General features: G+C 41.5%; 1 protein-coding gene across 8 annotated transcripts; it reads right to left on the bottom strand.

Moving 5' to 3' along the window:
• Positions 1 to 14201: 14201 nt before the first annotated feature.
• LOC142036327 (bifunctional methylenetetrahydrofolate dehydrogenase/cyclohydrolase 2, mitochondrial-like) lies at positions 14202 to 66491 on the bottom strand. 8 transcript variants are annotated; one of them, XM_075039472.1, is made up of 11 exons: positions 66322 to 66491; positions 57355 to 57539; positions 55905 to 56027; positions 50491 to 50643; positions 49612 to 49719; positions 43784 to 43876; positions 37304 to 37429; positions 24306 to 24395; positions 18529 to 18649; positions 17604 to 17756; positions 14202 to 17292 (listed from the first exon to the last, which is right to left on the bottom strand). In XM_075039472.1, exons 1-11 carry the CDS (start codon positions 66471 to 66473, stop codon positions 17238 to 17240), a joined length of 1359 nt encoding a protein of 452 aa, XP_074895573.1. In that variant the 5' UTR covers positions 66474 to 66491; the 3' UTR covers positions 14202 to 17237. The 8 variants fall into 8 exon arrangements, 6 of the variants coding, with proteins under 6 accessions (XP_074895573.1, XP_074895574.1, XP_074895576.1 ...); XM_075039473.1 differs by lacking the exon at positions 66322 to 66491 and adding an exon at positions 59310 to 59736; XM_075039475.1 differs by lacking the exon at positions 24306 to 24395.
• Between the last annotated feature and the right edge of the window lie 5598 nt (positions 66492 to 72089).

Here is a 72089-nt window from a genome sequence, read left to right as displayed (position 1 = left end):
GTTCCTGCAGCTTGGTATTATTTAAGAGATGCAGGAGATTTCCTTTATGACACTTGGAGCGCATGCATGTAAATCAAGTGGGACAGGATAAAGGCCAGGGCTGGGTTTAATTAGACTGGTGTCAGTTATTAAATTAAGAACAGCACTAAGCCAGGGCTGGCAGTTCTCAATCGATGCTCCTGCAGCCAGGGTCTTTGTCCTTCATACGTGAAAAACAGGGCTAGGGATAAGGGTCAGTTAGCCAAAGCTGCCCAACACAACTTAGGTCTCTGAATCTAGTTAAACTCCTCAATAACAACAGTCCCTCTCCAGGACTTTTGACGAAAATAGGCATCCCTGAAAACTACTTCTTTGTCAGAGTCCAAAAAGAGGCTGCACATCAGATGCTCAGGATGAGACACTTTAGGCCACTGACTTGCAGCATGCCTACAGCAGAGGTCACCCCTTCATACACAACACACGCTCCAGCTCCACACCCAGATTAATCTACCCTGCCCAAACCAAGCACACAAGCAGCCTGACATCAACCAAAACAAAGACCATTAAGTTAGCACAGGAGATGGCCTGTCTTAGGTGAAACATGCCAGACATGAGAGCCCGTGCAGAACGTGGCCCCGCTCTTTTGTCTCCATCCCGGCTTCTCAACCCTTCCCCCTGTTTTGTTCTTGTAACATTCCCCTTTGTGAACCAGGAGAGAGATTTCCAGGAAGGGCTGCTGTACGCAAAGCTAATTACCCATCTTTCCAAATTAACCACTTTAAAGGGCACATAGGTTAACTAAACTAAAAAAAGAGGTCTCTACACAAGTTTCTTTCCCCTCTCTCCTAGAGGTTTCTTACGCAAGGCACTGCACACTGCTGCATGCATTTGATTACATTGGGGCAACTCTGATTACCACGTCACATATCATCAGAGTTGCTGACTGCACTGCAAATGTTGGAACTGTCTTTTACGTAGGTCCAAATAACGCTGGAGCCTTTGGGCAATGGCCTTCAATTGTTTACATGGTTTTCATAAACAGGATATTAACAATTTGTAAATATCCTGTTGGAAGTCCCTCAGCTATACTTGCAAGCTCACAATAGACCAGTTTGATAATATGCCCATCTGCAAAAAGTCTCTCTCTACTAAAGCTTCACCGGTAACATTGCACAACTGTTACTGACCACAACAATTGCCTCTAATTGTAGGTACCAATGCTTCTACTTCACAGCTTCTACAAATTGTTTGTGAAGTTGGTAGGTCTTTAGAGCATTTGCTGGGGAACTACAAATCAAAGAAATAATACATTATTGTTGTCATCACTTTCCATAGGCTTAGGCCGTGTAGGTCTCATGCAGGTAGAGAAAGCAAGGGAATTACAGTGCAGTGAATTATTGTTGCTATATCTTACCTAGAGGTAGGGTTCCCCCCCCCCCATATAAACTTTCACTCCAGCTGAATGAAGATGGTGACACACGTGTGTACATAGACACATGCACACAGAAAAGTCTAAAATTTTCTTGGGAATTCCTTTGTTGTTGCAAAATAGGGTGTTTTGATGGTCAATAATTAGATACCTGTCCATAGACCTGCAAATTTTCTGTAGTAAATCTAAAAATACCTTTCAAAAAGAAGTCGTAACACTCATCTCTCATGTTTTAGCAGTCCAACTCAGGACATGTCCTCTCAGCAGAGTTAGAGAGAGGCTGAAAGTTCCTTCTAAGCTGAATACTGTATAAAGTAAATAAATGGATTACAAGCAATGCACGCCTGCCCCAGTTTGCACGTAGTTAACTGACTAGGTAGCTGGCTTTGGGGGATGGAGGAATTGCCTTCACGCAGAGGGAAGCTCCAGCTTGGAAGCTAACAGAGCTACAACAGTAAGAACCGTTGGTATAGAAGAACTAGAAGCACCAAGTTGTGTCACCCCTAATCCACATGTGAATAACCCACTACTGGGAGCGCACTGATGCAAAATAGTCTGACCATATGTCCTCAGCTCCAAAACAAGTGCCTTAAAGAACTGTAACTCCAGGCTACAACTGTGCTAGCATGAGGTCAGATGCCAGTAAAGCATTCAAGAATTAATAGTTGACCCAACCTTAAATACTATTTGGGCAGGGGCAGGAGTCCTCATAAGAGTGTGTATTGTTGCTGTCTCCAAACATGTTGCATCTGAAAGAGATCTTGTCTCAGCTACCTATCACTGTTTGAAGTTAAGAGCTATTTCTTACCAAACCCCTGGGGTCTGCACATTATAAAGATCCTAACACTGTCTCCATGGACTTTAATGTTTCTTCGAGTTGAGCTGTTTTCCCCCAGCTCCCACATCCTATCTCTGTTGCACCCCTGACTGGAAAACATATACAGCCTCCCATCCAAAATGCTATCTCCCGCACAGAGATACTCGGTCAAGCTGCGCACTGCAGTAAAAGCTGTCTGTCCGAGCCAGTCCAGGTAACTGTCCTCGCTGAAGATAGTTCTGAAGGCAAAGAGGGCACAGCTTACTACCCTGACCTCTTCAGAAGGGCCATGGCAGCTATGTCTCTGTCGCTGAATTGTGGCTGTATTGTATTCCCCAGCCTTGCAGGCTCTCCTTTTGCAAAGCAGTCCCATTTCTCTAGCGGCATGTGCGGCATGTAGCAATCCTCATTGGCTCCTAGCTGGGCTCGCTCTAAAACCCAGCCTTTCTCTTCCCCTTGCTCCCAGCTGGATGCTGCATAGCTCATCTCCCAGCCACGTCTTCTCTGTCGCCAGCAGATTTCCATCCCCTCCCATCCGCCAGTTCCAATCCCCTACAGCCATCACCCTCATTTGATGCTTTGTCTGATGACAATCCTGAACAGCAACTGGGCAGAACAGCAGTGCATAAGCCCAAGATTGCCTGGCACAAAATACACCCTGGCACCCAGTGGTCTTACAAAGATTTTTCTTCTCAATAGTTCTCAGTATATATCAGAAAAAGGCACTGGACTTGCAAGTCTTGTTCATCCCGCATAAAACTCCAGGGAGACTGAGATAAGCTTTCTTGACCTTCCCATTCTGCATCTCCTCCTCCCTGCACACACACTTCCCCCAGACTTTGGTAAAAAGGACGTGAGTCATATGCTGTGTCAAAAGCAAGAAAAAACTAGAACATGTCTCATTTCAGTCTGACTCCCAGAATAACCTCATGGGGCCGGTGTCACCAAAACCTTCTTCGACAGGACCCCGTTTTCTTCTCCTCTCCTCCTATGCCATTCACTTCGGTTAAAGGAACGGGAAGGCAGGAGAGACCGCTCCTGACGTACTCTGAGCCACTGAGAGAGCAGCCTTTGCTCTGGCTACAGGAGCTGCCCTGGCTGTACCGATGTGGGGGCACAGACCACTCTGGTGTCATTCCTGCTGCCACCACAAGTGGGAAACGTTGGGCCTGTTTTTCTCACCTCTAATCCATCATTAGCACCACCTGAACACAGAAAACCGCATCTGAAAAACGTGTTCACTGTAAACGAAATGATCATAAACTTTTTCTTTAATTTAGAACAATGAGGAAAAGGCAGTGAAGTCCTGACGCTACTTGTTCTAAGGTAAATCACTGTGTATTGCACTATGAACTCAGCTGGGCTTCAGATTGCTTTGCAGATAAAGCAGGAGGAAACTAACTTACACCCACTACAAGTGTATCTACAGCTAAAGAATGAGATAACTAAATGCCCTTGGGGAGATATGAGAGGCATTTAAAGCATAAAAATTGCTTACCTTTCCCTTACCAGGTAGGCAGATAAACACAAATGTCTGTTCAATAGTGCCTGAAAGTCTGATGCAAGCCCTCAAAAGCAAAGGAAATTAAGGCTTAGACACAACCATGGTGCAAGGATGTGCAACCCCAGTGACGGAACATTCCCCATCAGCTCAAAAATAAACTGCTCCGGAGAACTGCACGAGTTGGCAGAGATCACGGGCAAAGTGACCGTGGGAGGGCAGAGGCTGGCATTTCTGTGCTGGACACAGAGGCCTGGGTGTTTCACGAGGGCATTCCCAGTTTACCATGTGCTGCGCTGCATTCAGACTTTCAGTCACGTGGCTGCTCGGATAGACACTGCTTACCACATGCTAAGAGAGGGTGGGAGCAATTTGCTTTACTGCTCTTGCCAAAAGCCTCTATTAGTATATGTTATGAAAGCTCCAGAGAAGCAAAACATTCCTAAAACCACTTTATTAAAATTAGTAACACCCGAAACTCCCCTTGGTTGTTCATGAATGGCAGGGCTGAAGGAGGCAAGCAGCAAAAGCAAAAGAGACAGAGAAGCCTTCACTTTCTCTGCAGTGTGACAGGCCAGGGAGTCTCCACAAAATTTCAGCTCGCTGCTGAAATGCTGCCTGCTTCCTCCACAGTGCATGCTGAGGGCGAGACCAGTTTTCAATTTACAGATGCAAAGTGTTACTTAAGGACTAAGTATTGGTTTACCATCACCCAGCACCTACGAACTACTTTTGCAGTCTGTAATACTTTCAGCCTCGTGGCATCCCTGTAGCTATTTTGATACTTCTCTGAAGGTAGCACTGAGGCACGCACAGTGTCTGCAACCTATCGAATGCACGTGCGGAGGCAGTCACTTTTACCTGCGTCTCCCGTGATCCAGACTGCCGACCTTCTCACAGATTGCTTCCTCCGTGGATGGTGAGCCGCAGTAGCAATGGCTGCCTCCCAGACTCCTTTTCCTGATGCTACAGCCTCGACCCATGCTGCGGGAGAATGTAAATTTAAAGCTGACCAAGGAGAGAGATTTAAGAGTGGCAAAACTGTCAGCTCATTATATTCAAATGTGACAACCACTTTGTCCCTTGGCCCTATTTACTCTGCAAGTTTGGACATGTCAGATCCTGTGCATGGTGGCCTCAGCGAATCAACCCATGCTTTTTTCCCTTTTCTGCTTCCTCATCCTTAGCACAGGCCAAACAAACTTTTAGCTCCTGTCTTGTACTCGGGTAGCTTGTTGCTTTACAAAAGAGACAGGAGATTTATAAGGTCTACGGTTTGAGACGGACCCATGTTTGAGATCCAGCTTCTGAAATAACAGGTCTCCTGAAGCAGATGCAAGCCTCTTTTGTACCACTGAATTCCCCGTGATATGTGGAAACTTTTGCTTGGATTTCTTTGGCAGTGACTTGCAGTAAATCATATGGAATTGTAATTTTGTATTATTTCTATTAATTACCATTTTTACATTCTGCATAGGACCATAAACCTTGGGGGAATTTAATGTGTGGAAAGGACTGGACTAAAGGTTTTGTGCAGAATATGAAGATTGTGCAGGCCCTGACGTGTATCTTTTTGCACACCGATCTGCCACTGTGCCACGGCACAGCCCTCTGCTCCGGACACTCAGATGGGGCTCCAGAGGGCCACTGCAGTGCGCACATGGGATCCAACTCTCCCCCACATTGCTGGGTTTTGGGTTTGGGTTGTTTGGGTTTGGTTTTTTTTTTTCCTGAGTTGTTTTCAGGATAATGGGATGTTTTCTGCAGGGCCTTCTGCACATGCACTGATCTGTGTGAACCCGAGTTCTAAGTTAACAAAGATTATTTTTATGAGAAATAAAAGACAAACTTGCTATTCAACATTACCAAAACACCTGATACCTAAGTCAGAGCCTCAGCTCTGCATCAGCACAACGTATGTTATGCACATTAAAGTCAGAGATTTTCTATCATACACACAGGGCACCTTTGTCAACATTTGACTATATATTACCATGTCAACTAGGCATTGATCATAGAAAACATGATTTGGCATAACAGAAATTCTGCACGTGGCAGCACACAGCTAAAGTGCTGAAGGAAGAATGAGCAAATAACAAAGCAAGACACATTCTTAAACAAATGTATTCAAATGTTTTGAAGATAAAGGGAATTTGGCTCCTATCTGTGTCACGTCTTCTTTCAATACAAATAGATACAACTACTTGTACTGAAGAATAGAAACACTCCCACCTTAATTCACTTCAGTTATGGATAATGCACAGAGTCTCCAGAAGACCTGTGGTAGGCATGAAGAAATGATGGAGAGCTGATATAAAAAACTTAGGAAAATACACAAAGTCTAATTCCCACCGCTGCCAGGTGTTATTTCACAAGTCACTGCTCAAAACTGACAATGTTAATTCCGCTACCATTTCACATTTCGTCTGCATGAACAGGAGAGGCAGGGGCCTGAAGGTGACAGACGCCCCCAGATTCTCCTGTGTCACAGGAGCCACGAGCCACTTGCAGCCTGCTCCAAAGCCCAATGAAGTTGATGGAAAAATGCCCAGGATTTCAACAGGCTCTATCCTAACTGTGCCCATATATAGTCAAGTGACCCTGCATTTTCTACTCTACCCAGGGTTTTTTAACCTTCTAGAGTAATATTCAAAGCACGCTTACATTTATGAGTTGCTGTTACTGAATAGCACATTGGCTTGTATCTTTTACCTTGCTATTCTTATATATCGTGGTAATTCTTACTAAAGAAAACAACACAAATGAAGGGGAACTTCTAAGAATCCCATGGCACTCAAAATACATAAACGCCTATATACTCAAGGACTCAGACGGTCCAAGTAGCCTAAGCCTGCATCCATTGAAGTGAACAGATGTTTTACTATAGCCTGCAGCAGGGCTTGGAGTTAGGTCAGAGCTAACTGGGAAAATCTTAAATCCCTACTTTATGATTAATTCTCTTGAAAAACCTTTAGCAGAAGCATTCAATTGCTACATTTCACAAATACTTAACGGTTTAAAAAGCAATCAAGCTAACCCTACTTGGAATCACCTTAAACACCCCTTTGAAGACCTTCCATGCTGCAGTTTGAATATGGCACCTGAATTACAAGAGGGCACTGGACAAGTTTATAGTGGTACTCCACACAGGGGTATCTTCCCTTTGCCTAAATGAACTGAGGAGGTCAAACCAGGCAAACATGCCCTGAGTAACAGGAGAAGCAAGCAAGGACAGCAGGCTCCATCTTTCCTCCCAACTCGTGAGATCTCTCGCAGTTTCTTCTCAGTGGGGTGCAGCTCAGGCCTTGGCAGAGCTCAGGACTGGGGTTAAAATGCTCCTTTGCGGCTCTCCCCTGTGCCCCGTTCAAGGGAACAGACTCCACACAGAGTTAATCTAGGTGTTTTCCTTCTGCATCAAGTCACTTGCTCTTGGTGGGAAGAGGGGACACCGGCTTTGGGTAGGCCAGGAAGGATGAAACTGAAAGGAACCATGCTGGACCAGAAGGAAAGGGTCAGGGAGGAATGTGCGGGGACACACAACTCGGTGTGGCTGCCCCCAAACTCCTTATTGTTTTGCTGAGGTCATGACCATTTCTGTGCAGGCCTCAGAGCGTGTGTCTGTTGGTGTAAGATCATGCCCTTTGCCTGCGTCACTCCCCATTCTTCTTGGGAACAATCAGGAAGAAACTCCTGGTGTTTCTTGGCTCCTGCACACATTTTTCACGCACAGGGGAGCACCTAGCCCATAGAGAACATTTTTTTGCTGCTTTAATCTTGATGGAAAAAGTAGTTAGCGATGGAGGAAGGAATTCAGGAGATGGCTGAGAAGTGCCTGAGGGAGGAGAACTTTCAAATGTATTTGCACATGAGAAGTTGTGAACGTGCCACCAAAAAAGTCAAGTGAAGTAGTATTAACAAGGCAAGGGGAAAGGGCAAGAGAATTTCCTGTCTTTCAGCTCCTCACGAGTTCCGCCTGCATTTCAATGTGCCGGTTCACGCCAGTAAACCTGGACAGCCTGAAACCTGGCACTGCTCTGAAAGTGGCAGCAGATGCCGCAGAAGTCATCCACGGGCAGTTAGAGCTGTAAAATTACTTTTAGGTGGAAAATGAGAAAACACCATGCTTTAACCTCTAGCTGTTGGATACACACGGGAGCTCATGCAAGTGATACATGATTGTAAGAGCACACAGTGAGACACAGGCACTGCTTTAACAGGGCTAACTTTCTGCCTGCTTGGCAACGAGAGCAAAATCAGATGTGCCTTTGTTCAATCTGATCCTTTACACCACCAGCCCATGAGCTACTGAAAAGGGGTTTGCAACACAACTACCAAAGCCAGCTCAACTGCTGGCACCTGCGCTCACTTAACAGGGGTCCACACATCCAGCAGGGAAAGTTAAGAGCTGTTGTTCTAGGCTATGCAAGCTGCCCAGCTCCTCATGTTCATGCTTGCGTAGGGGCTACGATGAGCTGCTCAGCCGTAAAAGCGTAAGCGGGAAACCAGAAGGCAGCTGAAACAGAGGCTGCTGCAGCGAGATATGCATCTCCTGTGACTTTCCACAGATCTTACTCTGCCATTAGTGGAACTAGTCAGCTGTCCCCAAAGGTAGTTCTGGGTCTTGAATTTTGTTTTGCTTTGAAATACTCCATCCTGTTTCTTTTGACTTGTTTTACAGGATCACCTTGGAAGTGACTGATTTTACAAGTTCGTTAAGCACAGTGCCTTTCACCAGGCTCGACCTGCCTTTGTCTTCTTGTCCACACCTATCCTGAAATTCACAGTTCTGCACCTCACCACCACCCTGAGAATAAGGCAGCAAGAGAAATTAGCAGAAACTCCTACTTGAAGGTTTTCACAGTCACCGATTTGTTACATCCCTCGGGTATCAAAGGATTTGCTCCTATGTGTGGACCCAGGTCTGCTCTCAAGTCGAACAGAAAGATTAGGCCCCATAGCCTAAACAAATGGGAACTGTGCATTCAATTATTTCCCTTGCTGGATAAGAAAAATAAGAGTATAAAGACAGGCTGGCTATTCTTCTAGACCTGCGTTATCCACCGCAAGGGAAATCCTCAGCATTCACAGATCAACACCGACACTGCTAACATCAGTAAGGCTGCATTTGTTGAAAGCAGCCAAGATTGGGACCAACACATACCTAAGTCCTGTTCATCTGGACAGGGCAGACACAATGTCCTGTTCAGAAGTCCAGCTGCAGCATCTGCCTTCCCGCCCTTGCCAGTAGCTCCTCTCCCTCCTCTCCCTGCCCACATCTCCAATGATGATAAATCCCCAGCATGCCAAGCTTCAGTGCTTGCACTGCTAGAGACAGAAGGCAGATTAAGCTGCCTAAGTCCACAACGGGTCATGCCAGAGCTACGAAGCCTAGTACCCAGCAAACCAACACTTTAGATGCTAGGAGTTTCCAAAAATCACAAACACAGGGAAGGCCACTTGGGGGCCCTCCTTGCGTTTCTCTTCCTGAACAGCATCCCTCTAATAAACACACGTCAACAGTGATGCTGTAGCCTTGAAAAGAGAGGAAAAGGCACAAAACTATTAGCCAAATACTGCATGTTCTCGCTACATGGCATGGCCTATAACTCAGGATCCCCCCTCGCTGCCCCTGCCTGCCACTGACTCATCTCAGGTTGCTTCACCCACCCAGTGGGTGGCTGCTGGGCCGCCTGGCTCACGAAGCAGGGATGCACCAAAGCGCCTGGGTCCTCCCTGTTACGTAAAGCTGTCACAGCTACCTGTGAGGCCCATCTGTTGCCCCGCAACCTTTAAATTCTGAATTAGTATCTATTAAGACAGCTTCCTGGAACAGTACTCACATACAAATCTGCTGCCGGGCTCTGTCAAACGGCCGGCAGAAGTCAATAAAATGCAGTTCATCATGGGATTTGCCATAACAATGGGACACAAACAGACTTAGTCTTACGTATAGAAATGATGTCAACCAAATTAGCTTTGCCCGAGTTAGTCAGATGCTCTTGCAAAGCGTGGCCCTGTCCTCTCATGTCTCAACCCTGGTTGTGCTATTTGTCAGATGGAGCTATGGAGGGGCATCTTTGCAAACCAGTCTTGAACATGGAGGGCAGAGGAAGAGTTCTTGTATTCCCTGTCTCTCACCCTCCCCCCCCTCCCCAAACAAAAAAACCCAAACAATAACCCAAAAAAAGCAAAGAGCATAACATATTTCATGGAGCGATAGGGACAAAGCTCTAACACTCCCGTCCCTGGATCATACCATGGCTTCTTGCCTTGGGAAGCTGAAGGTGACGGCAGACCAATTTGCAACAGCAACAGCTACTCCAAAGACTGGGCTTCCAGGAGCAATTCAGGTCTGAGACAACAGATATGGGCACTCAGCTCTGGGCTCACAGACAGATGCTGCCCAGGAAGCTTTCCCACGCTGGCCACCTCAGGCTGGCTCTCCATCAGCTCGTCTCTAATCAGCCAACGGCAATGCTGCAGTGCTGCATTTTGGTCAGTCACGAACAGGAAACACAGCTTGGCATTTGAATATCAGGTATTCAAAGTACAGCGAACCGTATTTTTGCTTATTAAAGGACAAAATACTGTTAAAGAGAAACGTCACTAGGGAATCTTTACAAGGACTTGTTTACCAACATTCAGCAGATAAATTAAACATGAAGTTTTCATTAAAAATTAGTGTTTAAGTGACTCAATGTTAGACATGGAACCAAAACCTCGTATTTGGACACCTCTGACCTTTTTATGAGTTGGAAAACTGAGCCCAGAGTTACAGCTTAATTTCACAAGTGGCCTTATTTTCACAACAGGGCAAAACCCCCTCAAACCATCAGATGGAAAACTCCCCCAAAATGGCTATGCAAGACATGCCTCAACTCCCAAGTTCAGTTCATCTTGAACTGCTCCAGATAGCAAGCATTTAAAACAGTTTTTACCCTAATTTGTCTGTGAAATTTTGTCTCAGACTGCTTTTATGCTTATATCTTTAAAAAATAAAATTAGAATTTTCATTTGACTCATGCAATCTAACAATCGGTTTGGACCAGCTATACGACAGCCTCTATGTTGTGATGTGAACTGTCACTTCTACATGGACTTAATAGCAGGATGTGGACCATAACTAATCCTTAAAAATCACCTACATGGAAAACTCCATGACACAAATCTTCTGACTGTTATGCTTATTTTTGTGTGTCACTTACTGCTTACATTTTTACTTCCTTTTCTATGCCAACATTTACCAATTTGAAGCCCCAACAAGATGGACAAAAAGATGTATATAGACTTTGGTGCTACCAATTCCTATCCTTCCACTAAGATGTTCACCACATCCAGCAAATGGCAGCTTGGCTCTCTTGCCAGGCCTTAGGCCTCTGCTGTTTCCCTTCAATACAAAGGCAATATCTTGGCCTGCAAACAGGAGAAAAGTAGTCACCTGGATCCTTGATGGGTAGGCCAAAGGCCCAGGGTTTATGCCAATGTCTGGCTTCATGCAACTTGGATAAAGCAACTTGCCCTTTTCTGTGTCTCTGTTTCCTCTTGTATGATTTCATCCGGCCTCCTAGAAAAGAAGCCTTCACCTCTTCCCCCTGCAGTTATCCAACCTCTCATTTAGGGGTCTGCCCGCCCACACAGGCAATGAGCTTACATACCGAGTCAAACTCCGCACTCAACCAAAACCAGTCTGTGCCCCAGCTTCTAACCCCAGCAGCCACTTGAGAGCGTGCTATTACCATCTGCGCAGCAACTAGTAAAAGGGGCCTGGCATAAAAGTGCTCCCAGCAATACCACAATAAACATTTCCCTCTTCTGCGCAAATCAGCCGTGTCAGCTGTGCTGTGACACCTCCTTCAGCTTGCTAAGAGCTGCTTCTTACAGAGCCTGCTCTTGCTCCCATTCAATTCAGCGAGAGTAGGAGCAGCCCAAAGTCTACTCATAGTACAAGATTTTATTGCTGTCATGATGATTAATGACTACTTACACTGAGCTTTTAATGAGTACCTGCACTTTTTTTTTGTTTGTTTGTTAACTGGGTCGTAAAGGAGTCCCAAATGATTTCCTGGATTTATAGTACAATAGGGACCTCTACAGGCATCTCCCTCTTCAGAGCAAGGCTAACGACATGACATGTACGAGCAGCCACGCATCACTGCAGATGCCATCAGAGCTCTGCAATGCAGAGAGACCGTAGAGCGCTGAGCTGTGCAGACAGCACTTTCAGTCTCTCAGTCGGCAGGTCAAGTTGCTCACTGGTACCTTTGGGCCACTGAAGTGATACCTTGAAATGCAAGCAATAACCAGCAGATTTTTTCCCACTCCTCATTTTTCATGCTGCTTTTTCTAGAGGCTGGATCCAGCTACCCCACTGCCATGAAGCTGTTCGGTTCCACGCCAGGAGCTACTGAAATGAGCAGGGCTACTGAAGACCCTACCTATGATGGGCCAGAGTCGACTGAACACAGCCTTCAAATTATTTATCTGCATTACGTAAATTGTCTTATTTCAAACACTTATATTGCGTCATGATACTTCTCTGAATAGCTCCAAAAGTTGAAACCAAATAAAAAAAATTGCACTCATGTCATACAAGATATAGAGTTGAAATGAATATTCAGAAAGAAACTCTTGCTGTTTGCCATCAAACTTCCATTTCACCAAGACTGACCCCTTTTTCCCCTCTCTCAGTACTGCTACTGTTATCGATCTACTAGAGAACCATTTCTTAAAAGAATTCAAAGAGGCAGAAGAACGATCCATCAGCTACAGCACTATGAGCAGGTTTGAAAAGTTTGATGCCTCGCCTTCATGTGACTTTTAATGTCTCCCTGTCTTAGCTCTCCACAGCACACCATCCCCAAAGCACTGCCTTGCTTCACAGGGATGCTCTAAAGACAAATCCATTAGGGACCACAAGCTTCAGGGGTCATGGGAGCTATTCTGAACTTAATTATTAAATCAATTATTTTGCCAAGTTAGCCTTCTCTTTGCAAGATACTTTTCCAACTAGTGTATTTCATGGACCAGAAATTAAATAAAACATATAATGAGGGTAAAGAATGACAAAGCTATAAAATTTTGCAGAGAGCCACGTGATTTTGGTGGGTTTGGTTTTTTTTGGGGGGCGGGCTGCGGTTGGTTTGTTTGTTTGTTTGGGGTTTTTTTGCATAAAGTCCAGAATCACTAGCAAGTAACCAGTTTCACAGCTAGTTCTTAGGACACAACCCAGTACTTACACTCAGACCATATGCTAGTTAGCCTTGTTCTAGCCACATGAGCACAAATCAGTTTTTTACTTTTAATATGCACTAGAAGAAGCTGGGTTGCCAGAGTAAGTGGGAAGGACCAGAAACCCTGCTGGGTTATTATGCAAAACATGCTCTTGGTTACTAAGAGTAAGAGAAAACCTTCTCTGAGGTAGAACTGTCTCCTACCTACCTGCCTGCCACCAGACGTCTAAAGCCTTCTTCAGGATCCACTGGCACTGTCTGCAGTTGCTGGCTGGCTATCGGACTACACGGGCCAGTGGCCTGGCTGCCCCTGTGCCCTTGCAGCTCAGGTTGCCGAATCAGCCGTGTGCAGTCACGGGCACCGCTGTTAATCAACAGTGCACCCTAACAGGCAGGCAGGACAGGGACACTGTATACTCCAAACATTAGCCATCAATACACTTCCTTACACTTCCTTCCAAGATTAAAAGCAGTGTTTTGAAAGGACAGTCATCTTTTCCACAGGCTTGCATCTCACCATTTTAAATAGACCTTGCTGGGATCAGGAAAACTGCAGGCCACCCACACACTTCAATAGAAAATGGGTGTCAAATTCAGGGGAGGTATTCAAGTCACAGCCAAGCATTAGCAACGAAGTACACCTGTGTGGTGACTGCAGATGTCAGTGAAGCAGGTAGAGGGCTGGGTCGCTTAAGGGCAACTATGCTTGAGAGATGCGCTGCAGGAAAAGCCAATGTGGTTCCACCAGCCAGGATCACACACAGGGCAAATGCTCTGTCCTTTGGAAAGGCAGGTACCAGTCTTTAAGGTCTCTCTCTTGGCCCTGCTGAGCTGGTGCCCCAACAAAGCTGACGCAGGACTGCCTAAAAGCCACACAAACACAGGGTCTCCTCTTGAAACGACAGGTTTTGGCACGTGCAGCTAATAGGAAGCAGAAGCTTACGACTCTGTTAATTATGCCATTACAGAAGGAGTCTGAGCCTGATAAATGAGCCAGGAAAGATGATCCTGATCCTCTGACAGGCCTGTTCTGCAGGAAATTCAGCACCGTAAGCAGCAACACACCATACTAGCCCAGTAGCATCTGTCACTTATCAAGGCAGGGCTCAGCACGGCTGACTCCACGAAGCAATCTGAGGCAATGCAGACTTCCTCAGCCAGGTCACTGCATCAAACAGCAGAGTGATTCATTCATGCACAGTGATGCCTCAAACACAGCTTGGGCCTGATGAAATCTCTTAAAACTGCAATGACAACACTCTTCTCTCACATGGGCTACAGCCTGTAAACACTGCAGACTGATGGAGAAAGTTGTCATCTGTGTTGGTGCCACCAGCCTTGGATGTCTGAGAAGCTGGTAGCCTGCTCCAAGGTTGTGCTTCAGCATGCAGGGCATACAGCACCCAGGTGGCAAGGAACCCATTTCTGGAAGCCTCAATACCACTTGGAAAAAGAAAACGAAAATAAAGCGAAGACCTGCTTTTCCTTCCTTCTTCCCATCTTCATCTTTCCGCTTTATTCTCATTCTGCCCTTAAACAAAGTCTCATTTTGCATGGCACAGACTCATCTGGTGTTTCACGCTCGAGCTTTTTTTCCACTAGCAGAAATATCTCAGCAAACTTCCATTGGCTGCCTTGGACCAGAAAGCAAACTAGAAAAAATATTTCACTATTTAGTCTCCTGCTAAATTGTGGTCTAGAAATAAACCTTCCTTCCCAGTTACGTTTAACCAAGCATTAAAAAAAGGAAGTCATTATGTGTTTGTATAGGTACAGAGTATCTCACTGCCATCAGTACTGTCAAAGAAGCACTTGGATATCATGCAAGGCACCTGCTTGGTCACTGGTATGTAAAGGGTGACAAAAAAGTAAGAGGACACGCAAACGGTTAAACTCAAACAAAATCCATCTCTCCCTAACAGCTTTCTCTGCACAAGTGAAAGTCCAGTTGGTCAAACTCCTGCCCTTAGAACTCCTTTAACGACTGCACGTACACCCTGAGCAAGTTGTGTTACTGCATGTGCCTGCTCCAAGACCCAACCTCTGTGATGCAGAAGGGCTGGTCCTCTAGAAATTAATGCAACACTTGCAATGTGCATGCAGGAAGAGACAACTCGCTGCAGAGAAGGAGATTCACTCACATGACAAAAGCTTTGAGGCTTTTCATCCTCTGGCCTGTCCAGCTCTAAAATTGTCTCCAAGATCGACGAGAAAGATCTCTCACCTGTGTTTTCCTGATGACACACATGTTTCTAATGTCTGTGCGAAGGGTGAAGGGTGGTGTGTGTGTGTATGTGTGTGCATGACAATGCCCAGATTGTAATTCATATCTAATTGCACTCTCACTACAGCAAACGTTAGGGCAACTACTGAAAGCTGACATGAAACTTGTGAAGAGCAGAAATTGTCTCTCAGTGAATACCAAGAAAAAGTCAGAAGAACGGAAAGCAGCAAACAATACAAAGATCTGAAGATTTAACTTGAAATGAAGAAAACAAAAAGGCTGAGAGTTGGAAAATCAGCTCAGTGCCTCTTAGAAAACACTCATGTCAATGCACAAAGGAAAGGACTGTCTGTCTCCATCCAGCTCCTCACCAACAATCCTTTCCGTGTATGCACGTGTCACTTGCTCCAGTCTGTTGCATGGGGACTCCAACCAAACAGTGTGTGACATGTTGTTTTATTTATTGGTATCAAATGGAGAGCCAAGATGACTCAGCTACTGACCAAGATCCCCCTGTGGGAGAAGCCTATTGAACTTCAGACCACTGGAGTGCCAAAGGTACATTTACCCGTTCAAAACCCAGTCTTTCATACACATTTCAGCATTATCATTGTAGTCTCACAAATACACAAGGGTTTTTCAACAAATGACATGCATCCTGTTGTGAAAATTAACTCACATTAACAAAGAAATTGAGCTTTCCAGCAGGGCACCTAGAGTTAGGAGCCTATATCATCACATAAAATCCCCAAGTACCTAATCGCCTTTTTCTTGTAGATGACTAAGCATAGCGGATGCATTGACAACGTGCAACAGCTGAAATGAAAATCTCTTAGAGCCATCTCCAGTCTCATCAGCACTAGCAAACACTCCAGCTGTCAGTGAGTAGTCACAGTTAGTGCCACTGTCTTCAGAACCAGTTTTCTCCCCTTTTCCTTGAACAAAATCTTTTTACCTTTGTAATTCTTCATAGACAAGATGAAGAAAAACAAGCATCTAATATGTATCTGTCTGTCCAGCGTGAACAAAATCCTTATGGTCATTTCTTTCTTATTTGAGTGGTCACATTGTGCACATAATGTAAGAATGGAATAAAGAGAGTTTGTTTCCTGGGAAAAGCTATACTGAAGTTTCATAACAAAATTCCAGCTTCTCTATCAACTCAAGTCTTGTGCTGAAATCACGGTGCAGCAAGGTAATGTTCTGCATGAAGTTCTGTGAATTTCATGAGCTGCTATATGATGTTAGGGAAAAGTAGAGTTCTTTGTCAAGAACACAATAATCCATTTTGAGAAAGATGTCTGATTCCTTTGCTTATGAAAATAGTGAGAACTTGCCATGCCCAGAGGTGTCATGATGTAATTTTCCATGAATTGCTTACTCTCTATTCCCAAGTTTAAGTAAGCTTTTGAGAACCATCCATTTTCCTCAGTCCAAAGCATTTTAAGATTTTGTCCTTTGTGGCAACAGAAGCCTATACTTTGCTTAGCACACTGAAAATAACTGCTGTGTTGGAATAGGGCTGTTTATCCACACACATAGGCAGCAGACACTGAAATCGGAACACAAACGGTTTCTTGTCAGCATATGACGTTCAGAATACAACTCCATTGTGAGACAGGTTGTGCTTTTCCTCCAGAGGAGAAAAAAGATGAAAAAAGAAAAAAAGAAAAAACAAACCAAACAACAAAAAACTGACAGAAAAGACCAGAGCAGAACACTGTACTAGGGCTTGAAATGACTGAAAACAGCTAAAACCAACCAGTCCTCCCCTCAGCAAATATCAACCACAGGAGAGCGTTGAGAAGGCTACAAGCATCCTTAGCTGTTTGGACCTGCTCATCTAGCAACCTTTACTAAAAAGAGGAAGTCTTTCTTCAAAAGTGAATGGAGCCCGTCAGTTCTGCAGGCATTCGTTTTATGTACTCGCTCTGTCATTCCCTTTATTTCATCTCATCAGCGAGGCTGGGGTACCTGCCGGATGGCGCGGGGTGCCCTTCCTAGCAGAACTTCCTCTCGTTTACAGGCAAACTGGCAAGTGTCCCAGTGCCAGATCTTCATAACGCTGTCTCGCCCATGCAGACTTTGTAGGGTGATTTCAACTTCCTGCATCTAAAATGGACAACATCATGTGATTTTAATCAGACAAATCTAAACCCACAGCAGTCTAAACAGAACCTAAATCTAATCACCCAACCCATTCAGGCAGCCCCAATGAAAGCCATGTTTTAGATAATCGCACCATTTGACCCAACCAGCAGATTGGAAAGCAGAAGTATAGAATGTGAGCTCCTTTAAGATCACACTGCAAATCAGTAACAGGCAAAACCAACACGCTCCCAGGGCCCTCAACAGTCTGCACACTGTTTCTTCCGGCCCACTATAATTCAGATGAATGTAGCAAGGTTACATATCTCCCATACCTCTTTCTTACGTAGCAGTAGATGACAGCAAGTATCCCACTTGTCAGTATTCCTACACCAATTCCCACAGCAATGTAGCGTTCATAAGAATTATGAGCGTATGAATTTAGTGTTAAATGTTCACACCTCTCACCATTGTAACCTGCGAGGCACCTACAAAATAAATATACAACATGCAAAAATTACTCAGAATTCCTTATGCTCTGTATTTCAGAAATATATGTTAGTTTTCATCAGTTTTAAACAGTTTAGAACAAGTCTAAACGAGGATGGTCTGAATCTGGTGCTCAGTCAGAACCTCTTCATTCCACCAAGACTACCAGTTGCCCCAGTCTATCTAGTTTAAAGCTAGCTCAAGTACTGCAGTCACAGCAGCAAATGCAGTCTAAACATACCCTCATCATGGAGGGTGTGGACAAAGAGCACTGTGCTCTGCTGATCCTTAGCTGCTACTATGTCTCCAAAGGCCAAAGCTGCCCAGTATGGATCCTAGAAAATTTTAAGGACACCGTAGTCCCAATTGTTGTGTAAGCAGTTGTGGAATAAGGGAGCTGCAGCTGCCATCTTTGAAGATCCTGCCTCCTTCATTGTGCTCACTGTGAAATCTACTTATTCCTCTACTACTTACTCTAGCACCAGTTATGACTTGAGACGCCATCATGGCAGTGACCTACAGAGCTATGTATTTTCCCTCTCCCTTCCTTAGTATTACACTAGCACAGCACTACTGCCTCGTTAACAGTCCTGAGCCACCACAGCACTCGAGCCTGTGCCAAACTTTAAGCCTGCAAATACTTGACTGGCACTTGAAAGCTACGCTCTGCTGAAAATTAGTCACATAACATTAGTTAACATGTAGCAGACAAAGAAACAATGCTATTGTTGTTATTTTCTAAGAAGGGTACTTATAAGCAGTATTCTTTACTTGCATATGGGTTTCCTCAATTCGCTGTGGAAAGCACAGAGCCCATTGATGCAATAGCTGTGGTGTTCTTCAAGACAGGTCTGCATAAGCTTCAAGAGCTTTGGCTGCTCTGTGTAGTCTACTGTGAAAGGGGAAAAAGTCATGTTATATTTAGGGAAAAAAAAATAATCATTTGAATATATTTTCACAACTCAGGTTGAACAGACATTGCCTGCAGAAGACACTTAACACACAGATTTACTGCAATATGTCTTGTGAGCAAATTCAAACACCGCTAAGCAGAACAAGCTTCTAAGACATTCCAGCATAGCTTTAGAGAAAGAACAAATGGTAAATAAATTGCTTGCTCTTGAGAAGCATGTATAAAAATGATTACGGGAGATTCATCCAGGGTAACATCAGCACTACCCAACCTGCAATCCAATCAGAAAAACCATCCCAGGAATATAAGCGGTTTAGGACCATGAGAGCATTGAATTATTCTCAGTATGCTTCCCAGTCCGAATGCAAATTATTAGTTAATTCCTTTTTTCTTTTCCCCATCACAAGAGAAATGACTGCATTTCTAACACTCCTGCCTGCCAGCTCTGCAGCTATGAGTGAGTGATGAATGGTGGGATTGCTCCCTCTATCCATTCTCCACGGTCTAATGTTAGCAGTGTCTGATTATGCTCATAAGCACCCAAACTGCCCAGATGGTCTTACCGTGCAAAAGCACAATCCACTACCATTAAGTTCCTGAGCTTGCGCAAAATTATATGCAACCAGGCCAGTAAGCATGTTTTGGCTTTGAAAACACAGAAAATGACTACCTTACTCCCAACCATGGTGGCTCAAATGGGAATAAAGGAGAAGTCAAAACTGTTCTTGGGGATCTTATATCAATGTTACATACTGATAGAAGAGCACCTGAGCTCAGGAGCAAGGCACCCTGCTGTGTAGGAGTGTAGAGGCTGTCATGAATCTGTAATATGGGAGCAGGGGTGCGGCAAGTGAAGAGAAAGCTCAAAAGCTTCAACCATCAAAGGAAGTATCTGTTTGAACTGGTCTCTCTACCCAGTTACAGGAATCGCTGGTGGGGTGGGGTGTCCAAGCAGTCTTACTATTTCAAGGGACTGGTTTAGTGATGGCTGAAGGTGATTTCCTAACTGAGTGTATGTCAACACCAGCTTTCAGTTATGACCACAAGAAAAATAACATCATGCAGGAAGGTGACAAGGTCTGCTCAGAGTGACTAAACAATCGTACAGCAAGCAGAAACCTTCCTTTCTGACTAAGTGCTGAATCAAGGTCTGGAGATATTACACTGATGGAACCACTGTCATAGACATAAGCCTCTAGCCGTCCTGCGGGCAACTCGAGATCCCACGACACATTTTTCAGAATTAACACCACCAACCCCCTAAATTCCTGATCAAATTCCAGTTTGAGGCATTTAATGGCAGGAATCCCCCCTGTGCGCTCAAACTAGGTGATTTTTTCCTTCGTCCTTTATGCAGCTTCATCACAGAGATGACAAGTGATGGCAAACAGCTGCTCTACTCTACACCCGCACGCTAGAGCAGTTCACAACTTCAGTTGTGAATCGTGTGGTTTGGACACCTAAGAGGCATGATGCTATCACTGTTACTCAGATCAAACAACAGTACTTTGAAAATAGTGCCCTCTCAAACCTGACAAAGTAATCGGACTTCCAGCTTATCAAGAGACTCAGACAGAACAAGTAACAATTCAAGTCAGCTTGAAAAAGAAGATGTTGGTTTACTACACTTTCTCAGGAAAAGCAACAGAGGTGGAAAAAACATGTCTTGCTTTAAAATGAACTTCTTCGGGCTGACAAAAGGGTATCTTTTCCATTCTTGTAAGGAAAAATAACAAGTTTCTCTTCACACTGTGGAGATGGCAGACCTAAAGCTCGAAACACAGCGCTAGAAACTATAAACCAAACCCACAGTTTTGACCTAGCAATCAAATGACAATACATACACACTGAAGGATATGCCCAGACTGAGGCCCTATCTTTATTGCACACTACGATGCAGCAGGGGAGCACGTGAAGCAGCTCACAGACCAGATTTGTGTGCAGCATCACCTAACAGCAAGCTCTACACTACCACAGCTAGGTCGTCCCCATATACTGAAACCAGAATGGTATCGCTGCTACAGAAAGCCCCTGTGTAGAGCAGACACCCCCATAGCCTTGAACCACACGCTCTGCAAAGGAAGATGCCGGTGCTGGCTACGCGCGAGCTTTAGGATCAAGGTCTGGCTCTTTTCTGACTGGCTCCGGGAACGCCGCTGACAAGCTCCATGGACAGGCTTCTTGGCTTGGACAGTCAGCACAGGACCAGGCCTTGGAACGACAGATTGAAGGAAGAGAAGAACAACTTAAGAAAGGACAGATTTCAGGAAGAAAAGACAGATTTTATGACAAGAGATGGATGATACTATTTTCTGCACAGGAGGACCGTACAATGCTCGCTGCTGGGAAAAGCACAATGGAAAACAGAGCACATGGTAAACACAACACAGCTGAAGAGCTCAGCATGCCAAGGAGATCCAGGACACAGGAGACCTGCAAAAGCCCATTTTCACGTAGGCCTAATGTACCTGCAGACCAGCCACGGAAGCTCTGCAGGGAAGACTTTCACAAAATAGGCAATGGCACATTCACGCTTCCCCTGTGCCTCTCCTCAAACACTGAGGCACCAACTGTTTTGAATCACCATTTCAGCCCAAAGGGGGCTGCTGAACAGTGCGCTATGAAACCACTAAATGTAAGCACTCAACAGGACGCTTTAATGTGCATTTCCTGCCACCCAAAGTACTACTCTTCTACTGGGCCCCGAGAAGATGTCTACTGCACAGGTTTAGTATTTCACTTGTATCTCTGCCACACAGGGAAAAAAAATAAACGAAGAAGGTACAAATCTACACACCAGACTCCTGAAATCACCAGCCACCTCTACTCAAACTTCCACCCGATGGACTCACACAGCCAGAACATCCCTCCTCATTTACCCCACCGGTGCCGAGAGGTGGCAGCCTTTCATCTACCAACGCCTGGAAGAAACCTCACTTCATGCAGGTACATGAAACCTCTTCCCCTGAGTGCTGTGAAAGTTAGCGCTGTCATTAGAAACAAAGGTCAGCCTAGAGCAGAAGCCTGCCTAGAAAGCACTTGAGATAAACACCTTGCTGTGCAGGCGACAAATGAGCAATACATTCCTCCCTCGTTGTCAGGAGCAAGAGCTTTGTCCATTGTGGGTTGCAAGATCAGATCTTAAATGTACGCACTAAAATTCTAAGCGCTCATTATTTTGACATTGCAAAAGTACAAATTACCTCTGAAAGAATGATGAGTCTTGAAAACAAAAAGAACGATTTTCTAACCCATCCCAGAGCATTATGCTAATTCATATCATATTATCCACCTAGATACTAAATAAGCTGTTGAATAAACACATCCATGTGCCCTTTCATGTCACGTGAGGAAAGAAAAGCATGCTGTGTAAGCACTTGACAGTTGCCTGTAACTGAGTCATTCAAACAGATACACTTGGCAAGATCTGACATGAAATCAAAACTACAGGTACTTGGAAGCCTGGGCATGCCAAAACTGACAGACCGGCAACAAAAAGAGTCAGCCGCTAAGACCACGACAGCTCAGCCTTCAAGTATGATGCGTCATGGAAAGTCAAGAAAGGGGAGGGAGGGAAGGGGTCAGCCCCAGGTTCAGGGCCTCCCTTACAGGCTGCACAGAAGCAGCAGCTCATGCAATGAAAGGATCTCATTTTTCCCCCAGTAAAACAACCAAGCCCTTCCCTACCCCTAGCTGCCTGTTTTGCTACAAAGGCTCCTCTTCAGCCCAAACTGTGTCACAAGTTCTTTATCCCTACCATGTCAGCTCCCAGCCAGGCATCCTCTCCATTACGTTTTCACCCCCGGCTGATCACTAAACCTAATGTTTCCTAGGCCCAGCCTGATCCTGTAAATAGGAGGCAAACGGACTGAGCAGAAATTAACATCCCCAGAGGACTTGCAATCCCACAAGAAACTGCCAGTTCCTCCAGTGATACTTAACCAGGAATTCATTTTCTTCGGATCCAGTATTACTGAACCTTGGTTATAAACCTTACTATAAACTTAACTTGCACAGGAATAGGAGCTACAAGAAAACTTCAGAGAGATACAGCCAGTTTCTTTGGTGACTCTTTAAGCATTTCTTTTCAATCTTCTTTCTGGAAATGCTGTTTTTTAACTTTTCAGTGGCTTTGTAAAAGGTCCACTGAAATATACTTTTAACTACCCGTGTAAACGTGTGCTTGTATGTTTGCGAATTTGCTTCCACCTTTGAGGGGAACACGCTTTCAACTAAAAGCGCTGATACCTAGTTGAATTGCAAGAGTCACAGCTACCATAAAGGTACATGGGACAGTACCAGACATGGCTGTGTCCCTGTAAATAAGCCTCTTATTTGTTAAAACATGACCCATAACTCCTGCTTTCTAGAAATAACACGAACAGGGTAGTTAACAAGTCACAACATAATTCTACTTCATTATACTCCTGTTTGCTGTATGCAACTCTGGAAGAATCGTGTCACAGACAAATCCACTAAACCAGACCACAGTGCTGCGCTGATAAATCAAACTACTGCACTCAAAAATCAACATCATCGTAACTTCACATACATATGTATATGTATATATATAAAAAAATATATATCTTACATACATATATATGAAACCCGCTTATATAGTATTTGTATATGTATATAGTATATGGATGAGTGTATATATATCTATAAAACTGTACCACTATGACAAAGTTAGGAAAAAAAAAAAACCAAACGAAAAAACAGTTTGACTTGTTATGAGAAAAATAAAAAGCTTATGGATCTGCTAAAAAAAGCTTGTAAGACATTCTGTGATGACTTACAATTAACAGAAGATGATTTGTATGCATGTTTATGTTCTTTTTAAAGTACAAAGACATTAATAAGTATCACGGTTAAAATCCTTTCCTCCTTTACTGACCTGCCAAAACCTCAGTTCCAAATCGCACAGTTCTCCAAAAGTAATGACATCACTAGCACCTGAAGTAACATCAAGAATGCAGCTTGCAGGATAAACACAGCGCTCTGGTCTCAGATGTTGGCAGGTAAATAGCTTGAGTTCACATTTCAGTCAGAAAAGAGAAAGAAAGAAAAGAGAGCGCTAGCACTCTGAAGAGGGCTATGGAAGCTGTGATAGCCAAAAGCAAAACTGCAACAAAGAAAGAAACTACTGAGTAACAGTAATGAGAAGGCATCACTTGAAGTTATGCTTGCTGCATTCTCACTTGAGTGCATAAAAATTCACGCTGAGGACAGCTAGAAACCAAGCACTAGTTAAAAGTAACAGAAATGGCCATCAGAAATGCAGATCATCCATCTCAATTAGCCTTAAATTATCTTCTTCAAATTATAACTGACTTTGGATAAATGATCCTTTAGCTGGTCAACACTGAGTCTACCCCAGTGGAGTGGCAGCTATTACTTCAGAGAGGTTTTTAAGGCTCCTTGAAGAAAGCAGCTCATCTCACAAATAAAACACACACAAAATTCAACAGTGTCCAAGTGACAGGAGCATTATCGCAGCTATCATCATAATAGATTTTGTTGGGGTTTTTGTTTGGTTTAGGTTTGTTTGAATTTTCGGTTGTTTGGGGTTTTTTTTTGTTGGTTTGGGGTTTTAAGTGACATAATAGAGACGAACAGAACACAAAAGAAATACCTTCAGCGTTGTTTTTTGTCCAATTATTCCATAAGTCTGTGCTGAGGGATGAAACAGTAATAGCTGACTCTTCACTCAGTGCCCCCATTGCTGTGTAATGCAAATAGATGCTTACTGTAACAGAAAAACTCAATATATCTATTCAAGGTTCATTTTATCCAGAAAACATGTACCCACTTAATACAATTCTGATATGATGCAGCAATACAATAACAATTAATTTAAAACATTCTTGCCTCAAACTTCCTTACGCCACAGCGTAATAATGATTGCAGGGAAACAAAGCATTGTTTGCAAATTTCCAAAATACACATCCATTCTGTTCTCCATTCTGTTACCTGATGCAATATACAACACAGATACCTGTAATATACTACAATGTTACACCTATTTACCCATCTAAGTAGCTTCTTTTCAAAGCATCTAAACTATGCCCTATCAGTTAAAATCTTATCCAGTTTTAAAATTTCTACAGTAATTCTGTTTTGCAACGTCTTTGCATGCTTCCCACCCCTACTGCTTATTTCAGAAAGGGTGAACTATTGTTCAACAAAGCCTTGTATCTTACAACATCGTAAAGCCTCCTCCAAACCTACCTTTCAGCAAAATATAGATTAGCATTCCAAATGCCATGGCAAGCAGCTGCTTTAACACCTTCTCAACTCTTCTTTCCAGATGGCTCGCTTGCTCTGCTTATCTGCGCTCCCGTGTTTTCTCTTGCACTTATATGCCATGAAGCGTCATCTGCTGTTCTCACCAATCAAAAAAAGGTGCATCTGGCAACAACCTCAACCCCCGGGGCAACCACACATTTATTTAGGAAACTGCTATTATCTAGCAATGGGATCAGGTTTTCTTTTGAAACCTTGGTTTCCTATTACCTGTGGGCATAATTGTGCATGCAAAGATACAGTTTTCAAGAGAGACCTGGTATGTGCCAGAGCAGATCAACGAAACACAGCAAAACAGAGGTGAGCAAAATGAAAAATGACGTATTGTGAAAAACATGATCTTTCTTTCCCTCAGCAATGCAGGTCTTGTGTTAATTCCAGGAGGACAGTCAGCATCCAGGATGCTACTCTGGAGTTCAGGGTCCAGGGACCAGCCCCTGCTTTGGTTTGCGTTCCTTCCTTGGTCCTCCCTGTACCTCAGTTCCCTGCCAGCCAGAAGAGGAACTGCGAGAACAGCTAGTGCCGAGATTAGGAAGTGATCAGACACAAAGATAATGGATGATGTTCTCCATCAGTGACTGCCAGCAAGAGGCCTTTGATCACAGGCTCTGGCGAGCCCAAGGGGCATGCTAATCACTTTTCATTCAGCCTCCCTGTATGCACAACGCTCTGAAGCAAAGCAAGCCACCAGCCCTGCGCAAGGCCTGAGATTGCTGGCTGGAGCTACACGTGGCTGCGCGGGGCAGAAGTCGAAAGCTGGCAAAGCACAGGCGCCGAGAAAACACAGACTGAAAGAGCAGGTAAGCTGCTGCCTCCTACATTAGGCGATCCCTTCATTACTCCTGCCCCTATACTGCCATAAAAGCCCGTCTCTACCTTTTCAAGAAGCGGGTATGCATCATGAGAACAATCGTACTTTTTACATATAGCATTTGTAGGTCTCTAAGACATGCCTGTCATACACATTTCTTGCACTAAACCACTCTCCACAGCCCCAAACGCTGCGCAACTTCCTTGGTCACAGGCAGCTTGGAACAAGTAGGACTGGTCCCTCTGAAGGGTACTTATGCAGCCAAACATACTAGAGCAGATCATCAGAAAGGCCCAGTTCAATAATGTACACACGCATCAACAACCCGACTCTCACCGAAGGAGAGCTACACACTTCACCCCAGCAACCACCTTTGCTCTCTCAGCTGTGAGCTCCAAGCAAGAAAAACATTTCACAATTTTTGTATTTTAAAACCAAAAATCTTCTGATAAATGCTCTAATAACTCCAGACACCTCAAGTTCTCCCTCTACTCTCCTCAGTGATCCGTAGGATTAAATCTAACCACTTCACATGTTAAGGGAAAAACACAAGCTAGTTATGCACATTTTAATTATGCGTTCTCCTGCTCATGGACTGCATTCCAGGAGGCTTTTCCCTTCCTTCGCTATCCTGAATTGCTGCATGCCTGCACGCTGATCGAGTGCAACTTGCGCACTCCCTGGATCAACAGGAGTGTTTGTGCCTACCCGGATAACCTCTGCTATCAGTCCCAAGTAGGGCTACGTCTCATGAGCTTTGCTTTCAACACACATCTATACAATGGGAGCTTAATCCAGCTTGAATCCGAGAGGTGGCTTTGTCATTAGGCAACACGGCTGGGTGCGGTAGGCCTGTGGGAAGGCTTCAGTGGATAAGGCCGTGCCTCTGTCCGCCACAGGGCATTCGTGCTCGGGCCAGACTTGACCAAGTCTGGCACACGAGCATGCTTTCTGGGTTGGTTAACTGGCCCTTCCCTCTGGATGCTCCTTCTGGATGTTCTCCCAGTGGAGAATACTCTCACAGATGTGTCTGGCAGCTCTGAAAATAGCATGCCATTGAGCAAAACCTCAGTCTAACTGGCTTTTGTGTAATGCTAACCCATCCACCATAGGTGAAAAGAGAAAAAGCTTAAGATGCACAATAAACTGTTTGTAGGACACGAAAGAGGCAGATTCACTCGAGCGACATAAGCAAAAAGCCATAGTTATTCTGCCCAAAAAATGCAGATGATTATAGTTAAATCGAAGAACACAAACATGAATCTAGAACAGCAATGTGAACAGATGAAAAAAAAGTAATGAGTGAACATGCAAAAGATTTCCATTCACTCCACTTTTAACACACTGATAAAAAAAACCAACACGACCATCCCCCAAACTGTATTAAAATTTTTCACCAAGACATATATAACAGCGAACAAGTTTTATTCCACCTTCGTCAATCAGTCTAAGTATTATCTCCATAGGCACCTTGACCCTCCTAACGTTTATACTACTGCTTAAATTTAAACAGATAATCAAGTGTCTGCACTATTGGCACTATATATTTCATAATGACTCTGTCAACTTCTTTTGAAACGCTGCATTACACAAAACTCTCAGAAAGTCCATCACAAGAACAATCAGCATGGAGGTGATGCTCCATCTTGTTTCTTTTATTACAGTAAGCACATTTTTTTGTTTAGTGGCAGTAGTATTTAGCCACAATATTTTTTTCTTCCCCTTTCAAGTTATCTATAGTCTACTGGCAAACACCTAAGGCTCTTGATGAAAAGAAATCAAAGTTATCCCAACTGAGAAAAAACCACAAAGACAGAAGTCCAAACTGGTTCCCACTGACTTCAGTGGGAATTGGGGTAGGCTCTTCATGTCAATAGTGCAAACACTCAGTTCAACGGGCATCTTAGCAGTAACTCCACTCCAACTTTTACATTGCACGAGACTATGCTAGATCCATCTTGGAACTACAATTTTTTGGAATAGAAACATACTGATCTTATTATCCCATATAGTCCTCTCTAAGCAGCAAAACATTGTAGCTAAGGATTCACAGGGCTGAGCCTTACATCATGGAGTAAAAAAAAAATCCTTCATGCAGTTTCAGAAAATAAGAGAATAATTAAATGGCTTAAAATTCCAACACTAATATTTCATCTGGGGTAAACTTTTGCTTTTCTCTCACTCTTGTCTCCCCCCACTCCCCTGTTACACATAGTGTACATACATGGTAGTTTTAACTACATTCTACCTCACTGAAGTCCGATCCAGCCCAGTCATCTAGGTTTTTTTGTGGGATGAGGGTATTGCGCACCAAAATATTTTGTCAAACAAATCCAGACATGGAAAGAAAGTAATTCTGGCCTCAATTCTAGCTACTTATTCACACATACCTCTTGCACATGTTCAAGGTAAGAATTTCACCAGCGTTCAAGTTTACTTGACTATTTTAAAACACATACTGAATATTTGCATTCATGTCAACATTGCTGCCGGGCAGCTGAAACAAAAATTGCAGTCTTTCACTCCTTTAAGATTCAAGATTTCTGCTGCTATCTCTAAGTGTTTTAAAAAAAAAATAAATATTTCAGGACTTCAAACTACACGCAGAATGCTTCATGACCTCAGAACCCAAACCATATTTTTAAAAGATATCTAGTGTGTTGAAACTTAGGTTTTATACTGGTTGATCAAAACTGAGGCTCCCAAGTGCTTAAAAGATCTTGGTAATTGCACCCCATTCCCAGATATGCAGGTATATTTGTAATTTATGCTTCGTTCTTCATTTTCACACACAGAACTGACTAACAACAACGTATCTGCATAGGCTGCATTCTCCAATTCATTTTTGCTCACGATGAGTCAGTGGGAGGTAACACAAAGTATTTTAACATTTTGTAAACCATCAGGTTTAGCATACTTTAAATGAAAAAATAAATACAACGTAGAAATAAATATCTTTGTAGTAAAAAATAAATGTTTTGTGTATCAATAAATAGAACTTGGATTCTTCTTCCAAGGTAGCCCGCTTGCTCTAGTAAATGAGCTTTTTAGTAACTATGAGTGTGTTCTTCAGAAGCATTGCAACAGTCATAGGTCCTACCCCTCCTGGTACTGGAGTGATAAAGCCAGCCTTCTTCTTCACTTCTAAGAAAAAAAGAGAAAAAGGTATTGACTAAGAATGTTTCCAAAACCTTTTTTTTTCCTTCCATTGCCCACATATGCCTAACTGGCAATGAGCATAAAGGACTGCGACTTGTCAAGCACTGGTGAACACGGGAAAAGTTAAGGCAGAAGTCTTATTACAGCCACGGCAGTGACAGAATACAGTCAGGACTAGGGCTGCAAGGTAGTTTTCTTCATCTGAATATTATTACCCAGGGGCTAGTTCTGGGACATGGTTTCACAACCTGTTTGAGCTGATCTACCTGCAGCAGGCTGCCCTTTCCTCATGGGAACACCACACACGGAGCCTGTGGTCAGACAGATGTACAGTTAATCTCACCAAACCTTTTCAGTCAGGGGTAGTTTTTGACTGACCCAGCTGACCAGCTGGCCCAATAACATCTGGGTGACATGAGGGCAGGACGACCCCAGGAAGGCAGCACCAACCCAGGAGGGCAGCACAAACTTGCATCACCCCCATCCGCCAGCTGGGATACTGCACCTTCAATATCCAGGAGAGCTATGGAGGCTGGGGATCTCATTCTGTGGTTAAAGACAGGACGCCCCAAACTGTGTGCCCTCCTGAGGAGCAGCATGCAGAGCAGGAGTCTGCTGTAACTGTCAAAATCGACAGCAGAGCACCAGCAACAGTCAAGTCACCTATTCAGCCTTTTTCCCCAACTCTGGTTTGCACCTTCTAACAAAGACATACTACAATCACAAAAGGGAACTTAAAACCGCAGAGGGAGAAATTACAGTTTCCTGGTTGATTCGGTTTTCTGCTTCACAATATGGACAAAGAACAAAAACGAGAATTGTCTTCAAGGAAAAATAGATTCCAGTGGCAAAATTCCCATTGCAACTTTAGCCATAAACACTCAGCTCCTCCAGACGAGACTTTTTTTTTTTTTTAAACTAGTATTAGTAGGGTGCCTATACTGAACTAGGATCAGGAGGCGCAGATCTTGCCCAAATCTCAAACAGAAAGGAAACTCTTACAGCCCAATTAGCTCCAACCATGAACCACGTCAGACTATCCAAACTTAGGATACACCTTGAATGCCTGTGTTAAGAGGTAAATATGTATGGATTATTTTTTTTTTAAGCATTTAAGTTAACACCTGTCAAGTTAGCCTCTTTGTACGAGGAATTAATATAACGTAGCAATAAATCCTTATTTGATATTCTTATCTACCATGCAAAATGCAATCAACTGGAATGGCAGGTTACTTGCAAAGGAATTATATGCAACTGACTGGGAATTCATCGCATGACAAACTGTAATGAGCAGTTATTTGCTAATAAAGGGTAGTCCAAATGGCATATTACTAACCTGATTACTACAGAGTTTTTTTTCTCAAGTGCCACTGTGAGAGGCTTTTTGTTTGTTAGTTTGGGGTTTTTTTGCTTGCTTAGAAATAATTTCTTGGAAACTCACACCCCACTTTTAAAAGCATTGTTTTTAAAAAGGCACACATGCATACACAGAAGAAAACTGAGCAAGCATAACTCTGACACAAGCACATACATTTCCACTGAAGTCACTACAGAGGAGAATCTATACCCAGCTATGAGAAGAGATCAATGGATTGAAAACCAGGCACCTTGATTTTGGAACTAACAAGATAACTTGCTTCTGCTTTAAGTGTATTCATCTTGAATGTATGTAGTGCTTTAATGTTGTGAATAACAAGGTCTCCCAAAAAGAAATATCACAAGAGAATTTGAAGAGCTGGATATTCTTTTTTTTTTTGGATAGAGTACCTATTAGATTTTGAGGGGGGGGGGGGGGGGGGCGGGCATAAATGAAATTAAAAAATTCCCTGTCTGAACTCCCCAAGGCAGGGACCTAACAAGAGCATTCGCAGAAGTTCATGGTAAATATCTCACTGAACTGAAGAATACAAGATTAAGCCTCATTGAGGACAGATGGTAATTACAACTGGGAGAGTTTTAATTACTCAGTTGACTAGTACCACCAGATATACTGTGAAAATACTTGGAAAGGTAAACAAATTGCAATGTGGTTTTTTTTACATGTAAATTGTAACAAATGAATTAAAATCTCATATGACAGTTATTCTTAATATTCTCAAACACAAATAATTTGTCTTTTTAGTAGTTATACTATTTTGAACTGCCTACCATTTGAGATTGGTGTTTACGGTTAATACAGTTAGTACGAATTCCCAGATTAATGTTATAATTATTGAAATGCACCCACATCTGAAGTAAACACTTCAGTAATTAACATAAAAATATTGTAGGCATTTTAAATTGAAATAAGTTTGTTTCCATGGCAATGTTACATACCTCCTTTTGTGGTATTATTCAAACTACTCCTATCTCACTTACAAAGAGGTACAATCTACAACCGGACCATGCCTCACCTAAAGAATGCCTTCTAATGAATATCATGTACAACATTCATTGCCTCTAGTGTTAGTAACTGTGCTCAGCAGTAAACACACAGTACACTGTTTTCACAAGTTGTTGGGGAATTTCTCTACCCATACTCTATCATTATGGAAATCCCTGTCGGTCAGTGTGGCAGATGACATATTTTGTATCAGTTAGCATAAAACCACCCGGATAGCTCATTCACAAAAGCTGATGCAGATTTTTAAAGGCACAAGTGTCTATGGCGGGGAAACTAACATCTGATAAGTTTCCATCTGTAAGAGTAAATACAGATACGGTGAATGCAATTTTCCAAGATAAATGCCAGCAACCAAAGGCGGAAAAATAACCTGGCCCTCAAAAACATAAACAGATTTTCCTTTCCTTGTGAAGTCTAGTAGGCCAAAGCACAGTTCCAAGACAGCACTTCAGTGTGACCGATTTCATGTTGGGAAGCAAGGTGCTCCACTGTCGGTTCCTTCAAGTAGTCTTGTTTCTGTTTCTCAGGAATAGTGTAACTGTGTCCCTAGCTTTAACTCTGCTTTCTCAAGATGCATGCTGTTCTCCCAGGCATTTCTCTGCCAATCTGGAAAATGTTGGTACGCAAATTAGGTGCCTATGGGGGAGGAGCTGCTATTTTGCAGCTTCTGTAGAACCTTAAAATCTTCCTTTGATTCTTCAGAAGAAATGAAATGTAGATCATTTCCTTGAAAAACAGGATCCGCTGCTTTGGAAACAGCCCTTCATTCCTAGGTTCCTTTAAAGCTAAGGACATCAGACACCTAATAGGGTTAATCACACAAACCAAGGGCAAGTCTCAACCTGAAGGCAGTTCTGGGTCTTGTGCATCTGCATTAAGTGATGCAGAGTAATTCCTGCCTAAGCACTGTTTCCACACAGCTTTATGAGTCCCTGTAAAGCTACTCTGGTTCACTGCATCCCTGCAGCACTGTAAAAGTGCAAATCACGTGCTCAGCAATCACAGCAGATATCCCATGCTCTGCTCTACACATTCTGGGATTCTTCTCACTAAGCACTGTGGGATACCAACCAGCAAGCATTTACCCCATTTCTCATAGTTCCTTCTTTTTGTTGTTATCCTTGTTGCTCTTAGTGCAGCTATTTTAACAGCAATATAAAGGAAAACCAAGGAATTATGGCCCAGTACTGTAATTCTAATAGTGCATACATCTCTTCTCATCCAGTACCTCTACAAGCCGAGCAAGAGAGGCATCTTGGGCAGAAAAATCCACCATGAAATTATGCACAACAGCCTCTTTGCATTCAGCTAATTAGCACAGACAGGTGGCTGGGATATCGCTGTAGCCTTGGGATAATAAGCAGTGGCAGCAGCAATGCAAAATATCAAAGCCTACTTACTTAGACCCCTGCAGATCCTCTTCTGCAGTGGAGCCCCTAGACTTGGCCATCCAGCAGCTTACTGCCACCAGTTAGCACTCAGTCCGTCTGGCCTTCTGGCGGTCACAGCCTAATGCTAACATTCTTAATTACTTTTCGCACTAGTGGAACATAACAACAGGCAACGCTTCCCCCAACTTTTGCAGAGCAGCAATACGGTGACAAGATTACACAGACTGGACTTTTATTAATTGCAAAATGAATGCCAGGTCTTCAAAATCAACTGAGAAATTAACTAACAAAAGCTATAGCAAAAGCAGCTGGAACATCCATGTTCTATTTTCACGACCACTGTTGGGAAAAGCTGCACAGAGAGATACTTTGGAAAGGATTCAATAATCCAAAGTGAAGCCTACAGCCTGGAAGGTAACACAATGAACGCAAAGCGGCAGCAAACAACGGTCAGAAGCGACTACTGTCACAAAGCCCGGCTTTCCTGCAAACTGTAGCTAAGATTCAACTGCAGGTCCACCATTTCCCTTAAGTAATTGGATTTGAAGATTATCATGGTAAATCTCTTGAACTACATGAACAAGTTTCAGGAAACCTGTCAGCTCACCTGATTACTTTGTAGTCATTAGTCCTGTAGCTGATGAGGACAGGATACATTTCGCTGGCTTTTATTCAACTGATTCTTTCTTTTTGGTACACTTGGTCTATCCAGAATAGATATGTGAATTTGGTCCATTCTCCCCCTTAATAGTATTCAACATACCACTTTGCTGGTTTCCCTGCCTTCACTACGTACAATTAACTCTCATTCAAAGGAAATTCATAATATACACCCATCACCCTTCACCATATCGATCATTTGTTGAGGCACTCTTTTCTGCTATTCAGTACGGGGAACTCCTTCCTCCCTGCTCCTGGTGGCACTCCTCTTCCAGAATCTCTTTTACGTTGCCTAGGCTGTGCAAAACAGACGAGTCAGGGGAACAATTCTCATTTATAAACCCCTCCACTGATATGGCAACTACATCACCTACAAAGGTCTTACATAAAGGCTTTCTTTTCTATATAGGCATCCAATAAAGACTCAAAAACTAGCATTACTGTCTGCTTGTCGAAGATATGGGAGAAATCATAAAGAAATATAGGCAGCATTTAAAGCAAATCCCACTCAAGTTCTGTACATTTTGGTTTCACGGGCACTTCCAGTTCTAGTTTCAAAGGTTAGCCACTACATTGGCGTGTTACTACCCTGTTCTACCAGTCACTCTTGGAAATGGTGCTCCACCCAAAAAAGCCATTCCAGTTAAATGCTCTTTGTAAGTTGTTGCTTTAGTGCATGTTCCTGGTCCTTGTAGCCCTCCGCCTCCCTTAGCATTACTGCTGCGGCAACAAAAGCCCTATAGAACAGGGCCAAGTACACCCACACATCCATTACTCTGTTCATAGAAACATATCTCCCTTTCCGCGACTGAAACTTGCTGCTCAAAGTAACTAGAAAGGTGTTGGCAATAATCTCAGGATGCCACCACTTCTTCTCCTTCCTGTCACTTCACCCTACCTCTTGTGGCCCCCAGAAGCTACAAAATGCCCCCTCCCTGGACCATATATTTTGGCAGATTCTTAACATGAACGGGTACACTGAATGCGCTGTGCTGGTTATATATGGAGAGATACACACGCAATTTAAGATATCCTACCAATATCAGGCTAGGCACCTCAGCACTTCGCAGTTGACCTCCACACGCATAATGTTTTCTTGTCTTGTTCTTTTAGATACCTTGGAACTGCACAGTAAACTACTCTGGACAAAAAAACCCAACCAAGCCCAAACCAAAAAAAACCCCCTTTTTTGATGTGGACACAGTTTGGAGTGTCAAAATAAAGAGGACATATGAGGATGGGGGAAATGACAAATACTGTTTAAAGACATTCCACAATGCAGCCTGGGATTTTTGCCCAAAATAAACAGTTAAGCCTGACAAGCACACAGGTACCCCGATGCCATCACTACCAAGGCAACCATTATAGCAGCTGTAATAGTGATATGCACAAGTCTGATACCGTTAAATTTCTGTAAGTAAATGAAACAATCTTGTTGCTCCTCCTCTCATCTACTGGGGTTTAAAGGACAGCCAAAGGTGTTCCTTGCCTTCAGAGCGTGTACATACGTACACCAGCACATGCCAGTGGTCAGTCCTCAGCCCACTGTGGGAAGCACTGTCAAGGGCAAGGTCTCTGGCTGCAGGTGACTGCATGCAAGTCTGTTGCCTACAGCAGAAGTGGACATGACTCAAACAAATGCAGATTTCAGAACAGATTTCAAAACTTCAAAACTCATTTTTTGAGCAGCTATCAAATTATCTTGGCCTACGGTAGGAATTTTTTGGTCCAGGCATTTCTTACATTGAATTTAATAATGAACAACATTAAAAAAAAAAACAACCAAAAAACCCAACCAAAAAACAACACGAAACTGAAATGGCATCCTTGTGTTACTGAAGACATAAAAATGAACTTTAGTGTCCAACCTAATGCCTAGAGACTAGAGGATGGCATCCAAGTATTGCTAAGGTATGATAACTGAATCAAAACAGTTTTCACCCATCTAATAAACTTAATTTCTACTACAGGAGATTTTTCAGTCAGATGACCTGGTGAAGTAAGCCATTTCCACCTGTTTCTTATAAATCAAATTTAACCTCAGATTGCCCAGTTAAATCTCTGCTCTCTCCACAGCTGTATTTTTCAACTTAAAGAAGTAGATGATGAGACAACAGATATTGGTGGGCTACATGATGTTAAACAGGTGCTGTATGTCATGCCAGCCTTTTACATGCCTGGCCTTAATCTGCAAAAAATAATTTTCACTTAGGCTTAAAAATAAATTCAGTCAAGTGATCAAATGGAAGAAAAGGATAAAATGACTTGCTACATGAATATACTAGGTTGGTCCATTTCCTAACTGCCAAATCAAATACTTGACAAGGGTGATTTACTTTTTAGTATTTACAACTGTATACACTGGGATGTGTTTTTTTTGTTGTTAGAGTTTTAGTGAAACTTTCACCGATACCAATGAACCAACAACAATTTCCCTTTGGCAATGCACAGTGAAATGCTACTTGCAACTGCAGTGGCATAATCCAAGTTGAAGTTCCTCCCTCTTTTTTTGGATCTTCCCTCCCCCCAGGTAAAATCCTGAGAACAACCCACAGCAGACATGACGAGACATATACAGTGCATTGCTGAAACTCTGAATCATGGCCTTGCCATTGACTCTACACCTATATTATATTCAGAAGGTCTCACATTTAAAGAAAAACAAACAAAAAGGATACAATTTCATGTTTCTCAAAGTTATAGCTTTTTTCCTCCCATACCTGCTAAAGCAAACAAAAAACTGTGAAAATTTGCTGTACCTCAGTCCTGAAAACAGAAAATATAACCTTTTACTTGTGATAGTACAAGCAGAATAACAAAACAAAACAAAAAATTCAAGTTGTACTCTAAAGCTATTTTTCTACTGGAGCTCTATTGTACACAGAAAGTTACATATTTCCAAATGCATGCTGAGACAATCGCTTAGCTATACTCGTGCAGGTAATTTCATTGACTTTAACAGACCGGTATCATGTATGATGAGTAAAAGAAGCAGGAACTAAGGGAGTGATGTAATTACAAATACATACAGCTGGCTAGAAACTTTTTGAATATAATTAAGCTTTGAGACATTATGCCAGCCAAGATGTTAATAACCGTGAAAAAAAAAAACAAACCTGTGGGCCTGTGGGTGATTTTCATACTTATCAAAATAAGGAACTGTTGAGAACCATTAATAATGTGGGTAAATGCTGTCTAAGCTTCCCACACTCAACTCTGCCAATAAGCTTTAATTTTCAACTGCAACAATCCTGCTATTCCAGTCTGAAGCTCCTCCAGAGCAGAGATATTTAATCAAGTTACATTGGAAACTTGCTCTGCAACACATTAAACATAAAAAGATCAATATGTAACACCAATTTTTACCTGTTAGGCTTGCCTGGACCAAGATTTTCAACAGCTTAAGATAAACCCACATTAAACCTTAGCATAAAGGATACTTCCAAAGCAGAAGTTAGCATTTTCACATACGAGTATAGAGCGAGAGCCTAAAAGGAACCTTGAGAAGCTGTGGTATAATAACATTTGCTATGAACAGTGGGAGACCCTATACTTGTGAAAGAGCAGAAACTCTTTTTATGGCTTACTCTTGAAACACTGCACAGATTCACAAAGGATTAAGGAAACCTGGAGACAAGCACCTTCTGCCACCACACTGCTATAAGAGCTCATCTGCATCTCTTAAAGGTTGCTAGTATGTATAATTAAAAGTAACACTTCCTCTCCTAAATAACATACCATTTCTTAAGAGCAGATATATGAACATATAGTTTGTTTTCTTATTTAAGTAAATGAATTAGAAAAAAATCCTGCAACTTTCGTCTCATTTGAGACACTGGCTATTCCAAGTATTTATCATGAATAAATCCCACAAACTTCAATATATTTATCCAACAGGTACATATCAAGAGTGTTTCACTGACCTTCAAAGTCCACATCCCCAACTAATTTGGTCTTTCCTGTAAGAGGATCATGGATATGGTTGATGCCTACATCAATCACAGCTGCACCTTCTTTGACCATATCAGTTGTAATCAACTTTGGGATACCTGGAATCATCAAGATATATTCGATTAACATGGCCAGGTAATCTTAGATCATCAGTTTCAAATTATATCATGGGGTGTGTATGCACGTGTATGTATGCACAAAAAGGAGGATAATTCTTTCACTTCAATTTTTCTTGATACATCACACACAGAAAACAATTATTCCTCAGTTTCACACAGTTTGTAATTACAAGAAGAAAAGGTGACATTTGGTCATTTTGACTACAAATGTTTCCAGCTAAACCTGCGGTCACAAACATAGCCAACATGACCTCAATGAAGGAAGTACTCGCTGGTTTGTGGCAGCAAGTCCTTTTCATGGCATTTCCGAAGAAAAGCTGGACGATAAAGATGCTCCGTAAGCCACAAGAAACCGTTGGTATTGTCAGAGATCTGCTGATCCAGAAGTGTCGTCAACTGCAGAAGCAAGCCGCGTGTGTTACCCCCACAGCATTTCCTTTCATCTTCGTTTTTTTAATATCTGTATTGGATTTGTGTTACTCTTGACTTCTGAGTTCCAGTATACTTTACTTGTTAGCTGCATGCCATTTCAAGCAGTGACTCAAATAACAAACATGAACTCCACGAAATACCACTGATATAAAAAAAAAATGCTATCATGCTGAGAAAATCTCATCTATAGTGCCATCTTATTTTTGACTCCTGTCATGTATAAGCAACAGATAAACAACAAGAAAAAATAAAATGGCCAGCTCAGATTTATCCATAATAAACAGCGTCAGCTCAATCTGTAGGAGAGAAGCAACTGCCTTTCAAGTAGAACTTTTTCCACCTGATCTTCTCCTAAGCAAGCAAGAAAAATGTACTGGAGGGAAAACCCGTTGGGTAATCATACCCAGGTAAGAGGCTCCAGTGGTACTTTATGAAAATGAAATCGTGTGCAGAAGGAGTACCAAAGGGCCAGGTGTTTGTTTATAGTGTAAGTAATGCGATGGTAGAGAATGTTTATTATTTGGTAGTGGCACAGGGTGCAGATGACAGGAGGCTGGAAAGAACTTTAAACAGATTAGCTTAGATTTCAAGCACCACTGGAAAAAAGGAGCAAAGCATCAAAAATCACTGATCATTTCAATGGAGGAAGGAAAGACACTGCATTCACATACAAATAATTACCCTTCACAAAGGCAAGACAGTAAACAACTGGTTAGGCAGTAGTTTTTAAAAAAACTTAACACAGACAGACACAATCATGCTACTGCAAGACACACGTAGAAGCCCTAATCTCTTCAACACATGACAGCAGCTGGGATACCACATTCTCCCTGTGAGTACTAGACTTATCTGTCTCTTCACATCTCTATAAAACACCAAGAACAATGGGAATTACGAGGAAACTTTGCAAAAAATTAACCTTTTAGTTCTCATGACAGCCTTCAAGGATATTAAAAACTTTTGGCACAAGAAGAACAACTACACTTTTTTCCACGTCCATGATCACTGTGACACAAAATAATAGACTTAAGTTTGTTTCCCTTGCTGCACTCTCCAGAACTTTTTAACCACAAGAACAGAGGAACATTGAAGCAAGAAGCCTGAGGAGAGAATAAGGAGGTCTCTATCACTGGAGATTTGAAAAAGCATATTGAACTAGTATGTACAAAATACCACTGCTGGTGCACTAGTGTGGACTAGATGGGCTTTCAAAAGACCACTCTCAACCTATTTTTCCACCATTTCCGCACAGACATAGCAAAGGGGAACCGGGAAGACCTCCTACATTCAAATGTTACCGATGCACAGAAAACACCGCTCTGTCTCTTGTACTCCTTAGATAATGAAGCCATTGACATTTGGCAAACACATTTAACAAAATCTGTTCAAAGGAGGAGGATGGCAGCCTGAGACTGAATCTGGGAGAGATGAGGCTTTTCTATGTTAGTTTCTACTACTACTACAGAAAAGAGAAAAAAACCCAAACAAACAAAAACGAAACCAAAAGCTGTGCAATGAGAATGGTTTTGGTTCAAGAAACACACTCAACTAATAAGCAATTTTAACTGTGTTACTAGTAACCCCAGTGCATGACACTGACCTTTCACAGGGGATCTTCTACAAAACACCATGGCCTGTTACTTATAGAAAACTGGGAGAACTCCCTGCCTGACCAAAGAGGGCCCAGCCTCAGCACTACACACCTTCATCATCTCTCCACGGGCTACATCTGTGTAGCCATTTCTTTGCCATTAAGAAACTCCAGCTAAAACACAGTGCTGGAACAAGCCGCCTCAGCTTTTTCGTATGCACCCCATTTCTTCAGCACATGTAAATGTAAAGCACCTTGATATTCATCACGAAGGTGTTCAAGAGTCAGGACCCAGAAAACCTAAAAGGTCACTCAAGTTCCAGATAAAGAGCTGAGTCAATGGCTATATGTTTCCAGTCATCACAGCTGAGCTATCTATATACATAGGAAGACACACCAAAACAGCTATTTAGATATTGAAACCACTTAAGTACAAAAAAGACAACTAAATTATACAGAAAATGTGACCCGAGTCCTCCTGAAGGGGGTGGCAAACCAGCATTTTCTAAGGCAGTGGTCCCGGACAGTAAAAGTCTTCCACTTTGTAAAGATCACTGCTGCACGGGATTTCAAATTGCAGGTACCACCACACATTTACTTTGAGGAGATCAATCTCATCTCGCTTCCCCGTTGTGCTGAAGCTAGAAGTAAGACTCCTATGGCATGCCGACACTTCCACTTAATGCACAGAAAAGACCTCCCTTCCAAGAACAGTTGTTCAGTAGGATCCCTCTTTGCAGAAAGCAATTTTAATTACAGGAAAGGCTATCTTAGAACAAATATGCTAGCACTGTTTTACAAACAGCAGCATCATGTGTGATAGGACATCTGAAAGTTTACGCCTGGACAGTCACAACAAATGAAGCGTGTTCTGGAATGATAAGGCAAAGCAGTATCTGAGACCAAACTCACTGTATGCTATTGGAGAGTCAAGAGTATCAAGTCCTTACGCACCATCTGCATTAGCCTATCATACCTTAATTGCAGCGGTGAACACCTTTTCTCTGTATTCGCTTTAAATGACCTCCTAAATTTCTCTCCTACCATGCAACCGCCAACTTTAAAATTACAATTCACCTTGCTTCTTGAGCAATTCCGTCAGTTCCATGTTCTCTGAATAACGCTCATCCTAGTAATAGAGTATCTCCAAAGGGGGAGTCTAAGCTCCCCTCTCCCCACCAAAGTAGCTTTCTCTCTGGTGGAAGAAGAAATAACAGGAAAAAAACCAAATCCATATGATTTGAGACTGTAGTTTTATTGAAGGCAAGCACTGGCATACAAGGGCTTTGGCTTCATTTAAAGTGCTGGATCACCGCCACTTAGTCATTTAGATACAGGCAATACAAGAACCTTCTTGGCTCTCCATTTCTCACTCCCCCATAGAACACAAGCTTGAAACTCTGCTTCTAATGTTGAGCAAGCCAAGACCTCAAATTCTTTCCTATGCCATTTGATAACATCTGGCTGCATCTACTTCATCACACTCTTATGCAATCAATTGCAAGCTGGCTGGTAATTGGATAATGCCTCAGCCTTATGGGGGTAAATGATCTATGTGTGATAGGGATGGAAGCATATTAACGGAAGCTGCACAGTTACACCCTTTGTAAAATGGTTTGATAATACGCCAAATACTTAATAGCAACAAATGAACTAACCCCCAAACCAAATGAGCAGATCTATTTACTTAAACCTACTTTACATACCAAGTAGGAAGAGATAAGCATTAGAGCAGCTATTCCTAAAATGCACTGACTGAAGAATGTGGGAAAACCTTTCAGTGGTAGTTTTTGTAGAAAATGCAATTCCTATACACGAGGACCACAGATCACATCCCGAGGGACAGCACAAATAAATAGTCCCAGAAGAATTTCATCTGGCATTTGGCACCCCCGTTCCTTCTCCTCTTTACCCCCTCTCCAAACCTAGCAGACAGATGAGTCTTCTCTCTCAAGGCAGACTGGAAAGCCAAGACAGCAGAAGCAGCAGGTTGGCTAGTCAAAGACTGCCTACTGCCTCCATCATCACCCTGGAAGTACTGCGGTGGCTATACAAGCACCACAAGTAAAGCTGCACTTATTCTTCTACTATGCGTCTGGGCCGATGGCAGAAAGAACAGACTCCATGGGATGTCTGTACAGGCAGAGATAGAGGGCAAAGACAGAAAAGGCTGCGGTGGCATGAGGAGTGCTGGGCATGCTTAGGAGGAAACATTATGCTTCAGCTAGAAATGCAAAAGCTGTCTGCTACTGAAAGAGTTTAGGAAGCTCCACCTGGAAGCAGAGAGACAGATTTTAGGGAGGGGTAGGCTGGACAAGAGCAGTGTTGTTGGAACTTATGATGCAAGGAGTTGGGAGGGAAATGGAGAGAAAGAATTAACAGCACAGGTAGTCGCAATCAAAGTAAGCAGGAAAACTGGGGTTCCAAAGCTGGGGGTGAATGAGAGACAACATATGAAGATGGGTATTCTCAAACTCAAGACCAAAACCAGAAGCACCTGAAGCGTTACAAAAGCCATGAATGCAAGTGAACAGAAAACTCCTCAGAGACTCCTCTACCACATCAGAATGAACAGACTCACTGCAACAAGTCACCAAACTGGGAGCCAGAATACAGATGGCTTTTCTGAAAGTATTACAAGGGAAGAGGAGAATGAGAATAGGAATCTTGCTCTTACATGCAGACACACACGAAAAGCTCCTTTCTATTTGCACATCTTGCACAGTGGCCTATGGCAGCAGCTGTTTCTACCTGGCAGGGTAGAAGTTACCTTTTTTGCAACACTCACTGAACAGGTCACGCGTTTCCACAGAACGCGTGATCCCAACGGTACAATGTGCACACATTTCAAGTAACAAGAGGAACCTTGGAGGGATTCCACCTTTCTTAAGTGTAATCTTCCCCAAAGCATCCACAGGGGCAGGGCTGCATACTGTTTGCACAATCTCGCCCTAGGTTTTTTCATCATTCCAAGTATATGTCATGTTGTGTAATGAGTGTTGTATCATGCTCCTGTTACAAATGACATGAGGAAAGTGATGTGAAGAACAAACAGCTGAATTGCTACTCAACCGTTTAACTACAAGCATAACTGATGACAAACTTTGTTCAGCATAAAAATCAGAAGCGATGATTAAATTGGAAGCAGTGAATTTGGATGAAAAGTTACTAGTTTATTTCCAGTTAGCACAGACATTATTATCTTTCATTCACAGTGCGTGAATTCTGGTCAGGCCCACAGTTGAGTAATCACATGTGAGACAACTGAGCTGGTTCTTGTTCCTGACCTGGCATGAGAAAGAGATAGTGCAGTTAAGCCCTGAAGCAAAGGACATCTCACTTAAACAGGAAGTGTTGAGCTTTAGACAGGTACTTATCTGTCTTCATCTAGAAAATAAGCAAGCAAGACTTTGGTCTTGAGGATGATGAAGAGGGAGGAAGGGAACAGAAAAGAGGAAAGACACAATCCTCTTGTAGTCCTCCAAAATGGTACGAGAGAAGGAGGATATCCTGAGCTATGAAGGGACACAGAACTACACCAAGGTTTTTAGTAAGTTGAATTATTTGGTATTGTTTTTCAAATTAATTTGTATTTCTATTTATAGTACCCGTAAACAAAAAACAGACGTTGCTCAGAAGCAGAGTTCTGCTTGTTGCTTTTTCTAGACTAGTCAAACTGCAAGTATTTCACTCTATGTTGCTTTAAGAATACAGACATGACCTTTCAGACCCCTTCCTCTAGGCAATTACCATTGTCTTCCTCTTTACATGATAATTGTAAAAGAAAAAAAAAACAACAACAAAACTTCAGCCATTAATAACATTTGTTACCAAAACTACCAGTTAATTTGGCAAGGTTGCCCTTAATTCTAACAGCAAGGGAATGATACCATTGTTTTATGAATGCAGCCTCCAGCTGATTTAGAGAAACCCTCCTGTCAAAATTTAAATGACTCACAATTTTTGCACTGCACAGAGAATGTTTTAATTTACATAATTATACCTGTATAAACTATGCACTGACTGGTTCCCAATCTCGAGTTCACTCTAATGTCTCCCTAAGGGAAAGGTGTCACATGTGATGAGAAACAGTTTATGAGTCTGCAAATGTGAAGGGCAAGAACAAAGAGCCAAATCACTTGCCCTTCTTAAAACAAGAAATCCTACTAACTGCAACACCCTCAGCAAGAATGAGCACCAATTATTTAGTGAAACATGAAATAGCTAGCAGTACCACCAACACAGACACCAAAGTCTACTTTTTAGGTTTTAAACGTTGTGATTGGAATATTAACAACAACTAGTATTACCTGCAGCTACTATTACAATGTCAGCGAGTTGTGTATGGATCTTGAGCTGCTCTTTCGGTGTGTATCTGTGAGTAATGGTCACAGTAGCATCACCTGAAATGTAAGAGATTATCAATTAATTGTCACATATAAAATGCCTGTATAGCATTTACTTTCAGGTGCAAATGACTTTGGTACATTAACAACAGTACAGATGATCACCGGATTTGTCTTGGGATGCATCATTTATTTCAGCATAGGCAGAACGCTCGCAACACTTGCTGTTCACAAATATAAAAAACATTTATTCTTAAAAATTCTCACAGGATGATTTCATTTATACACTGTGGACTAACTTATTCCTTCATCAGCTTCATTATGTTGAGTGGAATTACACAGAGCAAACCCAGCATGGAATCCAGCGTCTACCTTATTAAGCACAATTTGTATAGTGTGCCATAAGACTCAGTTGTTTGTCACAAACTAGAGCTTTGAGTACAAGATCACCACGTTTGGATCTCTGTCCTCAATCACGTTTGTCATTCATCTGTCCTGAAGGTCTCTAGATGATTCCTTTGACATTTTGTTGTGTAACAGGAAGGAAGACCAGAGTCCTCCCTGTACCTGTGACATAACTTTGAAACAGCGTTTCCCTCGAGTCAAAGCTTAGTCTTTGGCCCGTGTTTTTGACAGATTTTGAGTGCTCAAGGAATAATTGGTAATTCAAGTTCAGTGAAGTGGCACTATTTCTTACTGATATTCCCTCTCTCAAGAATTAACACTGCTGATAATCCAGCCAACAACAGGAGATGATAACTTAGGCTCTTGTCTTTGTAGGGCCTGATTGCGTAGGAAACGAGTCTAGTAGCTACGACTACAAGGACACTCCCAGGCCAAGGGTCTTAGCTTAGAAACCCTGCAGACCAATAATTGTATGCAAGGGTCAGACAGCAAAATCCCTCTTTTGACTGGAACACTACAACATTTCAAAGAGAAGCATTCTTGAACATACATGTGGAACACAATCAACAGCAGCATTAATATTTATAAAATTCCGATTGGATGGATCTGTGAAGGCTTAGCACCATGACCACTTAAGGAATCAATACATCCATTGCATATATTTTTCCACAAACTCAAAGCTTTCTAAGTCATCGCTTTTACGTAGCTCAAATGCAGTGACAGGAATAGAAAAGACTGGACAAAGAGGTGCTCAGATTTTTGCAGGTGTCTTGCCATCTCTTGTATCTCCTGATAAAACAAAAACAGCTGAACCCTTACTTCACACCATAGTAGGAAGTGTTTGAAGTTATCAGAAATACAAGCACATACCCTTTTGGGTAAACTCAAAAGATCTGGGGCCTGCTCCTGCATGTATCCACATTTCTTGGCAAGAAGGTACAAATAAACCCTCCTAGTAAGAGATGAAAAACCTTCTGCTGTTTGATGGAGATACCGAGGAGAGACCACTACACACAGAACAAACTGTCATGGGGATAGGGACTGAAGTCTCATACTGCATCCAACAGCAAGCAACGTGATCCCTCAAGGACTGCCCAAGAACACAGCAAAGGTAACAGCTATCAGAGGAGACTCCTCCCAACACTCTCCCTGTCAACTATTCATACTGCACAGTGTTCAGGTGTTACAATCCCCCATCTCCACCTTCCACTCATCGCAGACTCCCAAGCCACATTATTAACCATTAAACTAAAAGTTTTTGCCATCTCAGACATTACCACCACATCTGCTTCCTCTGGAATGTGTCTGACTGATCTAATCTGTGTCTCTCATCTCATTAACTCTCTTCCTCAAGCATCTCATCTTCAGGCTGTCTATGCTCTGACTTCTCTGCTCCTTCCCCTCATCTTTAATCCCTCTTCTCCTTCAATCTCTATAGCATGTATCATCTCCTCAAAGAGAAGGAGATCAAGACATTTTGAGATAATGAGAACAGAAAAGTACAGATGTGCATAAGCAATTCCAAAAGGGGAATCGCCAGAAGTTAAAGTCTCTCACCAACTTTCTGTAACTTCCCGTGCACTTAATTGCATCAAGAGCTTAGACAGGTAATTGTCTTAAAAACATCCCCGCAGTAACCCTTCTTGTGATAGAAACATCCCAGCCAGTACATAAAGCCTGCATGTCAAAATTCCTACAGCTTTCTTCCTTGAATACCTTTGGGATAATGAAATAACAACTCATACAGACAAAACAATTGGAAAAGGACCGAAGTATTACTCATTGATACTCCTCATTTTGCTAGTCTAAAGCAGCATGTCTCCAGCTGCTGATCCATTTGTACGTAGGCCACACATATACTCTTTTGAGTGAGCAGCATACAGGCTGTGTAGATGGTTAGAGATTTCCTTCTTTGGAGGCCTCATTCTTGAAACATATTAACAGCAAATCACTTTTCTCCCTGCAGAAGAACCATGCCTATTCTTTGATGTGACACACTTTCCTCTTCTTGGCTAATGCTCTATCAATCACACTAAAACTTAGGGATTTTCTGAAGGGTCACCCTCCACACACGAAAGGCAAGTAGACTTATCACAGGATTCTGGAAAGACAGGCTTGAATAAAATAGAGGAGTCTTCTGATACCTATTTTAAGCAAAAGAAAAAGCATGTCTTGCCCAAAACCACAATAATAACTTCAAAAAATATATACATAATGAGATTCTTTTGGCTTCTTAACCTGTACTCCGCAGAGAGGCTGAGAAAAACCAATGGATAAAATCGAAAGTTACAAATATTCACACCTTGTGAGAAATAAAATCAGTGCTATTTTCCCATCAGGATTTTAGTGAGGAACGTGTCTGTAGTCAGCTCCTAAAACCACGTAATTTCTTTTACTACCAAAAAGGAAAGGAGAAGAAAGAAGGGGGGGAAAAAAAAAGGAAAAAAGAAAAAAAAAGCGCCCCTTCAGAATAGCAATCCAGAAGCTTACAGACACCTCAGAAAGGGTAGGTTTTCCACTTATTTGTGACCATGCCAAAACAGAAAATAAACAACTATTTTTACACTGCTACTTATGCTGAAAGAGGAGGAATATGTACTTAGCAATTAAGACTTTAAGATTCTGCATGATACTGCTGAGTCAATTCACTAGCTTATAAAGTAGAGATAGTCTCTTGACCTGCCTACACAAAACACAACTTGTTTTTGTAAGGGTTCAGATAGTTTCCCTATCTGATCAGATATTGCCACCTGCAGGACATTACAATTTCTACATACAAAACATTACAGATGAAAACATACCCCAGCTTTTCAGTTTTGTTCATAATCTGTAAAAAAACCCCTAAAACCTACAAAAAAACAAAGAAAAATAATAGTATCATACACACACTTTGCATCAATTCTCAATAAAAATTATTTAATCAAATCAGCCCAATTGCTAATAAAACCCTATCCTGACTGATACAACATGAGAAAGTTCTTTTTCAGCACTTAACTCTTTAAGTCTTGTCTGGTCCCCATCCTCCTGAATGAAAAAAAACATAGAAGAATTAAAAAAGCTTCCAATTCATTTGTATTAACAGGTTAAAACTGTTCTAAACATGTACTTAAGAAGAAAGCCTGCCTTTGTTTGGAAAAAAAATAAAATTAGCAACTCCACTTGTGAGTGATTTTCAACTCCAAAACACACGTCATCTAGAAACTTAACACACTTGCTAAAGCTACCTCATCTTGTATCCTGACAGATGTCTCTGATCCTAAGGCACAAATTTTGCCCTGCTATTAGCTGCTAAGAAAACAGGTGGAAAGGATTATTCCATTCAAGCTATTATTTTTATTATATTTACATTTCCAATCTGTCTTTTAGATCCACTTCCTTGATCTCATTATACTTCAGCTCTATGCATTCTCTTTCACTGTCTATCTCAACTTTATCTCAACTGCCTTCAGTTTCTTCTCTGTCACGATACATCCAGAAATTCTGACAGCCATTGAGGTAAAGCTGAAATCACTGCCTAGCCCACCTTCCCTTCCACACGCCAACCAGGCTGGCCTCTTTTTGCTCAGAGCAGAAGCAGAGAAGAAAGCTAACTGCAGAAGACCAACCACATCTTCAAGGACAGCCCAATCTGTGAGTCAAGAATGAAAACTATACTACACTACCCCAACTACAAAAGTCTTTATCACCATGTACATGACAAATACATACTTAATTTATTGTGAAAGAAGTACAAGTGTTCTTTTGTTTTCTCATTGCCAGCTGCTTTATACTGTATATTACCACTTGGCAGGCTAGAAACAAGAAGAACTACCTTAAAAATAAATCCATTTCTTTGGAAGAAGCAAAGATACCTTCAATGAGTTAACTTTGTACATCTAGATTCCAGTGTCGCTGTCAGTAAGGGAATATCCGCACGTTTTTCTGTCCCTACATAGAATACTTGACATACATAGCATCAACGGCAATGCCAGTAAATAGGGCTGCCAGTGAAGTAATGTGTAATATGGAATCAGAACACAGGCAGGTGACCGTGAAGCACAACAAACTTTGTTCATAGGCCAACAAACTCATGGACTAGCCCACCAAAACAAGTCATACTACCAGGCAGTCAAATAAGAACTATGAACCCAGGATGCAAGTGAATAAAACTGAGCCACGGATCCTCCTAACTCAAAAGCTGAAAGCTACAAAACAGTATTTAGTTACAGCTAAAAAAACATCCATGCAACTACTATGGGTTTTGTAACAAGCTGCTGAAAGAATCATGGGTCACCAAAGTCTCCCCATTTTCAACTGAGAAACATGCAAGTAGTATGCAACGTAACTCTGTGTTGTATAAAGCCTATTTAAAACACCAAACTGTAGTGCCAGCAATATATATAACCCGATATTTGCAGCAAATGGCAAAAATGCTACTAATTTTCATGGGAATAGGGATGAGACCAGAACTATGCACTGATGGTAATTACAATTCAAACACTGAGAGAAGTTTCAAATAGCAACTTTCCCACAGAGGCTGAATGGAAAAACCAACTCTATGATTAGTAAGAAGCTTTAAGTGTTTTATTATATTAATAACAGATTTCACTCCACTCCTATTAAATATGCCTGGGATTAAACATTCATGTTTACCTCATTTGTGCACACCACCTTGGCAGTTTCTAAAGTCAAAATGAAGTTGCAAAAGGACAGTATTCTGTTTAAATTATATTTGTTTTTCTTTCTACAGCGCAATTATAGTAGCATATGCATGCTTCTGTAATTAGAATTACTTAAAAATATTTCCATTACAACCCCCAATTTCCAGGGGGATATAAACTGCACTGCAGAAAAATCCCCCAGGCCAACATGTAATATCATAGAGCTTACACTGAAAAGTTACTTTGTTGGTCATTTGGATATTTTTGTAATCACCACCTAACTAACATAGCACAATACAGGAATCATGTCATTTTTAAAAAATATATATGCATATATGTACATATTACGTGTGTGTGCATGTACATGTATGAAAAACTTGAAATTAACATTACATAAGGATAAGGATACGGCATATAGATATATTACTTTGTATAAACATCACATGAACCTCTGCAGCTCTTTAAGGTCACACCATCAGGTATTATCCTCAACTTTCAGTGCTAATCATGTTTAAGCAGTAGCTGTTTCAAATGGAGGACAAAATGGTGACATAACAGTAGATAAAGTCAAGTTCAGAAAGTTTCCTCTGAGAATAAATCAGGAAATATATTAGCAAATTTACTTCCTTGCTCTGGTTGCAAATATTGTACAAGACACAAAAGCTTTCTTTTTATCTAAATCCTCTAGTCAGCTTTATATTAATGATTTCACAAATGGAAACATTAAAACAACATTCATGGACTTACCTCCAGGCCTTTCATGTTCTCCATCAGTATGTAAAAGCATTGAAATAGGCATTCCAACATTCTTAGATCTTCCTGCTACAACAACATTTTTTCCAAATGTTTGTATTCCTTACAGAAAAAAAAAAAGGAAAAAAAACCCACTATCAAAAAGAAATTGTATTCCACTGTTTTGATATACCTAAACCCTTCTTCTCAATCCCCAAGATGTAATTATTTGCTGTTGTGGACTGCTGACATCAACATGACTTGAAAATCCACAAGGCTGAACTTGAGGGATGAATCCACAAAACAACTTTCAGCTTTCACCTTAAGAGAATCAAAACTGGCAACTTATTCAGGTTACCTGAATCACCCTTTGGAGGGACTTAATTTCTCTTCTCTGACCACAAAGGGAAATGGAAGCTCTTATGTCTACCAATAAGAACATGTATGCTATACTTATAAAATGACAACTATTGAACACGTATGCATTCTTTTCCCCATCTAATAATGAATGCAATGTTCCCCGTTTTGTTCTTGTTTCCTCCCCTTCCCCCACAAGAACTTATGCATTCAAATCTTCTATTTGATAAATAATCAGGAAGTCAGCAATACCACAGAAAGTTCCTTGCAACATTATAAAATGCCTAAAATAAGTTACCAAAGTGTTTCACTAAGTATTCTACATGGACTACTGTCTACACTTAATTAATAGTTATGCTGCTGGCAAAAGATCTCATCTATTTGGCACCTCCTTATTATTTAGATTAATCTTCTAAATGTTTGTTCTTCAATCAGCCCAATACATTTAGATAACCTGCACCTTTTAACTCACACCTGACTTAATCTTTCATTCATCTTCAGAGATAAAAAGAGTTTCAAGACAGTTCAGTTTCTTACCTGTCCGTTTTATAATTTCCCACACGGCAGCAGCAGTGGCAGGTATTATAGAAGGCTGATCGAGACACAGGCGTCCAATATTCATAACATGAAATCCATCCACATCCTTTTCAGGTGCGATAGCATTACAAACAGTTCGTTCATCTATGTGATCTAGAAAACACATTGCTTTCAAATTACAGTTCTTCCGCTTGTCAGGTGTCATCAATACTATCTGAATAATTACACAGAGAAACACACAAGTTTGGTCTAGCTAGGGTAATTATTATTATTCATTATGAATAAACTACACTCCCCCTCTAAAGAGAACAGTTACAATTTCACCTTTTAAAGTCATCTACTGAAAATTAAATGATTCATTTTGTGACACTGCTAATACAACAGATTCAGTCAAAATATGAGAAGCCGATACTCAGCTCAGAATGACGACTTAGTAACTGTAAAAATAAATGTTTAAGCAAGACACTTCAGAGTCACATCTGCATTCTGGAAGCATTAATTATCAAGTGGCTCAAAAAAAAAAAATCATAGGAGGAAAGTTATTGTGCACGTTACTTGTCTCTCAGATCACAAAGGATACACGACCTAAGTTTTAAAGAAATGTACAGAAACCCTAAGCTGAAATAACTTTGCAGGTCTAGCTTTCATTTTCCATTTTACACCACCACAACTGGTTTTAGTAATTTGCTAATCATTAAGACCAAAACATATCCTACTTCACTGGAAAACTGTGAGAACGCATAAAATTGTTTAATATTGATGAGCTCAAAACACTAAGTATGGCTTAAATTTACTATTCTTATCTATTCATAATGAACATTTTTCATATGCACTATTGATATAGGATAGGTCTGCAACTGCTTAAAGTTTACACTGCATAAACATTGGTACTGATTATGAAAAAAAAATATGCGTTAGCCAGTCCTACCTCTGCAGAGTTACAAACCCAAGTATAAAGCTTGCATACGTAAAGACACTCCAGAGGAACAGCTCTGCAAAACATCCCCATACTGACCCAGAAAGCAAACTTTGTTTAATAAATGTATTTACCCAGTGGTACCTCAGTCAGAATTTTAGAATCATAGAATAGTTTGCGTTAGAAGGGACCTTTAAAGGTCATCTAGTCCAACCGCCCTGCAATGAGCAGGGACATTTTAATCTATTGCTTCATTGTTTAATAACATCCCACACTGCTTCCAGGATTACTCTTCTAGCTTTACTTCCATCTCAGAACAATTTTTTTTTTCATTTTTCTATAATGATACAATGTCCATTCTAGGCTAGATTGCTAACAGAACTCTACAATTGTGAGGCAAAATATCCCCATGTCCAATTTGGGGAGCGTAACGGAATGTTTAAAAAAGCCAAATAAAGGGAAATGAGTGTAGAATACAAAATTCAGACATTCCCAACAAAACTATTTTATAGACATATATAGGATGCTTGAATTCAGTAGTCAACTAGCTCTAGTTAGGTATTTTGTGATTTTGCATTTGAAGGAGCCAGCTAATTAAAAGATATCATGAATGTTATAAAACTTAAAAATTGGTAATCTCTTGTTAAAAGCTTTTCAATTAAAAAAAACCCTGGAGTTAAACCGGACTGTTATGATTTACAATTTAATCTCCATTTTCTGATGGGAGGAAGTTTCCTTCTGAATCCTAATGAGAAATGTCTGTGGAAATTAACACATTAAGTACATTGATGAAAGAGTCTCTTATAAATCAAACTAGCCTAATCCAGACTAGAGGCAACCGTAATCTTGTTTTTATGTCAACTTGGGGAATTAAAGAAAACAATTAAGAAAGAAATTTGGAGTAACCTATTAAACAGTTTTTGCAAAAGAAAACTTGTTAACCTTAGGCAAGGTAGTTGCTCATCAAACAAAACCTTGGCAGCCATGCTTTTCCTTGCGCCTGGGATAGGACAGAACACTGCTCTGACAAACAGCTCCTCACTACTGTCTGTTTTCAGCCTCTCAGAAATAGACAGATAATACATACATGTATGTAAAAAGGAAAGAAATTATGCTTTACGTGTATTCCCCCCCAAACTGATTGGCAGAATTTCAGAAAAGGGCACATAGTACTGGGAAGAAACGCAGCTGCATAGCTGGAGACAAGCAGGCCGACATGGGTTTGAGAAAAGAGGATGTGGACACCTTCCATTCTTCATCAGAGACACTGCTAAAATGCTATCTTGGGCAGGCCATGCCCAAACAAACAAAACCAATTCAGACTGTATAGACAGTTACTATGTTACTTAATGAGTAGATTTTATTTGCCTCAAGAAACATATTGTCCTGGTTTGTTTCCACTTGACCACAGATAGCCTAATTTATTTCCAGAGGAACAAAATCATTTCTTAAGTATGTTACTGTCACTCTCATAGAACATGCTTAGCCTCTTCTCAACTGATATTCATACAAACTTACTTGCTGTCCTTCCAAGCTATTCTCCATGCCAAGTTCCCCTCCGCACTCACCCTTTCACTTGTTAACCAAACTTGCAAGAGGACACCAGGCATCACTTGCCTAGCTACTCTGACATGCACACAGAGGAACTCTGATTTACACAATAAACAACATGTGCCTCTAAAGTTGACAAAAGAAAAACAAAGACTGGTTTTCAAAAGGGAAGACTGATGAAAATAAAAACGTAGCACAAAAGGGATTTGAAAACATACCATATGGATCAAGAAATACAGACACAGAGCAAGGAGGAAGCGGTTCAGCAGCAGCAATGAGCTCCCTGGAAATAATTTTGAGAAGCTATACTGAGACACTGCTATGATTTTAACAGTCAGTTCCACCAAAGCAGGCTGCACTTAGGCTGGCACTTCTTTCACAACAGATCGACATCATGTTTGTATTCATTTGTCTCGTACTTCTTTGCTGCTCCACAACTAAGAAAATGTTGAGGTTTTCATATTCTATCTCATATTCTATCTCAAATAAATATCTAACATTTCATAGCCATCTTCCAGACAATTTAAAAAAGATACAGGAAACTCTCCACAAAACCATCACCACATCATAAGTAATGCACTCAAAAGGTGCACAGAAAGGAAGTTTTCCTCAGGCAAAGATGACAATCCTCAAAGTTAAGTTGCTCCAGCTCACAAAACTGAAAGAGAACAAAGCTATTTTTTGCTTCTATTTTTATCCCAAGGCTGATCAAAAGCCACACCTGTGTGTGGTTTACTGAAAAAAAAACCAAAATCCCACACAACAACCTCAACTCTGGAATAAGCAGCCTCCACTGATAAAGTTTTCACAACTTCTAGGCTTTGTCTCCTTCTATTACAATGCAAATCAGAAGAATTTTGGAGAATGAGCTAACTTAGCTTTCTGCCCTTCCGTTTCTGAAGTTCTTTTGGGAGAAAAAAATAATACAGGAATCAGAGTTATATCTGATATGTATTATGGAAAGAACTTCCTGAACATTTTCCGTCATGATAACTTGCATATTTAACCTTACTATGCAGACAATGCAATATTGTAAAAATTCTGCTATTGATTAAATTACTCTAAGGTTTTTATTACGGCAGGCAACAGCTAGGCCTCAAACTAGCCATTTTTATAGGTTAGAGGAAGGTTAATTAGTCTTCATGCAGTTGCTGTGACAGACATACTGTAATTCTTGAGAGGGATCTTGGACCAATTACTTAAGGGCTTAAACATTTAAGTGTACTAGCATCAGACATTTGAATTGACACAACCAGAATTATCTTCAGGGTTTTTTTTCTTTTCAAATGTTGAACAGGTTTACATTCACTAAGTTTCAAGACCCAAGACTGTTGCTGAGCTATGTATGGATGAAGGTAGACAGCTCAAGAGAAGACTGTAATGACTTGATATCCTCCTCATTAAAAAATGCATTTCTGCGAGCGGTACCTAACAACTTTACCGAGTACCCACACAAGTAAGACAAGTGACAAATGACACCTCCCATTGCTGGGAAACACAACAGTGGATTGGGAGTGCAATGGATGAGTTTGTTTCCCTTGCTACATGCTTCAGACAGAAAGATTTCCATCTCTAGGCTGTCAGCACTCCATCTTTTGCATGAGTTCTTACTACTGCAATGGAAATTTGTTCCATTACCTGTCTCCTCTAATCTCTTCTTAGTGGGAGAGATGTTTGTTCAAAGTAAACCGACCACATTCCATCAGCTCCCAGAGTTCCTTACTCGGTGTCCAAGATAGCAGCCTCCTTACTTGTATTATACTTCCACCTTGTGGCCAATTTTTTTCAACAAGTAGCCGATTTCAGTCAGCTTTCATACAATATGAAGCACATAACTTCCTAATCTGGAATGCCGATGTTTATTACAAATACAAACAAAACAAGTCTTCCTGTGTAACACTCAGAACCTGCCCCAATTTTTGATGATTTGTAGATATGAAAAAAAAGGAGCGAGAACTGTCTGAAAGTGGAGACCAAGACTAGGAACAAGATTGGAAATTAAGAGCTTACCTAGAAACAAAGCTTCAGCTTCACCATTGTCAGAGATACTTATAAACAGTAACCCCTGGAGTCCCAGCTAGTGCTAGAAATTGTGCCTATATATGCCAAAACGACAGCTCTAGCCCTTCAGAGCATACAGCATAAACGTATGATAAAAGGCAACACTTGGAAACACACGAGACAGGGGAAACGCAAAATGCCAACCAATTTATTACAATGACTTTAGTAATTTAGGTGCCGCTCCATTAGGAAGCATACAGTGATTTAACTAAGTTGACTTATGTAGATTTAGATAAAACCTGCAAGTTTTACCACTGCCAAAATACCATTTTGCCAGCTACTGTGAAGTGATATTTTAGTAAGATTTTATTACAAATTAGGAAAGGGGAAATAAAAACCAAGAACAGAGTAGAAGCTTTTAGGACCTTCACACAAAGCTCACCTGGAACATTAGGGACAGCACAGAAAACACGAACAAATGTTTAAGGCAAAACCTGGAATCACTGTGAGAGAGACTGTAGCATCATCTGCTAGATAGCATAACTTGGCATAATATAGGTGATGAAAATATGGCAAAGGCCTTGGAGTTCAAGACAAAATAGTGCAACATGTTAAAAAAACAAACAAACAAACAAAACCCCAAGAGAAATAAGCTGAACAAAGTGTGTGGAAGGGAATTCCTTGAAATAGCATTCTGACTGAACTTTAAAAAAAGGCAGGGTTGACAATATGAAATGATTCTCACAATTTAATTTGCTTTTTTGTTTAAGATGAACTGCAGGCTTGTATACAACAAAAAATTTAACATCTGAACTAATCCTTCATTATACATGTCCTCTTTCAAGAGCTTTTTATGTCACTCTGATACACTTGCAACCCACAAGTATCAAACTCTTTTCTCTGACATTGACTGTGTATGAGGAGCAAGACAAAAGATTTCACTTACCTGGGAGAGGTAGCTGAACTAATACACCACTAACTGTTGAATCCTTGTTGAGTTTTACCGTCATATCTAAGAGTTCTTCCTGAGAAACGTCTTTAGGCCTCAGTATGACTTCACTAGAAATGCCTGAGAAAAAAACAAAAACAGAAGACACATATTAGTATCAGGAAATTTATCTACGGACAGCTGAGTCATTTCGTCTAAAAATCTGTCCGATGCTTAACAACTGTCTTAAATAACAATAGAGGACTTGCTAACAATTCTGCTTTCGCTGTCTGGTCTTTAATACTGTATTTCTAGATGTCAAGTACAATCTTCCAATGAAACACACAGGAAAAAAAAAAAAAAAATCTATAGTTGGACACAGTACCTCCAAAATTAAACAACATTTTAGAAATATTAAGAAAATAAAGCGTGTAACTTTTCCACAAATGTGCTCTTGAGAATTACAATTAAAACTGAACAGATAAAGCTACGCTAGAATTACTGGCATTTTATCTGATAGCTTTTCTACTTCTGTGGGACAAAAGTTGTTATTAGAAAAGAAAATTTTTCAAGTTACTTCACAAGATTGCAGTTTCACTGATAGCAACAACATTGCAGTTCCCTGTTTAGGCTATGATACTCTTTCATTTGGAGATGAGATGTTGTAGTGACTGGGCTTTATCCCAGGTAATCAGTCACTCAGCTTTTCTGTTCGATTTCATTATGTCTGAAATTTTGCCCTTCATATTCAGAGCTGAGAAGCCCTGGTTTTGCATTGGCTTGCCTGGCTCTACTGTAGACCTGAAGCATCCAACAGGACAGACATTTCCATGAAATACAGCAGATGCACATGAAGATTGACATTATGAACAAAAAGGCTCTTCCCAGTATCTTCCTGTGAAACTGGTTACTTAATCACTGTTGCCATCAATTCCGGGGTAGTAGGGTTTGCTACCACAGTTGGAGGTGGGCTGAAAAACCCACATAGAAAAGAAGGCATCTAACAGGTACTGAGGAGGCAAGCTCTTAAGCAAATATTTCACATTCAAAAATAATCAAAGTGTCTTGCAGAAACAACTAAAAACTGAAATAATTTCTCTCTGATTACCTTTATTCACGAAGCATCTCAAAGCCAGTTAAGACATTTAACTGTCAAAAAACTTACCCAGTGTTCTTCTTTAGTTTCCAGTTTCTATCAGTAAGGGTGCAAACTGTTTCCTAACAATATTTTAAGATACGGAACTGAACTTAGAACTACCATTCATGTGCTGTTAAAACTACTTTCTTAACATGTCAATGCAACTTCTTTTTTTTTTAGGTTCACCAGAGAAGATGAGGAAGAAAACAGTGCAAAATTAATTTAAGATATAAAGGGAGTTCCCCCTCCCGCTTTTTAAAATTTTTTGTTTTTAAGTAACAGTATCATCTTCTGCTTACCAAAGGATCATTTATATTACATAACACATACCTACAGCTGCAGCTGCTTTTATCTTGTTTCTGACATAGATATGACTAGCTGGATTGTCTCCTACTAATATGACACTGAGATGAGGTCTCTTGTTTCCAAAGGATATCCACGATTCTACATCCCTTTGAACTTCTTTCAAAACTTGTTTAGCAAGCTTTGTCCCTGAGATAATGGTTGCTTCATCACTATAAAGACAAAAAGATATACAATATTTAGCTCTATTATTTGATAAACAAGACACTTTAAAGTGTGTGATCTACTCTGTTAAATACTTGCAAATGCTTTGATTAGTTAATTTCCTAGTATTTCAAATATTACTTGAAAAACACTAATGCATTACAAATCCACCCAGGGAAAGAAGTGTTTCCCCACTCCCTTATTTGAAGAGCAGGAATGTGCCATCAGTGCACACGGAAGAGGAGCTCACCTGCCACACCCCACCTTCCCAACACACATAGCCAGCCAGGCTGAACGTATCTATGAACTCCTGCATTTGGGAACAGAACATGAGAACATTCTTACGCCCTTAAGTTTTTTTGTTTTAAGGAATTCTTACCCACCTCCCTTCCCAAATTCCTTTCAAAAATCTATTTGACATGGGATTATTCACACTATTCTTTTGTCCTAGCCTAGACGATACTATTTCTCAGCTTTCTTAGGACTTAACTCACGTAAGCCAGTGGCAACTTACTCAGGAGCTTCTGTCATGCCCTCCCCACTTCTGTCCTTTCAATCCCCTGTCCTTCCAGTAACTTCGCTCTGTCCCTCAACCAGCACTACAGCAGACAAACACCCTCCTTGGGTAAACGGCCCACAACCATTGCCCTACCCATGTAGAAAAGCAGAGAAAAACGGAGAAAGCCTTGTGGCTAGAACTTGTCCCAGAACTCCTCAGCCCCCCTCTTTCCCTCTACATTTCTGTGATCATCACCCCAGCCAAGGACGCGGAACCCACACTCACCCCTCACCAACCTGCAACAAACAAGAAACCTCCAGCACGTGTAACTTTCGGATGCTAAAAGGTTAATTACTTTTGTAGCAGATAATCAGCCTTTAAATACTAACTTTATCGTGTGGTGGTGCTGCTGCTTAGAGGGGAGAAAGCAGGAAGAGAGAGAAAGCTGTAGAGCAAGAAACAGTACCACTGATCTGGTTTAAAACATGGTACTCTACAAGATTCAAACCCATAACCTTAAGCAGCCAAAAAAAGTGAGTTGCATTTTACTCATTTCAGAAATTTGTGCAATTTCAATTGTTCTTAGTAAATCTTCATGATCAAAGAAGCTAATTGCACAAGGCTGTGAAAGAAGGAAGGTAGGCGAGGGAACAGCAGTGGCGACAATGACACCACGCAGGACAGGATGACCACAAGACCACCCAAAATCACAGACTATCTCTGGTCTTATATAAAGAAATCATCCAAACTTAACCTCTATATCTGACTGATAGATGAAGAAATCCAGTGTACATTTCAGGTCACTGAAGAACGGCTCTATGAGGACTCTGCTACATAGGGAAGTGCAAGACACCTGAAAATAGATTTTTCTGGATTGGAAATAATAGTATCAAACTCTCTAACTTCTACTACTGCTCGACCCCTTCAAAAAAATGAAGAACTTGTAAGTAGTAACATGACAACCCCCAAACGTATTTTTAAATACAGTTTATTTCAAATGGCATACGAGGTAAACCTTAACAGCGCTCAAGAGGCACCGCAGAATGGAAAGGAAGTCGAATTCCTTACTTAATCTTACAAGCCCTACCCTCACCCTTGAATGACACTTTGGTGACAATAATATTAAGACTTACCCTTTGGTAAAGGTCTTAATATCTTTTATCAACTTCCCATGCTCACCTCACCAGCTAACTGCTCAAAGATCAAGTGCATCTAGACTGAACAGCACTTCCTTCAGTACTATTTCATTCAGATCTTCCAAGTGTCAGCTTTATCTTACCTTGGTTGTTCTCCTGGTCTCCGGAGTCTTCTCCATCTTCCTGCCTGTCTGCTCACTATGAGCAAGCATAGGTGCTCCTCACCTTGTACATGTCCATGGGACATATTCCACCACAGTTCAAGCTTTTATCTACACTATCTCCTTCACTAATTGAATCTCTCATCTTCTCAAAGAAACTTCAAGAATCCTAATGTGATACATACATATAGTTAACACTCCTTGGCACAATCTTCTGATATTATAATAAGAAAGTAAATACTGTTCTATCTGTAAAAATGCAGTAAAATAACACCAACTCCCCAGAAGCAGAACTACCAAGACAGACACAAAGTTTAAGTCGCTAGTGGACAAGTTCACTCCTCTCCTAATGAGCACAACTATGCGGCACTAAGAAAAAACACACTCCTGATTCATCAACTCCTAACCAAAGACTGTCGACAGATTACTTGATCTTACTTACTAGAAAGTGAGCCTAAGTAGGAGAGGGTTTCCCCTCTGCAAACAGCCTACACTTCCTTCTTTGAGATGAAAAGCTTTACATGTATACACACATACATACACACAGATTGTAACCCCTGCTTTGAATTGAATAAATTAATTCAACATGACTACCATTTATAACTGGCATAGTTTAGCAAGGACTCCAGATGAGTGATAATGACAGCAAGAAGATGTCATTATAACTGTAAAATAAAGAAAAAAAAAATCACACTGCCTAGTATTAAAAAAAAAAAGAAAAACTAACACACACTGCTGAGAACTATTTATCCAAGCGTTTGTCAGGAAAGCAAAATATTACAAGCATAGTTGGCACACAACACACAAACACCTTGTTTCCTTCCATTTTACACCAGCCTTAGCTTCTTCCCAAACACAAGTTTCTGTACTGTTTAACTTAAATATGTATATAAAGAAAAATAATTAAGCCAACAGATGTGGTTTTATTCTTTTCCTGTATGGCCTGCTCTGTATGTACTCATTTTCATACGTCTCTCTCCCATCTTCATTATTTATGTTTTAGCTATACATGCCTCTGGCACAAGACACTGCTTTCCATGTACTCATTATGCCAAATAAATAATGAATGCTCACCTGCGTAGCAATGCCATATACATTTAAGAATACAAGGATTTAATGATATTTTGGGGCCAAAAAGTACTTTCAATCCATATGAATGTGTATCGCATGCCTATGCTATTTTTACTCTGAAGGTGTTGCCAAAGGGTAAGTTTTCTTAAGCTTTAAGCAAACGATTTTGTGTGTGCCTATTCCTTAACATCTCGCCACAGACTCATTAAGCTCTCAAGATCTGTCCTCGCTCACATCGGACCATTCTCAGCCCATCACACTCAATCTTCTCAGTCATCCAAGGATCAAAAACAAAGCAAATTAACAGAAAAACAGTGCTAAAAAGGCAAAACCATACACACACAAATGTGAAGACAAAAAACCTCTCACACACACATTATAAGCTAGGACAAAACACTTGTAATAAATCCTAGCCAGGAGGCACTGTGATAAGGCTCTTCCAACACCTGGATCTTTCTGAAGACAACAAAAAGCAAGTTCTACAAGCCTGAGCAAACATCAACTGTAAAAGACAAAAACTTGCCTGAAAACAGAAATTTTTCAAGTTAAGACTACTCTGAAAAATTAATACTCTGGGGCAGCCCAGGTATAGAAGATCAAAATGATTCCAGGTTAGTTCACATATGCAGAAGAAAACAAGTACAATTATACCCTAGCAAGAAGTTACAGGATGGGCCTACTTTAAAAAAGCTACCCTCTTCTGGCATTAAAACAGCTAAACAGATACTTGGAGGAGATTAAGAAAGGTACAGATGCAAAGAGCAGTTCTATTTTTCATATTCGTAACTTAAAAGTGCTGGGAAGGGAGATGGTAAATAGCATGTACATTTATGGCAAATGTTTATGAAAATGACTCCAGGTCTCAAAAAGAATCTCAATGAAGACAACGTACAGGAAAAGGAAATCTTTAGGTAAAACTTTCAGCCTTTGCTTTGGAGACTGACCATGAACCACAGAGCAACTGAAATTATCAAATAATTGAAAAATTGAGTGTGAAAGCTCAGCTTTGTATCTTACAGAGTTACAGATAAAGAGCCTGTCAAGTCACAGATGCACTGTTCTCTCTTCTAAGGAAAGAACAGCAAATCTCGTGACTTCCCCCCACCTCATAAATTTTACTATTTATTTAAGGCAAGAAAGCTTCCCCCCATCATCTGATCATAGCGGATGATCACACACCTTCTTGAGCCTCAAGGGCTCAACCACCCATAGTTTACCAATACCAATACAATGTCACTAATGCAGATCTTTTTTGGAACACAGCTAACAATTTTTATAATGGTTCAGATACCAAGTGTCCCAGTTGTCACGAGTCCCAATCTATTAAAAGCACTCCACATATCCACTAGGTTAACTCTGCATTGAAAAATGCCATCACTGTAACCAAGCTGTAAATATCGCTACTGGAACCACCGCTTAGGTTGAAATGTTCATCACTTCTTACATGTTTCTTAGCGGAGGTTTTCAAATAGATGTGAAAGCTGATGTCACCTTCATATAGAGCAAATAGTTTTGCCCTAAATCAGCCAGCACCTAAATTTTTACAAGTCCAAGGCCAAAACCAAATGTAAAACAAATGTTACATTACTTAGAATAGAAAGATTATTATGTTCTTCTTTTACAGGGTTAGATATTCCCCAATTAGCAGCTATCCATGCATTACCATTCTGCTACTCTACTTTATTAAATAATAATAATAATAAAAAAAAATCAACACAAATACCTAGTGTTTACACTTAACCATACACGTTACAGTTACACAAATTGAAACCTCAACACTTCAATAGGTACTGCAAGTGAAGGCTATCTAGAAATGTCTTAAAATGTATTATTTCAGTCTTGATGATGATTTATTGCAGCTGGTCATCATTATAGCAAGACAACATACTGTTCTCCCTATGAAAGACTTGAAAAAATTGAATTTAATCAGCATAATTAATTACTTTATTCTTACACCTAATGTTTGGCTACCTTGACTTCTGTTGCTTGAACTTTGCTTGACACATAAAATAAGCAAAGTATGTGATGGTATTTTACCTCTATTTTCTAGGAAGATGGCGGTATTTATTATTCCTCTTGATCACTATTAGTTCTAGTGGGTTTACAATTTCATCCAGAATTTTAAGACAAGGGTACAAATTCAGTGTATCGTGAAAACATGCATTACCTATTGTGTAATAGAAGTGTGGTTTTAGTTCCAAAGAAAAACCTCCCTGGGGAAAAAAAAAAAAGAAAAAAAGGCCTATGTTTGATTAGGTATTAAGAGAATAAAAGCTTGACATCCTTCAGCAGTAATCTTTTTCTTTGCCTGACTACCCCGAACATCCAGAACTAAAACATTTCAACACTCTCTGCAAATACATATGCTTGAAGCTTTGATGTACATCTGTACACAAACGCATTTAGCATTGATGTTTAATATATGTCAAGTCAGTTTGCCATGATGAAAGTAGTTCAAAGTCATTTGCAAAAACAATAAAGCATTCTGGATTTAGGTTAAAATTGGACTGGTTTTCAAAGTGCTGCAAGTCTGATCAGTTGGGTTTTTTTCTGTACCATATTCTGGGGAATGAACAAGTCCACACCTAGAACAACATATGGGGGGGGGGGGGGGGGGGGGGAAGAAACACCACGCTTTCTAAGACAGTCTACAACCAGTTCTGCATTCTCTCTCTACTATAAGAAACTACACAGCTGGAGTAAAATAACCGATGATTAATGTTTTGTTATATTAATAAGATGCTCATTTGTCTGTTCATCAGCATACTCAAACACAAGAAACGTTTAACAATTCAATACATGGGGAAAATATCTAAAAGCCAGCAGACACCATATTTATTCAGAGACACTTGTTTAAACTTCATAGACACGTGGATGGTAGAACATGAAGGATTTCAAAATATTACCCTAACAGCATATGGAAGAAATTCACAGTGGTGAGTTCTGAAACAACTTCTTTCCTCTGCTAGTCTTTAAGATGGAAAAAAACCCTACTCCTAAAAGCACAAACAAACTGCCAGGAGCATCATCCCACCCATAACATAGTTCATCCGTTTCTTGAAGAGAACTCTTTGCTTAAAGATCATATTTGGAAACAGAGAGCTGCTGCCAGCACTTCTGGAAAAAATTAAAACAACTGTCTACACATTTTAACTGCACCCAAAACAACACAGTCTTCTTGCTAATACCTACCAAGTTACTGAAAGAAACTTGTTTAAATGCCAGTGGCTAAAAAGCAGACAACATTAATGGATTTAGATGCAAATACTAAAAAGGAAACAAATCAGGTGGCTACGCACTGCCATTTACTCTCCAAATGGAGAAGCTTCTCATTCTGCTACTTCCCAGGTTATTCTCTACCCTTCATGACTCCAGAAAATACCTTCCCAAAAGTACGAAACCATTTGCACTAACATCACTTTTTATGTAACATAGCTGATTCATTTTTATGAAGTATATTTCTTCAAGAACCTACTTCCTAGTACATAGTCACCATCTATTCATCCCACATTTTTTAAGTCTCTGGATTTCCTCAGCAACCGTTAAAGCTTCGAGTGTTTCTCCAGATGTAATGCATAAGGTCCTGAGAGTTCACCAGGGAAAGATGAAGCAGCAGCATACACATACACACCTGCTGCACAAAATATACTTAAATTCAGCTCACCTTCCAGTTCTAGCAACCACCTGAGCAACCAGTTTAAGTAAAACAAAGGTCACCTTGAAAATATCTGTGACTTCCTGAATTCAGCTGTCTTTGATGCATCAACTAGTATTTTCATACACAAAATAAATATCAAGAGGAATACATTACTACAACTCAGTAAACACTATCACATTTGTTATTTGGACCTTCAGAACTCTGTCTCAGCAAAACCACCCAGTTATAAAATTAACTCTCACAGGAGAAAAAAAAAAAGGTAAGCTTTGAATCCATAGCCAAGGAGAAGCTTCCAATACCTCGCCATTTTCCCTAATTGCACTGTAATGCTCTTCAAAGTCTTTTATCTGTATAAACAAATATGCATATACAATTTTCTTAAATAAAGAAAATTTTTCACAACTGTCAAATACATAAATAACAAATATTTTAATATGTTGATGCTTCTGAGGCTTAGAGTCTAGATAGTTTAAGTCCTTCGATGGAAATATTATACAAGAACTACATGAAAAAGTAAAGCATGAGCTGTACAGGAAGGTTAAACTGCACCACGCTATTCAAGACATTCAAATTAAGAAGTGAATTATTACTTTAAATTTTATCCACACAAAAAACTTGACGAGGTGTAGTGACAGATTTAATGTGTGTTACCATGCCATCCTGTCCCACTATCATCCTGCCTACTCACGGATGATCTTATTCTGAACCCTGTCTGACTTTACAACAGAACAATTCACGTACTGAATCTCTCTTGTTAGTGCATCTAGTGACCTGCAGGACATTATAGAAACAAAGATGTCAGCTGCTAGTTTAGATCAACCTATGCACTAAAAGCCCAAAATCATATGGGCCATCACAATGGCATCTTCTCAGTCCCATATGTACCACACAAAAACCTCTCTAAAATCATTATTACAGGAGCATCTACTCTCCGCAGAACTGTAAAAAAAGTGCCTAGCAGCAAAGAACAGAAGTAGGCATGTACCGTTCCAGAAATACAGCTATTTGTGCCAAAACTGGCAGAATTGAATCCTCTGTTGTACAGGACATACAAAATATCTAGGAAGTCAGATGCTTATGTCAATTGCCACCATACAGCTTACTAATTTTTTCATGTTTGAAAACACAAGGCAAAGACAGTGCCTTCAGTGTAGGCTACTTGTGACCCGCTGAACCAAGCAAACTTTCAGGTCAGTATTTAAGACACCTCCAGTATAAATGGAAAGGCTGCCGAGCAAGGGCTCAGCTGAAACCCTCCCATCCACACCCCGAGAAGCACTGGTAGTTGCCATGCCACAACACCAGCAGGAAAGGCTCGGTCCAGCCAGCACATTAAATGGAACACATGAGTAACAACATCAGGAGACCCGTCCTCACTACGGTAGAGCATTCCCTGCTTGCCCTAGGGATCCAGGCTTTCAGCCAACACTGGCAGACCCCTGCCCACTGCAGTGCTACGTGAAACACAGCGTGACCACGTGGGGTTTACTTATTTATTTATTTAAATTATCATTATTTACTTTGATTTTAGAATTTGTTCGGTGGTTTTTTTTCCAGAACAAAAGCGCGCCACAGGATCACAGCACTTGCCTTGCTGAGGACCGCAAGCTACAATGGGCTGGGCTGTCATCATCACTCGTCCCTTTACACAAACAGTAATATTCTTCAGCAGAGATTGAAAACGCTTGCCTACAAGCCATCCGCGAAAATAATCACGGACGCCCAAAAAAATTTAAGATACATAGCAATTGCGTGTAAACGAACTGAGAGGCTCTTTACGGCAGCGGGAGCAAACAAATGTTGACTGGCCGCGCTCCCCTCGGGGAGGAGGCGGGAAGGCAGGCCACCCTTCAAGGGCTCCCCCATCTCAGCGCAGCGGCTAAATCCCCACAGGATCCACGACCCCCGCCCGTTGTCACAGACCCCTCAGAGCCCCACGTTCCCGGGGAGAACTGCAACTCAGCCGGGCTCCATGGGCAGCTCGCCCCCCGGAGGCGACCGAGGAAGGAGAGGGGTCTCCCTGCAGCGGGCCGCGGTGCCGTCCCCGTCCCTCAGGCGGTCTGGCGCCCGCTCTGCCCGCCGCGCGCTGGCGAACCTTCCAGCGCGACCGTTAAACGGCGGCGGGCGGGCGCGCGAGCGAGCGAGCGAGCGGCGGCCGCGCTCGTCCCGCCGTTCTCCACAAGGCTCCCCGCCGCACCGGGAGGAGGAAGAGGAGGAGGGAAGGAGTGAGGATGAAGAAACCCCCAGCGAGGCGGCGTGGCGTACCTGGCGGCGCTGCGAGGGGAGCTGCTGGTGCCGTAAGCGGCCCGGGGCGCCGGTCGCGAGAGGGCTCGCCATCGCCTCAGCGGCGCCAAGCCCGGGCGCAGCACCGAGGAGGAGGAGGAAGAAAAGAAGGAGAAGGCGGCCGCCGCCGCCATGTCGCTCCCGGCGGACGGAAGCGCCGCCGCAACCAAGCGACGAAAGGAGGAGCCAGGGCAAGTAGCGGGCCCGGAGCCGCGACGGGGCGGGGCGCGCTGCTGAGGGACGGGCGGAGGTGCCGGTCGCCGTGAGAGGAACGGCCGGCCTGAGGGGCGAGGGGAGGACGCCGCCCGCCAAAACTGAAGGGGCGGCGGCGGCTCCGGTGAAGGCGAGCCGGTGGGCCCGCCGTCACCAGCCGTGTGGTGGCGCGGCGCTGGCAAACCCTGCGGGTTTGTGTGCTGAGAAGGCGAGCGGCACGGACCCTGCCCACCTCCCCGGCCCCTGCCGCCCTGCGGTGCTTCGGGGGTTGGGGCAGGAGCCTCTGCCGGGGATGGTGCACAAGGCGGTCTTCATTTGCACCCTTTGATTCGTAGGCGTTTCTCTTCCCGCCAAAATGTGTGTGGGCAAAGCCGACACCGGCTCAGAGCCGCACAGACAAGCGTCGATGCCCTTTCTAATTCTCAGGTGCACCCGCGTGTTTTCCTCGTGGGCTTTCCTGCAACTCGTATTAGTGCTTTCTGTCGTGTTTTATGGCAGATTTTTCACTAAAAAGTGTGGAAAAATTTCTCTCTGCAGAGGCGAAGAAGAAAACAAACTGCGATCTGAAATAGCGTATACAAAGCATGCCAGAATAATAACCGGCAACCTCACTGCAATACTGAGCCTGCTGACTAGTTGGCAAATTCCTTCAGGAAGCTGGCAAAAGCTTGGAAAAGATGCAACAGATTACTGACGCTGCAATTTCTGCTATGGTACTGGCAAATTTTTTGATCAGTTAGGTGTTTGTGTAGGGAACGTGGTTCATCTGTTCCCACAGACAATGTGCATACTGTTTTTTAATTATTTGTCCTCCTAGAATCTTATTCTCTTCCAGTATTGTAGATATGAGGTAAATCTTCCCCTTTAGGTTGCTATTTTATAAATAGTAGCAACACCAACTTTACACACCATCTAGCATCTATGTACTGCATTAATTATAAAGCTTTTTTAAAAAAGGACACTTACCCAAGATTCATTGACAAAGTTATGTACACCATCCCTTACTCCCATGATTATTTCTTGTTACTGTCCTGTTCAGAGAAAAATGAACATGTGAGGAGATAGGAAGTCTTGTGAAAATTTACGGTCCTGAGCAGAGAGTATATCTTTAAGATAGAACAAAGATCTTCAAATGCTAATCTATCCTATCCAGCTTCTAAAGAACTGAAGATGATGAATGTAAATTGAATATTTAAGCTCATTTATATAAAATCTAGCCATTTTTGGAATGCTGGTTTTTTTAGGACTCTTGTATTGCTGGTTCTGTAAAAACAGAGATGTTCAAATACGGATAGACTGACACTTCAGAATTGCAAGTAATCCTACAAAAGGCAGTAAGTTACTTGAAGGGGCTATATATATATATATATCTCACAAAGAATAGGCAAGATATTAAAAGAAAGAAAAGCTGAAGAGAATAACAGAAAACACAATGGGCAAATGAAAAAAATATCAGCAGTCCTAAAAATTGGTATTACAGAGAAGACAATTCCATCAAAAGTTTATTTTTGTCTAGGATGAAAAACGTCCACTCTTTTTTTTTTAGGCAAGGTTTGTATACTTGACTACAAAACTTCAAATTGCTGTTGTTAAAATTTTCCACAGATGGAACGTCCACCACAGATCTTTCTACCAAATTCGTACACTAGAAAAAAGCAGTTGTATTAAAAATGCTTTTGTTGAAATTTGCTATGCAAATTGTGACTGAAGAATTGCTTTACTTCAAAGGTACATCAGTTACAAAATGTTGGACAAACATAGGCAAGCATATTCTTACAGTCAGTGATGCTGAACATAACAACAAAAAAAAAAAGTTACCCATTATCTTTTATGCAAACTCGCCTTTTGTATCAGTTAGATTCCTGCTATTCATAGTGACCCCTACAGACAAATAAAAATAGGTTTTCAGTAATATGAGTAATATGAAACCTTTTTTCTTGAACTCAGTTAACTGCTTATGTTTCAGATTCCATTCAAGTTTGGAACTTAAATATCACAACTTTTAAAAAAAGCAAAACACCACAACATTTTAAATTAACTTCCACACCAATCAAGTTGCACCTTACTGTGGCAACCTCAGGTTTGACCCTGAAGCTACGTGTAGTGATGCACATATGAAAAATGCTACCAATATCAGTCATTCACACCAAAATAATATACCACCTTTTCGTATCAATCCTGAAAAAAAAATCTGAAATCTCACCACTGCTATAATCACAATATTTATAATTAACAGTTTGCAGAGCATAGCCTACAAAAAATGACCACGTATTGCTCAAGATGTGTCAAGTACATTATATAGAACATCTTATGAAAATACTACAATAATAAATAACAGTATGCATATGAGCCACAAAAATGCACTGGTGAAGTTGGTACAAAGGGTAAAGCTGAAAATATGCAATTTGGTTTGCATAACAGTTAAAGCAGAGTTAGGCATTGACAGCTATGAAGGAGGTGGGTATTCTTAGCAGGTTGTTTCAGAGTCTGTTACACTTGGAGTATTTTCATGTGCATATGATGAAGGACTGTAGTTATAAAACACTGTCTTGGGCATTAACAATCCCATCAACTTAAAATTATCTCTTAATAATTATTTGTGTGTGAAGAGGAAGTCAAATGTGGTTGGTTGGTAAGAAGTGGTGGTCTCTCATCTTGTGAAAAGCTGTATCAGGAAATGTTGCTTTACAAAAAATTTTAGTGAGTAATTTCTTTCTGTATCCTGGAGGATATTATGCCTTTCTGTCCACTGTCCACTTTTTTGTTCTCTGTTTTGCCTTCCCATCTGCTGGATGGTGTACATTAGTATGAGACAAAGAGGTTGAGAAGAAAGGTGAACCATGTCATATTTTGCAGTCTTAGTTTAAGGAAAAAATGAATCTTAGTTTAGGAAAAAAAATAGAGAAGAACTCAGCTTAAGTAAAAAACTTCTTACCCTTGGGAAGCCTTGTATTTTAAGAAAATTTATTTGCTGACCTTTTTTTACTTTCTAGTAGTCCTACACCCACCTGACCCGCAGCCTCTATTTTTGAAGGACACCAGTATTGGGGATGAGCCTAGTATTCAGGATAAACATGTTACCGTTTTTTAAAAAACCCTGCTCAAGATCACATGACCTGGCACTTTCAGCACCTGCTGCGGAGTCTGCTTTCTAACAGCAACAAACCGTATAAAACCTGGGCCCTGACAGCAGAATACTGGGAATTTTTGGAATGTGAGCAAAAGTGAGAGTCATGGCTATTGCTGGAGCCAGAAAAGATACTAAAGGAGAAAGATGTGTTACCTATTTATTTAACAGATACATATTTTGCACCTTGGTCCAACAACACTCAACTTCCATTCAGAAGTGCCCTGTTCACGAGGGGGAAAAGAAGGCAGTATGGAACATCGCTTGAAGCCTGAAGGGTTTTCCTTCATCAGCATGTTCTGGGTGGTATCTGTGTGTGCATGTGTGTTCCTATGTGCCGTGACTGGCTTAGAGTGCGCATCAACAATCCGGGCTGTGCCTTCACCTCATGTTTATATAGAAAATCTGTATTAGGATAGTTACTAAGGCAAGTGTTTGTCTTCCTTGCTTGGCGGTGCCAGAGGGGAAACTAGTCACCAGGAGGCACTCATCCCACACGTAAGTCTTGCCTCACAGCAATCCTTCCTGCTGCTGTCTTCATAAACGCACTAATTGGGATGCCAGAGTTTGGTGTGAATGTCGTGATGATCATTAGTGATGGCCTTAACTACATCTCTTGCTACATAGTCATTATTCTGAATGTAAAATAAGATCCTCCAGTCACTTCAGTCGTTTTAATATCTTATTTTCCCTTAGGACCTGCTCCCGGATGATGGTGGCAGGGAAATGGGAGACAAACAGGAGCGCAAGTTCTGTTTGCCGTAGCCATCAGCTGAAATAGAAAACACATATTAAATTGTTTTGTAGGAAATGAAAGAGAACTAGACTCATGATAGAAGTTCATATTTAGGATCTTTAAGACAAAGATAGACTTCAAAGTGCAGGCAATCTTTTAAAAACTCTTTTCTTATGCTTTTTATGCAACTATTGGGAGTCCTCAGGCCACCAGTCAACACCATATGTTTAGAAAAATCTTGGCTCAAATATGCAGTTTTAAGGCATGAACTGAAGAAGTGAATACCCAGCCAAGTCTGTTTTAATGAGAGTTTTTAATCTTAGTTATTTTGGCAACACTTTTGTGGTGAATAGGGTGAAATTGTGGTGAATGGGGTGAAATCCAGTTGGCGGCGGGTCACAAGTGATGTTCCCCAGGGCTCGGTGTTGGGCCCTGTTGTGTTTAATATCTTTATCGATGATTTGGATGAGGGGATTGAGTGCACCCTCAGCAAGTTTGCAGACGACACCAAGTTGGGAGGCAGGGTCGATCTGCTCTAGGGTAGGGAGGCTCTACAGAGAGATCTGGACAGGCTGGATCAATGGGCCGGGGCCAACTGTATGAAGTTCAACGAGGCCGAGTGCCGGGTCCTGTGCTTCGGTCACGGCGACCCCGTGCAGCGCTACAGGCTTGGGGAAGAGTGGCTGGAAAGCTGCCCGGCAGAGAAAGACCTGGGGGTGCTGGTCGACAGCTGGCTGAATATGAGCCGGCAGTGTGCCCAGGTGGCCAAGAAGGCCAACGCCATCCTGGCCTGTATCAGAAATGGTGTGGCCAGCAGGAGCAGGGCGGTGATCATTCCCCTGTACTCGGCACTGGTGAGGCCGCACCTCGAGTCCTGTGTTCAGTTTTGAGCCCCTCACTACAAGAAAGACATTGAGGTGCTGGAGCGTGTCCAGAGAAGGGCAACCAAGCTGGTGAGGGGCCTGGAGCACAAGTCTTATGAGGAGCGGCTGAGGGAACTGGGGCTGTTCAGTCTAGAGAAGAGGAGGCTGAGGGGAGACCTGATCGCTCTCTACAACCACCTGAAGGGGGTTGTAGTGAGGTGGGTGTTGATCTCTTCTGTCAGGTGGCTGGAGATTGGACGAGAGGAAATGGCCTCAAGTTGAGGCAATGGAGATTTAGGTTAGATATTAGAAAAAATTTTTTTACTAAGAGGGTTGTCAGACATTGGAATAGGCTGCCCAGGGAAGCGGTTGAGTCACCATCCCTGCAGGTATTCAAAAAGCGAATAGACGGGGTACTTAAGGGCATGGTTGATGGTTGGACTCGATGATCTTGAAGGTCTTTTCCAACCTAAATGATTCTATGATTTTACAGATGACAACACAGTAAATCAATGCTGTCAGAGTGTGGAACTTTATGGATAGATGTATTTTTGATTGATGACTAGCATTTATTTTCTGGCGTGGTCTGACTCTGACATGTCTTCTTAAGTGAGTACAGTATTGGAAGCACTGATGTGAGTTAGGTAGATTGTGTCGTGCAGTAACAGCACATTGTATTTCTACAGAGGTCTCGAATATTGAATGTGTTTTTTTCTCGGCTTTCTCTAGCACAATTAAAATAAATTAAGGCTTTCCTTTTCTCTGCACCCTGTCTTAATGTTGTACTCTAAAGAACCTTACAGTGAAAATA

Source organism: Buteo buteo, chromosome 1, assembly GCF_964188355.1.
Source record: "Buteo buteo chromosome 1, bButBut1.hap1.1, whole genome shotgun sequence".
NCBI classification, from domain to species: domain Eukaryota; kingdom Metazoa; phylum Chordata; class Aves; order Accipitriformes; family Accipitridae; genus Buteo; species Buteo buteo.
This window is presented reverse-complemented; position numbering and strand designations above follow the sequence as displayed.

Excerpts from the sequence above, each read along its gene's own strand:
- LOC142036327 (XM_075039472.1), bottom strand. The coding sequence starts at position 66,473 with ATGGCGGCGGCGGCCGCCTTCTCCTTCTTTTCTTCCTCCTCCTCCTCG. Across the intron at positions 49,720-50,490 it reads GGAAATTATAAAACGGACAG|GAATACAAACATTTGGAAAA; the intron begins GTAAGAAACTGA and ends TTTTTCTGTAAG. Across the intron at positions 43,877-49,611 it reads AGAACATGAAAGGCCTGGAG|GTGATGCTACTGTGACCATT; the intron begins GTAAGTCCATGA and ends CTTACATTTCAG.